Here is a 72,089-nt window from a genome sequence, read left to right as displayed (position 1 = left end):
AGCGGTAGAGAAAGTTGGCATATAAAAACCAACTCCTCCTTCCTTCTAAGTTTTTTGCTGATAAACTATCAAGAATATGCCTTGATCTGGTTATCAGTTGTAACATAGGCAAACTAGAAGAAAGGTCTAATGTACCACCTGGTCTATTTACGGATCATTTTGACCCAGTTTCTGTGATGGATGTCGACAAGATCCTGGGATAAGTGAAGGCCACTACTTGTATTCTGGATCCTTGCTCATCCTGTCTGCTAAAATCATGTAAGGACCGCATCAACAAACCCTTCATATCTATTATAAGTCCGTCACTAACTCAGGGAACCTTTCCTGGGCCACTCAAAGAGGCAGTTTTCCATCCGCTACTTTAAAAACCATCCCTACAGAAAAATTATGTGGCCAATTATCACTCAGTCTCTAACATGCCCTTTCTGAGCAAAGTGATTGAGAGAGCAACAGCAAACCAACTCCAGGTGTTCTTGGATAACTCATCTGCTCTAAACCTTTTTCAGTCTGGCTTCAGGCTATGGGACAGAGACGGCTCTGCTAGCTTTAGTTGGTGATCTCCGTCTGAACACAAACAAAGGCCATGCTGCTTTGTGGCTGGCAATAGAGTTGCACTGTACTAAATGATTCACAAAGTTACTTAGATAACTTATTAGGGACTGTAGTCTATGCCACTATGTTTAGCTTACTGAAACTAGGATCCTACTATGTAATTTTTGTATCATTTAATGCGTCTTGTTAAGACTTATGCATATACTTTGCTTCAGTTCTGTTTTTAGATTTCTGATTGGTTCTGCAACCCTAATCCTATTGTATTGTTTCTAGATCAGAGAAAACCCCAGTCTGTTGACTGGTTCTTGGGAGGGGCTGTTTGTCATCACCCACTAGGCTGTATAAGCCTAAAGAGGGCAGGGTTTGGGGCGGGGAGGGACTTCAGTGGGGTATAATACCATAGAGTCCACCTTCCAGAGCAGCCATTTACTTAGGGTTTCCAGGTCCTATTGGCGGGAGATTTTTGGGGTGGAGCCTGAGGAGGGCGGGGTTCGGGAGGGGAGGGATTTAAATGTATTGGAGATTCAGTGCAAGTTCCATTTCTGTCAAGATAGTTAAAGGGTTAATGTGTTTGTATCAACAGTTTAGTTAGTCTCAAGGTGATGATGCAATGACAGATGTCAATATTCCATTGGTCAGCAAGATCGCCATTGACTTCATGCCAAAAGGCATGTACAAGCAATTGAGTCTGATTGCTGTCTTTGTTTAGAAGAGGCAGCAGTTACTCAGTCCCGTTTGAATTTTACACCGACCAGATGGAAGGCCTCTCTGCTCTTAAGAGCAAAGATGGATTATTAACAAAATGCCATAGAGTCCAATGGCCAAAGTGGCCATTTTCTCCAGGTGAACTGATCTCTGTCGGCAGGAGATCAGTTGTAACAGCAGGAGATCTTCAACTATTACCTGGAGGTTGGCATGGTAACCCTACATTTACTCCAGGTGATTTATATCGCCTGGAGATCAGTTGTAATAACAGAAGATCTCCAGCCACCACCTGGAGGCTGGCAACCCTATTAATACACCTTTTTCCCCCAACAAAACCTTTTTTTGTTTATTACATCCAAATTCTAAAGGACCTCAGCAATTTGGTAAAAAAAAATACTTTTGGCAAAACATCTGGCACAAATGTCTTTTTCCCTTTTAAAGAGAGATGACCACATGCAGTAGAATGGGGTGGTCTAAGGATGGACAGTCCCAGGTTGCACCTGGAATATCATATTATTGAATGCTCTCCTAGGTACAAAACCCCCAGCATCATGCCCAAACTACTGGGCCATATCATATCTACTTGAGGTGATATTTTTGCAGGGGGCTTTAAAAAAAAACATGGGAGATCATACCAAAGTAGTCTACAGATATACAGTCTGCCATCTCATTTTGCTTCCTGTGTTCACCAAAGCAAGATTTCATGTTTCCAGATGGAATAAAAAGGAAGTAAAACTTATGGCTAAAGCATTTTCAGTAACATGGGCCTGTCTTTTCTCTCTTTCAGGATTTTATAAGTCATTTCGGACACCCGTGTTCATTGTTTAACTGTAGCATCAACTAGTGGCTTGCTTGTGTGAATTACAGATGGCGCAGCGCACACACAGGATAATCATATCCTCTAATATAATACTTTTAATTAGAGACATTTAATTGAAAGTACTCAGGGACTGAGCAATCAAATTATAACAGTTCAAATCATGTGCATGTGTGTAGGAATAACCATACTTTGTATCTGTGTATAGCCCTTTAGGTAGGCTTACCAAATGCCTGGTTCTGGTGGGCAATTACTGCCAATTAACTGGGCTGAACAGGAAAGTCTTCTTTCCAGTGATCCAATGCGCACGTGGTTGCAGTAGCAGTGCACGATTACGTCACTTTCAGGTTTATCCTGGAAGTGCCACATTGTGATGGGGATGCTCTAACACTCCCCCCAAAAACTCTTTATGAATTCCATAGAGTTTTGGGGGTGAGAGTGCTAGAGTGTCCTGTGTGAAGTGGAGCTTCTGGGGTAACCCCAAAATGATGTAATGGCGCCACCATGGTGGTGTGTGTGCATGACCGCTGCCCCCAGCCCCACCCCATAAAGCTCCCGCCAGTGGGGAAGAAGGACCTGCAACCCTACCTTTAGGTGAGTGGTTTTGGGGAGGAAAGTAAGGGGACTGACGTAGCTCTGAAGGAAAGCAAGCCATGTTGGTGAAAACCTCTATTAAGAAGATAGGAGATTTTACTGAGTGAGAGAAGGAATGGGCCCTCTTGATGGAGAGGGTGGAAAGTGAATTATTGGTTTTATGACCTGCTGCTTAGTAAAGCAGTCTAGTATATTAGCTGGTATGCCAGTTTGGCTTTTCATCTGGGTGAAGTTATTGTGGTTGTTTTCTGTATAGGAATTTCTGTCCTATACAGACAATTTCCATCCTATAATTTGACAGAAATTAGAAAATATATAAATAATAAATGCATATATAATAGAAGCTGGCATGGGATGTGTAGGCATTCAGAGCACTAGAGAACCTATAATCTTTTTAAAAAAAGTCTTCTCTGTCCTAAAGACTTCAGAGGTAATGGCTGGGCAATTTAAATCTGCAGGATTATGCAAACACTTTAGCTTGAATAGTGCTTAGCATTTATGTAGCTAGTATTACAACTCCCACTGCATTTTATGTAACGTTAACATTTTTCTGCAGATTATTAAGAGTGGTCTATTGTTCCAGTCTCTTCAGGTGTAAAAAGCTTTGGCAGAACCTGAGTTATTTCCAAAGTCTACCACTAGGGGGAGCATTTTAGTTTTCACAAACCTTGAACTGCAAAAGGCTTGCAAAGAAAATAATTACTTCTTTGGGGGGGGGGGGATAGTTCAATGCATTAAAAGCCTAACCGCTTGCCAAGCCTTTAAAATATATATTTAAAGTATACTTAATGATTATTATTTTTAAAATATTTCTATAAATTTTTACATCTTGTACATTTACTAATTAGATAAGAAAATACTCAGGATAAATAATTTTATACAATGCTATAACAGTTTGTATGTTTGTGTGTGTCTAACTTGCAGGAAATGTTAAACATCTCCCAAAATGGGATACGTGGAACCATCTCCTATCAACACGCATTTTCCAGAATATCACAAAATCCATGTTCTGAACCTTAAGGAACTTTCATCTCACTATTCCACCTCATGAACTTGTTTCCCACTTTTATGTCACTGTAGATGTAGGTCAAGAGCAACACCACAGTAAACCCTTCTGAGTAATGGCAGCAGGGCCGGCTCTACTGTCCAACGCAGTGAAGGTGAAGCGACCCCTTCAGTTGGGTAGACACAGGTTGCAAATGATGCCGTAGAATGTGGAGGTGCTAAAGTCAACTGTATCATTTCAGACAGCAGCACACAGGTCCTCACATAGTTGAATGTTCTCCTATGTTAAAAAGGTTTCACAAACAGAAGACCAGTAGAGTAGGCAAAAGACAGGGTTAGAGTCATTTTTATGTGAGGGGACATTCAACCTTCTACCCAGAAGTGGTACTGTCCATGACCCCACCCCCAACCATACCCCACTTTCTGCTATATGCATAGACCCTGCTTTTTCAGTACTGCGCGTGACTACCACTGCCAGGCTTCACGTCTGACGTCCTTTTCCTATTGCGCATGTCCTACAACTACTCTGACGGAACTTACCTTTGTTACTGCGCATGACCTACCTTTTCTTGTCATTCAAGCCATTCCATCTCAAGTCCTGCTTGCCAACTTAGGGAATTTCTAAAGGTTTCATTGTAATCCGTCTCAATTGGATATTGCTTAGTATTTCCATGGCATTGTAGTTGATATGTCTTGTTGCACTTAGTTGTATATAGTTTGTTGCTATAAATAGCATTGTTTTTTCTTAAATTTAGAGCTTGTGCTGTTTTCTCCTTACCCAATTGCTATTGTTACAGCACTATTCTACTTTTTGTACTTGTATCTACTTTTTAGACCCTGCTTCAGGCACTATTAGAGGATGGCCAGTTAATTTATTTTTATATTGGACTGCAGTTTGGATTTTCCACCTTAAAAAACCACAATGTTTTGGACTGCCCTTGAGTGAAGAGGAATGAAGATTGAAGAAGAGTTGGTTTTTATATGCCGACTTTCTCTACCACTTAAGGAAGAATCAAACCAGCCTACACTCACCTTCCCTTCCCCTCCCCAAAACAGAAACCTTGTGAGGTAGGTGGGGCTGAGAAAGCTCTAAGAGAGCTGTGACTAGCCCAAGGTCACCCAGCTGGCTTCATGTGTAGGAATAGGGAAACGAACCTGGTTTACCAGATTACCGTCCGCCGCTCAAGTGGAGGAGTGGAGAATCAAACCCAGATCTCCAGATTAGAGTCCATCGCTCCAAACCAGCACTCTTAACCACTATACCACACTGGCCCTCAGGTGTAGATATAAGGATTTTGCTACATGTGCTTCTGGTAGGAAAAACAATTGTGCTTACATTTTTCTTTGCATACGTTTAAAATATACTTCAAAAATCCTGACCAGGTAACATCATTATAACCAGATAACAAGTATACAATATAAAGTTACACACACAGGTTATGGTTTGATCAAAGTTTGATTAACTCTGGCTTTATAACTTTATAACTTATCTAGAGCCTATTTAGCAGCTTAAATAGCCCAATTTGATTTGAGCCAATCTCATTCATTCATTGAATTTATATGCCAACTCTCCAAAAATCTGCTCAAGGCAGCTCTTGGTGTAACTTGCCTGAGTGAAAGAATGTATGCCTCTAAAACATGTGCAGAATGACTTTATATTTGCCACTGAATAACCATGCTTAAGCTCCTCACCTCTCCTCCTCCCAAATCTAGGATAAGGCTAAAGGACAAGAGGCATAATGCCCAGACCAGTTAAAACTCAGAGGAATCTGGATGTTTTGCTTAATGCATTTCATTATTTTAGTCAAGAAATAAGATACAGTATTTATGAATAAACATTCTGACTTGATACTTTGTTGCTGTTCCAATAAAAGTTTTGTTCAAAGCCATACCAGACATGATGTTCATTAGAATATTCCGCCTCATGACCCAGGCCACCCACAGAGTCTTGTGAATTTCATTTTTCATGTCTATTTTGCTTTTCCCCATCGGATTCAAGATGGAAAAAAGCAGCTGCATTATGAAATAAGGGCCTACTTCTCACTGTGGTACTTGTGCCACTTTGATTGGGTGGGCTCCTACGACTGAATGCTCCTCATTACCCCCCAGCCCCAATCTCTCACATAATGATTTATGTCAGAAGAAAGACTTGTTTCCCCCAACACTCTCTTATTCTCTGTAGAGTGAGATCATGACAGGTAGCCGTGTTAGTCTGTCAACAGCAGTAGAAAAGGGCAAGAGTCCAGTAGCACCTTAAAGACTGACAAAATTTCTGGCAGGGTATGAGCTTTCGTGAGCTACAGCTCACTTCTTCTATATGAAGAAGTGAGCTGTAGTTAGGGTTGTCAGGTCCTTCTTCGCCACTGGTGGGAGGTTTTCGGGGTGGACCCTTAGGAGGGTGGGGTTTGGGGAGGAGAGGGCCTTCAATGTCATTGAGACCAATTGCCAAAGTGGCCATTTTTTCCAGGTGAACTGATCTCTATCGGCTGGAGATCAGTTGTAATAGCAGGAGATCTCCAGCTAGTACCTGGAGGTTGACAACCCTAGCTGTAGTTCACGAAAGCGCATACCCTGCAGAAATTTTGTTAGTCTTTAAAGTGCTATGGACTCTTGTTCTTTTTTCTGTAAAGTGTTTGTCGGGGGTAGTGTGTGTGGAGGAGTCCCTTTCATATAAGCACCTCTTCTCACAGGCTGTCTATGGCATCAGATCCCAGATACTGCACTACCAACCAGTAAAAACTAGGCCACTGTGAACACTCTGCTGTTGACATCAGGCTTTCAGCCCTGGAATGTGTGAAAGAAAACCACACTGACTTTTCTTCTCAAAATGCCCGCAGTAACAACATTTTGACACTATAAATATAGGAAAGCTTCCATTTCTGAGTGAAGAAAAAGTACCATTAAACTCCATCAGCAATAACCTCTGCTTTTTAAAAAAATTAAATATAAGGCTGCTAATAGCATGATGTGGGTGGTCAGAACAGTTTGTTACAGGCAAGGTAGGGACAGAGAATTGGCATAAAAATATAGAATGTCATAAAACAACTCCTGAAACTAACTAGTCAGCAAACCAAGTTGAGGGGGGAGTCAAAAGAGTGCTTTTGGAACGGTGGGGATTGGTGGAAAAACCCAAAACATATTTGCAGTGAATATTTGTAGTGCAGCTACACAAGATGAGGGCAGCTCCATGATCAAATATCTCACAGGTTTTTTTTTTTTTAAAAAATTAATAGCATCTTGAGGGCCCCATTTGAATTAGAAGTGCAGTACTGTAGAAGGAGCTTTTACCTCTTTCCCTCACGTAAGGTGAGCAGATGATATAAATTGGGAACAAGGGAGGGGAAAATGTCCCTCGTCCAGGGCTGTCATTCCAAAACAATCATCTTCCCCCCCCCCAATAGTTACTATCACCTTTTTAAAATAATATGGGAGACCCATTCACAGATCTCCCACTATCCCATCTACTTGGTTCTAATCTCTTAATATGATCAAGTGAGTGCTGACTCTTACTAAGAATTCAGCTCACAGCAGAAGGCCTGGACCTCTTTTCAGATGAGTATACTAGAACACCTTTCTGCACCCCCACGTCAATAAAAATGTATCATTTTTTCTTGGCTTCGCAATAAAGATTACTCCACACCCTTGAGACTGTAGGAAGACATACTAGGACACCTGACTTTCTAAAAAAAAAAAATCCCTTTGTTGAGAGAGATGATTCATCAGTATTTCCATGTCTATTTTAATATTCTTGTCTAGGATGGGTGGGTAGACACTTGGAGTCAAGACCCTGTCAGTCAACTGTTTTGCGGTTATTTGTATCCTAGAGTGGGATATTATACATGGAAAGTATCCAGATGAATTAGCTTGCTCCAAAAGCATTGTGTTGTGCCATATGTGGTTTTGTATGTTCTTATTCTAGACAGACTGTGCCATTCGTATTGACCAAACAATTTCCTGGGTTGCTATGTGGGCCATCATAGAGTCTATGCAGGTGGTCTGGAGTCATTTAGGGTCAGATGTGCTAAATTAGTTTTATCAGCACCACATCCTTCCACTCCTGCCTACTCCTTTGTGGTGAACAGGAATGCTCCTTGAGCAAGCACACATGATTATAGAAAACTTTACTGATAAGGAATACAACAGAACCCAGGGCAGTGTTTTGTTGTAGTATAGTTTCTTAGAGTGGGTTGGATCCAGGCCAAGGGCTGTGAGAGGATCGCCAGCCCCCCCCCCAGCTTCCCCTTTCCCCCAGCAACCATTTCCAGCCCCCAGAAAGTTTGTTCCTGAGGTCACTGGACCCTCACCACAAGTCAGGAGGCTACCGTGGGGAGGGGTGAAATGGTGAGGGGTCTGGAGACCAAGTCCTATGAGGAAAGGTTGAAGGAGCTGGGTATGTTTAGCCTGAAGAGGAGAAGACTGAGAGGTGATATGATAACCACCTTCAAGTACTTGAAGGGCTGTCATATAGAGGAGGGTGCCAAGTTGTTTTCTGTTGCCCCAGAAGGTCGGACCAGAACCAATGGGTTGAAATTAAATCAGAAGAGTTTCCATCTAGACATTAGAAAGAATTTTCTAACAGTTAGAGCGGTTCCTCAGTGGAACAGGCTTCCTCTCCTTCCCTGGAGGTTTTTAAGAAGAGGCTAAATGGTCATCTGTCAGCAATGCTGATTCTATAACTTTAGGCAGATGATTAGAGGGAGGGCATCTTGAGCATCTTCTGGGCACTGGGGGTGTGTGGGGGAGGTAGTTGTGAGTTTCCTGCATTGTGCAGGGGGTTGGACTAGATTACTCTGGTGGTCCCTTCCAACTATGATTCTATGATTCTCCCTTCTTCCTCTATTGTCAGCACAGATCTGTTTATGCAGGATGTACATGGGAGCAACTTAAGTTTATTCCCAGGGTCAGAAATGGCTGCAGGCGGAGGGGAAGATCAACGACTATTAATGGCTTCTGCTAATAGATGGCAGGATTCAGCCCTAGGTGTTTGAGGGGGTTGTACCTTTATCGCAAGACTCTGGACTTGATTCAAATCTATTTTTAGAGAGTGGAGTAGTAAGTCAGTGACTTCATAGGGTCATAACATTTTCTCAAGCTAGTCTTTATTACTTTAATTACACTAATGGCAAATTAGGAAGGTACCGGCTCCCATATCAACCTTTGCAGCCAAACCGTTTTCCAACAGATCAATCAAATTTGCACTTAAGTGAATTTCAACATGGCACTGAGCAGCATTCACGTAACAGAGACCTTGGTAATGCTCCACACTAATGGGGAATTTACTTCGGAGTTACAAGTCATTCTTATTCTTCTTTTGTGAGCAATCCGATCAGGAGGACTTCAGACATTTCATACTGTTTCACTAAAAAGAAGTAGGTGAAGCATGGCAGAGTGGTGGAATCCACACTGGTCACTACAGCCAGCTCATACCATACTGGGAATGTCGTCCTCCCAAGTCCACGCCCTGTTGAATTTCTGCCTGCACAGAAGCCGTAGGGAGACATGGACAATAGCAGGAATTCCCAGTATCAGCATGGTGGGAGTGACAGTAGAGTCATGCCTGTGGGGTCCCAGAAGGGTCTGTGGTTGCCTCCTCTACCCCTAGGCCATCTGACAACAGTTATTCATCCCCTGTGTGGACCTGCACTTTAACAGCCTGTTCCCTCTCCTGGAGCTGCTCTATGGGGCTCTGATCTTGCCATGGGTGTTTAACCAGCAGTTCCTACTTCTATTCTCTACTGTGCGAATCTGCATTGTTGAGGTGGCATCCAGGGTGAGTGTGAGGTCAGAGGGGAGATTTTGGGTCAGGAGTTAGTAATCTCCTGACCCAAAATCCACCAGCTATTTAACCCTTAGCAACAACCTCACCCAGAATAACCCGTCATACACTAAAGGTCAGAAGTTTGTAGCATAATTTAAATTTTCCAGAAGGGTCTTTGGTGAACGGATCACACAGATGTCCCATCCTCCTCATCCCTATGCAAAATGTGATGGAAAAGAATGTAAATGAATTACAGTTTGTACACAAAGCTAGCAGATAATTTGAGTTTTGAGATGAAACTTCTAAGGAGGCAACTGGAGATGGTGAAGCTCAGATCTAATCATGGATTAAATCAATCTGTCCTTTAAGCCTCGGATCTTTTTTTTTTAATACATTTTTATTGCTTTTTCCATAAAGTTGATACAATAATCCCATTCGATATACCATCTAGCTTATTTTTCCATATATAAACAATAATAGTACAATGCTGAATGGATATCCTCATAGTAAAATACATATAGCAATTTGAACTTCCCCCCCCCAACTTCCTCTAACCCATTCTTAATCCGGTCACTTCTTTGTATTACTCTTTGCCTATCCTTCTAAAACATTATATATTTATTTATATTGTTATATAAATATTAAAAATATATTTTTTTTATTTATCTATTTCTTTCTTATATCCATGCATACGCCATAACTTTGTAACCCTATCTGATATGATTAATTAACATTGAAAGTAATTAAAAATCCTAATAGAGTATAAATTATTCCAAAAACTAGGATAGAACTACACATACTTAACATTATCATGTAATTTTTTTAAAAACTTATAATTATTTCCCTACACCTCCCCTTATTCCGATTGTTTTAATACCCTCCAGCCCTTCATCCCTTCTTTTTAAAAGACTTCTTCTGTCGGGGGTTTCTGCTGTTCTTTTCTTGCTTTCTCGGTATAGTCTCTTGAAGTCGATGGTGTCCAGTTGCTGCATCTTGCCCAGTTGAGTCTTCATCCTGTCACATTTCTTCTTGGTCTCTGCCTTGAATTGGATCTGTCATTTTGAAATAAAATTTTCACAATTTATCGCAACAGCAAGACGTGTTATAGCCAAAGAGTTGGATCCAGACTAAATTTTCCATCAGTCAAATGGAACTTTCCTGCCTCCCTTCTCCCAACTGCAGCCTGCTGATTTCACCAAAACATTACTCCTAAGGGAATAGAAGACCCTGAAGAATAACATGAGGGTGGTCTGCAGTAGGAAGAGGGAGTCAGTGGAATCTGCCCATTCAGTCTGGATCCAACGCAAAACCTAGAAATTATGGCTAAGATTATATCTTGCAGCTAATCCATGTACCAAATGGGGATTTGTTTTTCTGTCCCTAAACAGCAGCTGTCATACAGATATTTTATATGGTGCCTAATTACATATAATTGAAAGATTAACCTGCCCATTATATACAATCCTTTAAACTGAACACTAAACTAAACAATACATGCAGGCATGTGTTTTTACATCCTGAAAGACTTCAAGAGAGGGACAATTACCATCAGGGAGTGTGGAGAAATGCAGTCCACTTTAGCATACTTAACCCTATTGAAAGCTATAAAACCACCACATTCATTTTTAGAAGTCTCTCTGTCGGTACAAGAACAGGAAAGAAGTTAATTGTTCTCAATCACCCCCCATCCAACTGAAGGCTTTACCAAGCATCCAATACTTAAGTCTTGGTTATGTTCTTGGAAAACAGGGATATTCATGGCTACTAGTAAAAATGGATACTAGTCATGAGGCATACCTATTCTCTCCAGGAACAGGGGAGCATGCCAAATATATTAGGTGCTGTGGAACACAGGCAGGATAATGCTGCCCCAGTCATCTTGTTTGTGGGCTTCCTAGAGGCACCTGGTTGGCCACAGTGTGAACAGACTGCTGTACTTGATGGGCCTTAGTCTGATCCAGCATGGCTTTTCTTATGTTCTTATGTTACATAAATGCTTCTAGCTAGTTGAGAACAATCAAAGGCCATCTCACATCCTGGCAGAGATGTGACACCTTGGTGAAGGACAGTGATGACAGACAAAATCTCTTATGGGAAGGACAGGAAGATAAGGAATGACCCATGGGGAGGTGGGCAAAGAGAGGTAATAAATTCCCTAGACACAAGGGGAACGAGGTCCACTTTGTGAGGCTAATTTTAGCTGATTTCATCTACAGGAAGGAGCTCTCCCACCTGATCTTGATGGCTGCCATTGCCACATGGCGCTAACAAAGGGCCAGCACCCTGGACAAGGACTCCAAGGTAATGGGAAGCTTTTAGAATGCTATAACTTTTTTATGTTTAAAGAGCCTGCCATAGAATAAGACCAGTTAGGACATATATATATGCCTGAGGGACAGAGTAATCCATGCTGTGCACCTTTTCATTTTATTCCTTGCTTGATTAGTTGCTATAAAGAACATGTGTGTGAAATTTTCTTTTTCAATCTTTTTCCATGTAAACTGCTGGTAGTTAATATCCGCACTACATAGATCTCCAGCATTTAAACATACTATCTAAACAGGCACAAGGGGAAGGGATGCATATTGCTATTTCTCTGAGAGTGTGCAGGGTAGTAACCCATCCCCATGGTAACCAATTATTTAGTTGCAGGAAACACAGGTAGTAGGTAGAGCCTTTAAATGGCAACATGTTTAAACTTAACAACCTGGTGGAAGTGTACCTAGGAAGAATTGCAATAATACCCTCTGAGAGTCTGGCTGACTCAGGAGAATGGCGCATTGGCAGATGAAATCATGGGACAATGGCTGAGTGTCTAGATGGGTCAGAGGTGAAAGGGAATGTGACTCGTGGTTAAGCTGGGCTGTACCACAACATGGAGAATTTCCTTCCATCTATTCTTTATCTGCCCTGTTGGATTACTTTTCTCACATGTACATTTTAAACTTCCTCAGGTGTAAGTTTACCCTAAAAACATGTATTTGGTTTTCTGAGGAAGGGGAAGTGGACTGGGGACTATTTGGAACAGGAAAAAATGGCAGATTGTACATTTTTAATATCCCCTTCACCCCTGCCACTTCTCTACTCCAAATAATTCCTCCCTAAGAGTGCAATCTTTAGGACACCACGTGGGAGTAAGCCCCATTGAATGGAGTGGGATATCTGAATAGACCTGGCTAGGTTTGTTCTATAAGAACAGTCATTGATGGCATTTAAAAACATATGTTGCCATTGTACAGCTAGACTGGCCCTTGATTATGAAGCACTATGAGTGAAAGACTGTTCAGAAAAGTTACCTGCCTTATGATGGGGCAGGCAACCTCCATATTGTTCAGCTCTTCCCTATGGGCTGTCTGAGGTTACAGAGGTTACAGACAGAATTTCTGTCTGTACACAAAGTGACAACTGCTCAGCTTAACTGTAAGACCTAGATCCTGTTAACAACAAATGTATATGCAGTCAAGAACAAACCATTCCAATGACATCTATCCATATAATGGGGGGGGGGCATTTAACACTAACCAGGGCATGAGGGACTTTGTAAAGGAAAGCAGATATAAGGAAACTGTAAGTTTATTTTAGTGAAAGGCAACCTCAAGAGCTGAAGAATGATGGTGGGGGCTGTTCTCCCTTCTCTGGTTGTCTTGTCACATGCACAGACTAAGAGGGTTCCAGATACATATTTACAAGGGTAAACATACACCTGAAATCCCAAGGGGGAACAGCAACTGGGAGAGAAGGGAGGTTTCAGCCCATGGAAAAAGTATTAAGCAAACTCTGCTCCACGCCTTTGCTCAAAATTGCAGCTGCCTGAGGCTACTTTTAATTAACTAACTTTTGGGGCTTCATTAATTCTTACATGTAGCATCTAGTTTGCTCTTCACTTTCTCTCACACTCCCTCTGAATTTTTCCAGAAGCATCACTACATATTTCTTAACCTCAAGTCTAGGCTCCTAATTTTAGAAAACCGAACAATTGTTTCATCATTCTGAAAAGTTTTAAACTGCTATAAAAACTCAGTGTAAATAACTCTGTTGCTATAATGATTCATTTTAATACAGAGGGTTGCTAGGATATAATCTCTGTCAGGAAGTAAAGTTTGCTGCCATGAAGGAAAATTGACAGAAATTATAACACATGTATGCAAACGACATCCTGTTTTTCCTGTATGCACACACACTCCTCCCTCTACTAAACTCACTGAAATCTTACTCAGTTATTTATCCTGCTTTTCATTTTAAAAAATTACCAAGGAACATCTAGCAACACATAGTTAAAACAATAAATCTGATGGACAGTAAGTCAGGATAAACAAAATACGATTTCACACTGTTCACCAATAATTTAAGGAATTCATAGTCAGAATATGTGACAAAAAGCCATTAACTTTGACTGCTTTTTGAAAAGATTAAACAAATGTATGGAGTATAGGCCTATTAACACTTGCTAGCCAAGTCAAGGGGGGGGGACTTCAATGAGTGAAAACAGTATGACTATACTGTAGAAAATAATGAGACTTGATTAGTATGTACTAGGGACATACAATAGAGAATGGTTATCTCTGTCATGAACTGCTTTCCCTCTCTGAAGTGACTGGTTGTCAGCTCAGTTGGAGACAGAATAACTGGAGTACATCAGACTTTGGTCTCACTCAGCATGGTAACTAATGTTCCTGTTCCAGACTCTCCCGTCAACATCTTTTGGCTGAAAATATTCCCACAAGCCATTTGTCCTTTCTACTTATGAGGGGTAGCTAGCAGCCATAATTTCATCTATACTTAATACGATTTATTGTCAGGGGAACCACATGGCAAACCACCAACTAAGGAAAAGCAGTGCAGTTACCTTTGCCAACTAATCCTGGCATGGAAACTCAAGTCATTCCACTAACACAAGCCACACTCACTTATTAGAATTCAATATGTTTGTATTACAGAAAGTACATTTGCATTTTTTTTCAACTCATCATCTAATCTTGGTGCTTTTTGTGCTTAAAGAGCTGACACTGAAAAATGTGCTGGGAAAAGTGATATGTTTGTGTTAGCAGCATAGCTCTTTGGGTTTTGCTATTGGCTTGAAGTGCCCTATGGAGGTCCATAACACACTGTTATCTACCTTAGACAAATGGAAGGAAGAATAATCTGATCAGACCACCTGGTGAGAGGCTCAGTATGACTTTCAAGGAGAATCATTTAAAAATGCAAAATGAACCAAGAACAAACCCTTTGAGGTTGACCAAGTGCAGCCGTTTGCCATGGCAACTTCATGTAAATAAATAAAATAAGAAGATGGAGTGGTTTTAAATGGGCTGAACTTGGAATAAACTCTGCACTGGGGAAAAAAATCCTCCAAGACATATACTACCAGTTTTGATTATTTTAGTACCAGGCTTTTGGTTATGTTTTTATTGGTGCATGCCTGGGCTTTACTGATGCTACAAATGTTTTCATGCTGAACTGGTGGTTTCATTTGTTTAGTTGTATTCCTGTTGATTGTATATATGGCTTGAAGTTGTATAGCTTTATATTGCTGCTAAATGTTTTATGACTCCTTTGTTTTCAACTTCGTATTTGTGTTATTTTAATCTTGTAAGCAGGAGTGTAGCAAATAAATCAATGTCACTGTGGAATTTGAATAGTCATGTGACTAATGCTCCCTTACATTAAAGCCCCCATGTTCTCCATACATAGAAAATTAGAACCTTGGGGAATGGGCTAGCATAAAACCTTCCCCTCTAAGTGCTATTTTTCTAACTGTAAGTTCCTTTTCAAAGATGGGATATATTTAGGCATGCAATCCTCCACTTGGGGTTTGAAGTCTGAAGCTGCACCAAATGTGTAGATTAGATCTAATGCTTTGCACTGGCTCTGTTCTCATTGATGTTAGAGCTTTGGATGGGCTTAGGTGTTGCTTCTGTCACCCTCTAGAAGTCATCTCTTTATCTTACTTGTGATGAGCAGCTTGGGGGAAGGGGCAGATTTTGCTAATATATATATATTAGCTTCATGAAGTCATATTGCCCACTATGCTTTCAAACACAGGAGTCTTGGTGGTATGCTCTTGAGATATTCTACAAGAAGAGCTTTCTCACCCCCATCAACCTGAGGTTGGACCACCCAAGAGATCAATTTTCTGGACAACAAAGTATAATTACATAAGCACTACCTTTGCCATAAAGCCTCTTATCAACTCACATACCTACATGTTTAGGCTATCAACTTGAACATACTATGCAATCCAGCCTCCATTGCCAAGCACTACATCCAAATGTGTGTGCTCCAGTTTATTGGACAGCATCACACACATGAAGGAATTACAAAAAACATCTTGGGATTACAGTAGCTGCTTAATGAAGTGAGGGGAAAAGACCTGCAAAGTCAGATGGTTACCCAGAAATAGCCTTCTACAAGACAGCCCCAAAGGAGATAGAAACAGAACATCATGTTACCTACAGCCCCCAGCTATCACTGCCCCAATGTATCACCCATTCTGAATTTCAGTGTTTCTCTTAGACAAGCCTTGGGCAGAAGGCCCTTCATTGCTTACCAACAGCCTCATGCCCAACCTAAAACAACTTCTACCCAACAAGAAGGGGCTTTAATATCATCAGTTATACCGTCTTTGACCTTTCCACTTGCTCATTCATCAGGTCAGTCTCTGTGCAAAATAACAAATGGACACAATTTTCACATTAAAAAACCTTCAATATTCAGAAGGAGAAGAAGAAGAGTTGGTTTTTAAACCCCGCTTTTCTCTACCTTAAGCAGATCTACCTCCAAGCGGCTTACAATCATCTTCCCTTCCCCTCCTCACAACAGACACCATGTGAGGTAGGTGGGGCTGAGAGAGTTCGGAGAGAACTCCCAAGGTCACCCAGCAGGCTTCATGTGTAGGTGTGGAGAAACCAACCTGGTTCACCAGATTAGAGTCCACCGTTCATATGGAGGAGTGGGGGGATTCAAACCCAGTTCTCCAGATTAGAGTCCACCGCTCGTAACCACTACATCATGCTGGCTCTCCCTTCTCCAAAGGGAGCTTTTCAACCTTCCAGGTCATTCAGTTGCTGATCTAAAAGTCACTATTCTTCAGCAAAAGGACTATAAAGAGAGAATACAACATGGTAATGCTGAATTAGAATCCGTTAAGAAGTCTGGCACATATACACATAGTTCGAGATGGACTTGGAATTTCTTACTTGCTATATACTTACTTGCTATATATAGCATCTGAAGAAGTAGGATGTCATTCATGAAACCTTATATTGTAAAAATAAGTTAATTTTTTAGAAGCCACAAAACTCCTGTTTATTTTTGCTGTAATGCACAAACACAGTCACCCCTCTGGAATTATTGGTAAGAATGCATACTAGTTAATGCCATGACAGGAAATCAAGACTGCACCAGTGAAATGAGGTGAATAAACTCCATGGAAAGTAGATGTTTTCCACCAACTCCATACAAAGAGGGCTTAGCCTATCTTCTTCCTAAGCAGAAAAGAGGAACTTCGAAGCATCTATTCTAAAGGAATCTCACATTTGAAACTGGATCTGGATCTTGTCAAAAGGTTGACAAAACCTCCCCATTCTGCTTTGTAAAACTGCCAGCTTCGTCCAAGCTGATGCTCAGTTGGGAAAAAGCCAGACCTCACCCTGAGTGTTCAAGGACACGGGGAAGAGGGGAGTTGCTTTTTCTTTCAGACTTCCCAAAGCCACTGTGAGAGAAAAAAGTGGTGCACCGTTCCGCATAGCATCAATTTTAGCAAAACAGGTGAAGAATTCAACCTGATATTTCCTTGTGGGGCACTGATTTCTAGGAGGCTTATGTAATTGTTTTTCACATGCAAAGTTACAAATCATACACAGGCCAAAAAATCAGGACTGAATTTATAAAGAGCTGGGTTCAAATTTGCTTGGAAGTCATCGCTTCGGAATCGGAAACTTACCACCTTTCCCCAGATGGCTGGGGTCCTGATATATAATTATATCACTTAAGAACTTCTTCCCGACCCCTGCTGTCTGAGCCCCTGCCTTTAGGGATGAGGTGGGTGGCAACTAAAGACACAGGAGTTCAGCGCTAACACCTCCTATGTGGAAATCCCTCCCCTTTAAGGCTCACCTGGCACCTACCATACAATCTTTTGGGTGCCCGGCAAAAACATTTACTCAGTCTTTTTGCTAAGCAGTTTTATCTTTTTAGCAGTTTATGGTCTGCTTCTGATATAACATCTGTTTAATGGATTTTTGGGGGTGGTCAAAGGTTATGCTATTGGGGGGGAGGTGTCCCGGCATTATTTTAATAGCTTGTTTTAATGGCTTTTTTGTTTTTATAGTGATAATTTCTCATATTTTATGGCATCACCTTCTACAGGACAGGCCCAATAGGAAAAGTAACAGAACTCCACTGGCTGCCACCTCCAGCTCCCAGCTAAAACATCTCAAGTGCATCATCAGAAATCAGAGATCATCCAAGATCAGCTTCTCCTGGAAGATGATCATTTCCTCTTACACAGACTTTTTAAGTAACTGGGCTAGGTCTGCTCTTAACTACAGACAGTCCCCCCCACAACCTGAAGCAAGCAACTACTCACCAGTAGCAATGGTCTACACAATGCAAATGAAAACCCTCTGCAACAAATCTCTGGGCCAACTTGTTCTCCACAACTACTCAAGTGACACTAAACACATGAACCTGCCTTATACTGAGTCTAGAATTGCCAGCTCCAGGTTGGGAAATACCTGGAGATTCTTGAGGCAGAGCCTGAGTAGGGTGGGGTTTGAGGAGGGGAGGGACTTCAATGCCATAGAGTCCAATTGCCAGAGCAGCCATTTTCTTCAGGTGAACTGATCTCTATCGGCTGGAGATCAGTTGTAACAGCAGATCTCCAGCTAGTATCTTGGAGGTTGGCAACCCTAATTGGGGTAGGTCTGTTTAGGATTGCTTTCCTGGTGTGTTTAATTCTGATTTTTGTCCTTTGTAGTCTGTAGCACTGGGCTAGTTCGTAAAGCTGGTGGCCTCACAAAATGGCCTCAGAAAGTACGCAGGACCACCAGTAGGGCAGCAGCCAGCCAAGGGTATGTGAAGAAGATGCATTGGGACTATTGTGCAGCCCTCTGTGATTTGGCTAATTGTCCAGAACTTTTTTTACAATGTGAACTATATAAAGCCATCCCAGGGATCTTGAGAGCCAGCATGGTGTAGTGGTTAGGAGCGATGGTTTGGAGTGGTGGACTCTGATCTGGAGAACCGGCTTTGATTCCCCACTCCTCCACATGAGCGGCGGAGGCTAATCTGGTGAACTGGATTGGTTTCCCCCACTCCTACACATGAAGCCAGCTGGGCAACCTTGGGCAAGTCACTCTCTCTCAGCCCCACCTACCTCGCAGAGTGTCTGTTGTGGGGAGGGGAAGGGAAGGTGATTGTAAGCTGGTTTGAGTCTCCCTTAAGAGGTAGAGAAAGTTGGCATATAAAAACCAACTCTTCTTCTTCTTCGTTTTCTTCTTCGGCTTCTTCTTCTGAAAACCCGAGTAAAAATATAAGTTATTAAGTAGTACCAGAAATCCCACACAACTAATTTCAGCCATGATAAAACTGCTCACCATTAGTATCTTAAAGCCTCAGGCTCTCACTGTAACACGAGGATGACAACATTTGGCTACCAGTTCAGCACCGTTGTAATGTAGTGTTTCGCACATTTGAAAAAGTACTATATAAATGCTAAGTATTTGTAGCATTGGGCATGCTGTTATTATCCACTGAGGTGTGGACAATATCAGACAGACCACTTGGATGTTATATAAAACGACTCTTTGTAAGTCACCAAATCCTGTAAAAATATATGCAACACCAAGTGTACTGTGCATGGAGGAGTATTACAGCGTCATTTAAGCATAGGTATGCAGCCACTTCACATATAAATACCAAAATAATAATCTAAAACCAGCTTAACTTGTTTCCTATTCCTTACTTCTGCCCCAGAGCTACAACCACTTTTAGCATCATTTTCAATAATGGTGGAACTTTGTTTTTTTTTTGCGGTAAGAATTTAATTTTAATGTACTATTGTCCTTTGACATAACATTCTCTCAGAATGATGTAATGTATTAACCTACAACATCCTTTTTAATTTGTAGAACTGAGATAATAACACATGGGAAAGTCCTCAAGTCCCCGCATGTCTGTCCCAGTCCTGTCAATATATGGGTTTTTCATTCCCAGGTGATCGCAGGCCTGATTCGGATTAGGCCACAACAGGTGGGGAAAGATTACTTGAGTATCTCCCCACAGCATTTTCCTGACCTGAAACAGCCCCAGGGAACCACTAAGGATGTGCATGAACGCCTTTTGTTTGCTTTCAGTTTGCATGAGATTCAAAAGATTTTTTTTTATTCATTTGTTATTTGTTTCCAATGGTTTCAATGGGAACCAGATTCCCATCTGAAATTTTGTTGTTTCCCATCCAAACTGGGATGGGAGAAACAGAGTTTAGCTCCCTTTTCTTAGACACTCTGGGTTTGTTTAAAAATGTGTGTGTAAAGTGCCGTCAAGTCGCAACCGACTTGTGGTGACCCCTTATTGAGTTTTCAAGGCAAGGGACGAACAGAGGTGGTTTGCCAGTGTCTTCCTCTGCATAGCAACCCTGGTATTCCTTGGTGGTCATCCATCCAAATACTAACCAGGGCTGACCCTGCTTAGCTTCTGAGATCTGACAAGACCGGGCTAGCCTGGGCCATCCAGGTCAGGGCTTGTTTTAAAATATACCCCTGCACAAATCTCTGCTTTTGTTATCCATGAACAAGAATTTGCCTATTGGGCTGCATCCAACCAGTACAAGAAGCATGAATTTTTACTCTATTCTACTCTCCCCAGCACACTCTTCCAACCCAAGAGAAGTTGATTCCTGGCGCCATGGACTAATAGTACACCGTCAGTTCAAGGCAAGTTGTGGCAATCATCCTTAAAAGTCCCACCTCTCCTCCAGGGCTCTGAACCAATCCTTCTGATTTAGGTCCCATGCAAATCCAAGCAATTGTCAGCTAATCAGACCCCATGGAACTCCACTGGATGAGAGGGGTGAGCCAGTCCCTTAAGAAGGGTGAAGAAAACCTTTTTTTTCCTTTGGAGGGATTTCATGGCTCTGAAAAAGAGCATCAGATTAGCTAGGAATTTATTTGGTTTTCAGTTAGGGTTTGGGAAGTAAGCTTATTGTAGTGAGACAAATAAGCTCCCTTTTTAGGGCCCGGCATTCCTACCTGGTGTGCATAGGTTCTGTGGAAACGTGCTCTACGTGGGAAAGGAGCAGCCTTGAACCTGCTGAGTTAACCTGTCAAGAGAAAGGGAAATCAACTCTCCCTTCAGGGTTTATTTACTTTACCCAAGAGCCAGATTTATTTTATATATTGAAGCCATCCACACATAATATTTACCTCACAAATAAATACAGCCTTGGTCTAGCGGGCTTCCGAATAAGAGTCCTTTAGGGAGCGCATAGCTTGCGCATTACCAATCCTTTATTTAAAGCTTGTCTCCCCCCCTCCCTTTTTATTTTATTGTGAGCAGTTGGGGTTTAACAAATCTATAGGAGAGGCGGAGGGGGATCGGGGGCTGGACATTCTTCAATACAGAAGATGCTTGGCTCTGAACCTCTCTCTCTTTCTCTCGCTCTCGCTCTCACCCAAATAGATGCCACACAAGCCATCAGCATTCCCCATGAACTGAGTATGCACCCTAGATCATTCCGTATACACATCTGCTGTCAAAACCACAGTAAACGACTCAGGAAATATTTGGTAAACACTTTTATTTATTTAGGGATTTAATGTACCTCCTTTCCTATGTTCAGGGCAACTTACAAAACAGTAAATAAAGAAATAATAAAAATAATAATAAACAACCAATAACATTAGCAATCCAGTCCTCAGTGCAATTGCAAGACAGGCAATCAACCAAGTGGGGCAGCCCAGAGAAACAACATTTCAACAGGGCAAATATAAACAATTTTTTTTGGGGGGGGGGAATCAAGTTTAAACATTTTCTTGTACTTCTTGTGAAAATCGAAAAGAAAATGTGCTTTCCTGAATTCTCATGGAAGCGAATTCCATAGGTTGGCGTCACCGCTGAAAAAGCTATTGCTTAAGCACTGACGCTTCACTTGGTATATAATAACAGGGCTTGTTGTCTCAGTCTTATTTGGCCCATAAGGGGTTATTTGGTTAATATTTGTTCAAGGAAAGAACATTTGTACAGCACTAACAATCCAAACTCTGAAAAGTACATTTTTAAGAAGAATGGGGGGCTAATTTGTCTCACATTTTCCAGTAATGGATCTTTGAATAAGGTCAGAAAAATGGAGGTGGGACATTGCTTTGTGCACTGTGATGCCAAAGGTTACATTGATTCAGCTTAATTTATGTGATATTAATGTTCCTGATATTGAGAAATAGTATTGTACTTTAATTTAGTAAAAATCATGGATTATGGGACAAATTGATACTTCAATCAGCAACAGAGAAAATTTAGTCAAAATGTGGGCTGAGAAATAATATGAAACAAAAGAAATTGTTCAACCAAGAGATTTTCATGATGGAAGACGGACTTATTAGCGGTGTAGAAAAAAAGTGCAGGGACTTTTCCCCATGGTCACCCCCCCACACACACACTGCTTTGGGGCTCCTTTTGATTATGCATTCTTTTTCCACCCATCAGAGGTCACCTCACTCTCCCCACACATTTTGCCCATGTTTTCAGATGCTGATTTAGCCAGAATCTGGAAAATGCAGGCAAAACGCACGGGGAGAGCGGGGCGACATCTGACGGGTGGAAGAGGAATGCATAATCAAAAGGAAGCCCTGAAAAGGGTTGCCAACCTCCAGGTAGTAGCTGGAGATCTCCTGCTAATACAACTGATCTCCAGCAGATAGAGATCAGTTCACCCAGACAAAATGGCCTCTTTGGAAGGTGGTCTCTATGGCATTATATCCTATTAAAGTCACTCCCCTCCCCAAACCCTGCCCTCCCCCCCCCAAAAAATTATCCAGGTATTTCCTAACCTGGATCTGGTAACCCTAGCCCTGAAGCAATCAACGGGGGGGGGGGGTGTGTGTGACCGCGGGGAAACTTTCCTGCATAAAAGGCCAAGGTTTAATGAGCACGTGTAATTCAGGATTAATATCTTCTAGATATACATGTGATCTGGAAACAAAAGGACATGGTGGTTGCTAAAACTGACACGTTTTCAGTTCCCCAACTCCACTACATGAGAATTGGGTGGCGGGGGGAGAAATGGTAAGGGATCCTGAGGAGCACCCCAGTTATCTTAAGTAAACTCAATTGAGAAAGAATACATTAGGCAGTTCCAAGATGATCAGATTCATATCACACAGAGCTTCAGATCATGTGTGGCAAGCACATGGGCCGTATTCAGACATACAATAAAGTTCCTTTTGTTTGTGAGAGCCAGCGTGGTGTAGTGGTTAAGAGCGGTGGTTTGGAGCTGTGGACTCTAGCTAGAGAACCAGGTTTCATTCCCCATTCCTCCACATGAGCGGCGGAGGCAAATCTGGTGAACTGTATTTGTTTCCCCACTCCTCCACATTAAGCCAGCTGGGTGACCTTGGGCTAGTCACACTCTCTCAGCCCCACATACCTCACAAGGTGTCTGTTGTGAGGGGGGGGAGGGAAAGTGATTGTAAGCCGGTTTGATTCTCCCTTAAGTGGTAGAGAAAGTTGGCATATAAAAACCAACTCTTCTTCTGCGACAGGCACAAACATGGTTTGTTTGCTGAATCTGTGCACTTCCTCACTCCTCCCCTCCCCTGTTACTGGTTTAGGGAAGCCTTTGATCAAACATCTGAACAATGGTGTCTTGCCCTCTACTCTAAATTTTCCTAGCGAGTCTCCTCCAGCCAAGCATAGTCTTGAAAAGTGAATTGGATTTTGCAGTCTGAATCTGCAAAAGCGTGGAAAAATTCACAACACACAAAACTTTAAGAGATACTGATCACTGCTGTTAAAGCCATCTATCTTGAGAGCCAGAATAACGGAGAAACCTTCATGCATTATCTGTTTCTCATAGGACACTTCCTGTCAACTCCATAATAGCCCACTAGACTTTAAGAGTGGAACCCTCTGGAACGGAAATATATTTTGAAGCAATCATTTCCTCCAAAAATTATATCCTACTCTGTGGGAAAAATTTACCCTATGATGAGTTCTTCTGAACTAGTTTGGGATTATGTTTATTCTTAAATGATGTTTATTTCTGAAAGCTCCACCAAGTGACTACGTGCCAGGAACAAGAACCTTTAGGGGATTCTCAGAAAACACAGTCCCCAGTAGCACTGGTTAGTTACGCTTATTCATGTCTCTATTGTGTAACTTTCTTCTTCCCACCCCAGTCTTCCCCCGCCTCCCATCTCAGTAATCACTATAATATCAAAAAGCAATCTTATTTTTATAATTGTGATTGATTTATAAACTTTTGAACACTTTAATTGCTTGAAATGTAGAGAGTTGTGTGAATTTTTAAAACAGTACTTATTAGTGAGAAGTGAGGAAATTCAAAATACTTCTTTTCATTCCTACTGCCTTTGCTTTCATGCTACTTCCTTCTGTCAAAACATAAAAAGTTTGGGCCAGGTCAAGGCATGTGTTTGCACACCCAGGTATCTCGTTGTATTATATTAGGTGGTTTGGAACACAAAACAGGACAGTGCTGCTGTAGGGCTGTTGAAAAAAAATTCAGAAAATTCGGATTCGGCAAAATTCGGCCTGTTTTAATTTGGGAAATGCTGAAGTCTGAACTCCCCTGCTTCGGATCCGTGGAATTTGGCGCGAGATTTGAGTTCGGGGAAAAATTTGGCTGAATAAAGCCATAAAACTACATTCCAGCCATTCCGTGGATGCAGGGGGCGCATTTTTGGGGGTACAGCCCCCAAACTTTCAGTGTAGCTTCAAAGGACCCTTCTTGCAAGAACCCCCAAGTTTTGTAAAGATGGGATCAGGGCCCCCCGAAATATGGGGTCCCCCCCTTTTCCCTATTGGGATGAATGGGATCAGCCGATCCTATGCATCTAGAGAGCGGCAAATCCAAGGCAAAACCTCCCGTGCTAACCATTGCAATGCAAAGCAACATGCGAGCTGTTCATTGCATGCTATTAATTAACTCAGCAAAAAGGAAAAAAGGAGCAGGTGATTTGGACCGTGCAAATGTATTGTGAAAATCAGATTTTGCAAAAACATTTTTGAGCGAGAAGCAAAACAGACGGTGCAAAAAAAAACAAAAACAAACCAGAGTGTGTATTTTCTGCCCTGCTCCTTCTTCTCATGGTGGAGGGATGCTCCCCCCTTATGCAAATGACCCCACCAAACTCAAGCAAGTCTCACCAGCACCACCACCCACCTCTCCAACCAATACGGTGCCGTGGTGCACCCCCCAAACAGAAAAAAACCAAGACGCAGGGGATCTCATGCAAGCCGCCCCGTTGCACTCAACCCCAGGCTAGGGGCAAAAACAGGGAAAAATACCAAGGAGGAGGCGCGGCCTGGGTGCCGAGCGGAGAGAGACTCACTAGCCACCGCACAACTTTAAACTTTAAAAGCAGTACACACACTGCCACAGAGGTGAGCAGTCACACACCCCTCAGCAGAATGGGCGAAACCTTCCTTTGGCTTCCACCCCCACACAGAAACTGCACACACACACACAGACTCTGCTTCCCCCCCCCACATACACACAGAAAAAAATTATAGATTAAAGCCCCAAAAGGGGTCTTACTGTGGATGTCTTCTGTTCCATCAGGAGGGACTGAGGGACTGGGTAATCCAATACGATTCCATTTAAGCACGGGAGGTTTTGCCTTGGATTTGCCGCTCTCTAGATGCATAGGATCGGCTGATCCCATTCATCCCAATAGGGAAAAGGGGGGACCCCATATTTCAGGGGCCCCTGATCCCATCTTTACAAAACTTGGGGGTTCTTGCAAGAAGGCTCCTCTGAAGCTACGCTGAAAGTTTGGGGGCTGTACCCCAAAAAATGCACCCCCTGCAGCCACGGAATGGCTCAAATGTGTGCTCTAAATGGAATAAAAATGCACATTAAGGGGGGACCCCTTTGGGGGCTCATATTTCAGCCCCCCCTGATCCCATCTTTACAAAACTTGGGGGTGCTTGCAAGAAGCATCCTTTGAAGCTACGCTGAAAGTTTGGGGGCTGTAACCCCAAAAATGCGCCCCCTGCAGCCACGGAAAGGAGCGAATGTGCACACGCACCCTCCCACGGGGATTTCTCTCTCACACAAACAGATATTCTCTCTCCCCAGGTTACGCAGCAGCTGGGCTCACATGCTCAATCATGACTGATTGGCCAGAAGAAGACCCTGCATGGCCACCGATTGGCCGCGGGAGAATGCTGCTTACTAACTGACGGTTATGCTGCTGCGCTGAACCCCGTATTTGCCAAATTTATTCGCCGAACACCCCGAACTCACCGAATTTCGCTCCCCATTTTCCCACCTTTTTTGAGTTTGGTTCCATCCGAACTAAAAACTGCCGAATCGGGGGAAATTCGGCTGTTTTTCGGTTTGGGACAAACCAAATCAACAGCCCTATGCTGCTGCAGTTGTCTTGTTTGTGGGCTTCCTAGAGGCACCTGGTTGGCCACTGTGTGAACAGACTGCTGGACTTGATGGACCTTGGTCTGATCCAGCATGGCTTTTCTTGTGTTCTTAAGTTGATATTGTCCTAATAAGAAAAAAAAGTATATTTCACAACTTGAAAGTAGTCATTTCAAGTCTTTGTTATTTTCTACCAGTAATGTGGTATCATTGGCATATGTGAAATAGTTAATGTTTCTCCCCCAAATATTCACTCCACTTGCATATAAGTCAAATCCAGCTTTGCTTATGATATGCTCTGCATATAGATTGAAGCGATAGCAAGATAAAATAAATCCTTGTCCAACACCTTTGCCAACTGGAAACCACTCTGTTTTTCCATATTCTGTCCTAACAGTAGCCTCTTGGCCAGAGTACAGGTTGCACATCAAAATAATCAGAAGCTGTAGCACACCCATTTCCTTTAAAACCAGCCATAGCTTTTCATGAATCACACAGTTAAAAGCTTTGCTGTAACTGATGAAACACAAGTTGATTATCTTTTGAAATGCTCTCGTATGCTCCAGTAACCAATATAAATTTGCAATAGGATCTGTAGTGCCTATTCATTTTCTGAATCCAGCTTGAACATCAGGCACTTCTCAATCTTTATATGGTAACAGTCTTTGTTGTAAGATTTTGACCATCACTTTACTCACGTGAGAAATTAATTCAATGGTCCAATAGTTGCTGTAGTCTTTGGCATCTCCTTTTTTGGAACTGGAACACAAAATGACTGTTTCCAGTCTGTGAGCCATTGTTTTTCTCTATTTGTTGGCATATTCTTGTTACTATTTTGATGAACTCTGTTTCTGTGGCCTGGAATAGCTCTACTAATATCCCATCTGCTCCTGGTGATTGGTTTCTCCCAACCAGTGCAGCTTTCACTTCACTTTCCAGGTTCTTCTTCAAAAGATTCTTCTTGGAAGGAATCTGTCATCCTTTCATCTTTTCTGTATAGTTCTTCAGTGTATTGTTCCCATCTTTTCTTTCTTTTGTCCTGTTCAGTTAAAGTATTTCTAGGTTGATCTTTCAGCATGCCTAACCTTGTCTTAAATTTCCCTTTGGTTTCTTGGATCTTGTGGAACAAATCTCTTTTTCTTCCTTTGTTGTTGTTATTGTTGTTGTTTTCTATTTCTTTACACTGGTTATTATAATAGTTCTCTTTGTCTCTATGTGCAAGTCATGGAACACTGCATTTAGACGTCTGATTCTGTTTCTGAACCCTTTTACTTTTGCTTCATGTCTATCTTTAGAATCATAGAATCATAGAATTGGAAGGGGCCATATAGGCCATCTACTCCAACCCCCTGCTCAATGCAGCATCAGCCTAGAGCATCCCTGACAAGTGCTTATCCAGCCTCTGCATAAAGACTGCCAGTGAGGGGGAGCTCACCACCTCCCTAGGTAGCTGATTCCACTGTCAAACAACTCTTACTGTAAACATTTTTCCTAATATTCAGCCAGTACCTTTCCTCCCTCAATTTAAACCTATTATTGCGAGTCCCATCCCTGCTGCTAATAAGAACAGCTCCCTGCCTTCCTCTAAGTGACAGCCCTTCAGATACTTAAAGAGAGCAATCATGTGACCCCTCAACCTCCTCTTTTCCAGACTGAACATTCCCAACTCCCTCTGCCTTTCCTCATAGGGTTTAGCCAGTTTTAAGAGTTTCCTCAGTCATCCATCGAGGCTTTTAATTTATTTTGGCTACAGGAATAGTCTTTGCGCATTCTTCCTTGATAATATCTCTAGTTTCAACCCATAGTTCTTCTGGTTCACATTCACTTGAACTTAGTAATGCAAATCTGTTCTTTAAGACAGGCCATAATTATTATGGACTCAACCTTTCAGTGTGCATCTACTTGTTTTGTTTCAATTAACCAGCACATAGCTGGACTGTTCATAACTGGCCAGGTTAAAAGACAGGCTAAGAAAAGTCAGGTCTCAGTGAAGGACGCAAGTTCATATCCATTCACTTCTGAATAGTCTGGTCATATCCTTCAATAATTTCTATATCTGCATTTAATTTATTTATTTATTAACTACATCCACACCTTGCCTTTGTTCCCAACAGTAACCCAAAGTGGCTAACATCGTTTTCCTCTCCTCCCTTTAATAGGCTATGCATTTATGCCCACAGTTTCTTTTACATTTTGAGTACTATTGATTGGATTTAATCTGTTCATTGGTTTGCATGAACCAAACTCTGCTCTCAAACTACTGGAGAAAGAAGGTTCCAAACAAGCCCATTTCAAACTGACTTGACTTGGACAACAAGATAGTTAGAGGAAGGTTTTTATTTTATAGCCCCATCTCCAAGCAGCTTTAAATATTGTATTCGATGCTGTGGGCTGCCTTGAGGACTGGATAGCAGAAAGCGGGATAAAATATTTTCAATAAAATAAACAGCATACACTAAAATATTCTGGTACAGCAAGAATGATCCATGCACAGAATGAGGCTCTTACTAGCACTCTGCTTTATTTGACAAAGTCTGCATGGTCAGTGCATTTTCTATACTGGGACTATGTGCAGGGCTACAAGTATGTTGCGAAGTAGGAAATCTGGGAGTGGGTAACTGAATGTAAACAGCCTCTCATACCAACTGGAAATGAACACCCTCAACACTGAGAAGCTGACAAACTTTCTAAGGAGAGGTTTAACATGTACCAGTTTGCATGTAGCCAGCTGCAACAAGGAAATCAGTAGAACGAGGCCAAGACATTAAAATCGTGGTTCTATTCAGCAAATATACTGTCCAATAGTAATCCCTATTAAACTATGTTTTGCAGAAAAATCACTCCAGAGTTTTGGAGAACAAATACACTACGTACATCCATTAGCAGTACATGGCTAATGGATTGTACACAACACAAATTTGGCTCAGATGACTCTATTATACATCTATTAAGGCCGATAGAAATATGCTCTTAGGTTTTTCAAGGGAAGGAATGAGGAATTAACATTTCTTGTTCTAATGTAGAAGAGATATGAAAGAAGCATTTGCAACTTCCATTGTAGTCAATATTAAGATTTACTGTCTCATTCCAAAATGATTTAAACAAAAATTGTTGTAAACCTCATGCATGAAAACACCTTTTTGTATGTCATTTTTGCTTTATACACACACACATATATAAATGTGTATATACATATATATATATACACACACACACGCACACACACACTTTTTCTTTATAATGGCTTGTCTGTATCAGAAAAAAATAAACCCCAACCAGTGGGAACTGGGAACCATCTCAAAGCATTCCTCGTAACTGCATACAAAATACACTAAAACTCTACACTCCCATTTGTGAATACTTGATCAACAAGTCATTTCTGGGTTGGGTCACATAAATAGCTCCTTTTGTTTCATAAACACGACATTTTAAACAGGACAACTTTATATGCCAGCTTCCCCATAATGTTACTTTCTGGCTTTTAATGGAGATCAAATTCAATCCTGTCATCCAACATACTAAGCAGGAATTGACAAGTTTTCCAAAACAGCAGTCTCTCGTGATATATAAATGGAACAGATTACAATGCAGAATATTTCTGAAAGTAACAACAACAACAAAAAACCCAAATGAAAAATGTTGGTGGTGTTGTGACCACTGAATAAATTAGAAATTTGTTCATGAAACTGAGGCTGAGAAATAGTTAAAAACTCTGGGATTGGGCTGAAGAAGGGGGTTGCAGGCTGTGGCAGGATGCAGTGGACTGATCATAAACATTTAGAAGAGATCTTCTATGGGGCAGGTTTGTTGAGGGCTGATGCTGGACTGGTCAGTTAATTTCATCAAAATAATTGTCTTTTCCATTAGCTAGGGTTGCCCGGTCCCTCTTCGCCGCTGGCGAAGTTTTTTGGGTGGAGCCTGAGGAGGGCGGGGTTCGGAAAGGGGAGGGACTTCAATGCCATAGAGTCCAGTTGCCAAAGTGGCCATTTTCTCCTAGTGAACTGATCTCTATTGGCTGGAGATCAGGTGTAATAGCGGGAGATCTCCAGCTAGTACCTGGAGGTTGGCAACCCTACCAGTAGCACTTGTCTTTTCATAATGTGATCAATTGCCTCCTGCTCAGATTAACCACATGACATTTGGGAGCTGGGTGGGGGAGAGACATAAGGAAAGGAAGCTCTAGGGGACTTTTGACAATCACCATTGTATCTAGTAGGACGGGGCATCTCGGGCTTTACTCGTGTTGGCAGCAATGTAAAGGAGCCACCCTTACCAAAGAGACGAAGGGCGGCTATATAGACAGGGCTGTTTCTTTTTCCTGCTCTGGTACCTCTTGGGTTCCCAGTCTGCCTCTGAGTGTGGGGATAACCGAGGCAGAAACTGGCAAGGTATATTACTTACTTTCCACCCCCTAGACATGGAAAGTAAAGTTGAGGTTTCTTCCCATTCCCATATTTCTAGTCATTTTAGGGTTAATTTCTGACAGACCAGTCTTCACTACAAAACATATAGTTTCATGACTCAGGGAAAGTACACATTAATTAAGACATTTTAAAAAGTGGAACGACGTGTACCAGGAAACATAAAATGTGTACGATGGCACGAGTTCTTTCTTTCCCTGTCCATAACGTGTAATATAACGGTCATAATTACACTGCATTTCCCTCAGCGGCTGTTCAACAAGAGGTGCTCTATGAGGCCACCACTCCCCACGACTTAGGGTTGCCAACCTCCAGGTTGTGGCTGAAGATCTCCCGCTATTACAGCTGATCTCCATCTGACAGTGATCAGTTCACCTGGAGAAAATGGCCGCTTTGGCAACTGGACTCCATGACACTGAAGTCCCTCCCCTCTCCAAACCCCGCCCTCATCAGGCTCCGCCCACAAAATATCCAGGTATTTCCCAACCCGGAGCTGGCAACCCTACCTCTGCTCCGTCTCGGCACCCTCCTTTTCACTTCCCCACCACCTCCCAGTGTCCCTGCCCAGGAGCCAGAGCAGCTATTGCCATGTTCACGAAACTAACACGGTGTAGGTGTAGCATTCACAGCAGATGACTAGACGCCCTGAACACCCCCCCACCAAGCACACACACACACACACACTAAAACTATCAATATTAAATATAAAAGTATAGCCTTTTAAATGATCTCTGAGCATGTAGGGTTATCTCCCCCACTGCTGAACCTTAGCCAGCCCTTGTGGTGTCTGGAATGAGAAGAATGGCTGCAAGTCAGACATACAATGCAAACAGTGCTCAAGGTTTTTAGGTTCTACAGAACTCTTTATTAGACTCATTAAAAAAAAACATAAATTCCTGTTTCAAAAGTTGAACTCTAGCATTGCAGGAGACAGGGCGGTTAGAACCTCTTTCTGCTTGCAAAGAGATGCTCTTTATGGGTTAGCATGCAACAGAGTTTTGCCCCATTCCACCCCATCATTCAGCTGCATAAGTCAATCCAGCCGCACATAACTCCTACATTTCCACAATATAATATAATCACATTGTCTTGTGTTGAGCTACAAAAAGTGTCAGTTTTATCTTGGGCTCATATTAATGATAAAACTCCCCTCCAACTTTCCCTTCCCCCTTTATCACCTAGATAGGTCCAGATGGCTTGAGAAGACACCAGGTACAAAGACATGCAACCCCACCCCCCCAACTAAGGGACCGTAAAGACACTAACAGTGTCAAGGTATGCATGTTTACTCAAAAGCCAGTTCCACTTTGTTCAAGGTACTTATTGTCAGGCAAGGGTGCATAGGACTGAAGACTAAGCAACACACCTTGCAAATGTGTGGAGGATTAGAAGATGTCTGAAGCACACAGCACTACTGGCCAGCTAGCAGGCTTTGCAGGAGAAATAAGGTTGAAGCACCTATCTTCTCTCTGCAGAGCCTGCTTGCATGTACCTGGCCTAGGGTTGCCAGGTCCCTCTTCACTACTGGTGGGAGGTTTGGGGGCGGAGCCTGAGGAGGGCGGGGTTTGGGGAGGGGAGGGACTTCAACGCCATAGAGTCCAATTGGCGGCCATTTTCTCCAGGTGAACTGATCTCTATCGGCTGGAGATCAGTTGTAATAGCAGGAGATCTCCAGCTAGTACCTGGAGGTTGGCAACCCTAATCTGGCCAGAAGCTGCAAAAGCCTGCTGTGCCTCATGCTAGGGAGAGAGCAAGAAGGCAGAGATGTCACCTAAGGGCACCTAGGCTTCCTACTAATGGAGCCTGCTTGGATTGGGTCATGAGCTCATCAGGCAATGATCTTGCCCAGTTTCCTGAAACAGGTATCACACTGGGGAAAGAGGTTCAATACAGCCACAGTATTGGATCAGGTTACGGAAAACCTAGGTTCAAATCCCTACTCTGCCAAGGAATCTTTCAAGGTGGCCTTGGGCCAGTCGCGATCTCTCTCAGCCTAATCCACCTCACAGGGTTGTTGTGAAGATAAAATGGAGGGGAGAATGATGTATAACATCCTCAGTGCCTTGGAGGAAGAGTGGGATAGAAAAAGTACTAGATAACTGAATAAATGTTGTGCTGTGTGCTGGAGAACAAGGAGGGAAGGAACATAGCTGCTCTTTGTTAACGTGTGTGTGTGTGAGAGAGAGAGAGAGAGAGAGAGAATGGCAGTGGCTATTGCCACCAAAACCTGTCCCTTCAGGCCACTGCCTGCCTCGCTTCATTGCAGAGCTGGCCATTGTTTCCTTCTCCCTATTCCAAATCATTGGCTGTTGCCTTGAGTTGTTCTTGATTTTTAGAATCAAAATGGAGCCACAGGGGCTGTAGTTCAACAAAGGTGTCCTGCACAGGGGTGTGGGGCTATTTCACATTTTTTTTCCTCCATGCTTTTTTCCTACCCCAAATTCTTCAGCTGCTTTCCCCCCTACCTGGAGAAAATTTAAAGGCCCGTGTCTCTTCTTTTAAATTATTGCCACCATAGCTGCATTCTATGTTAAAAAAATAAGAAGAAGAAAAATGAAACATAGTTTTCCCTCAGTAACATATCTTGGCTTACCTCTGTGTAATATGTCAATAACTCAGGACTGTTGTGCAATGTATAAAACAATGCCTGTGTAACTTCTTTTCTGTTTATAATCCTATCTTTTCATTTAAGAAAAAACATTTAAAAGAAAGTATGTATTAAGTATATACATCTCGAAGACTGGTCTGCTGTTCATTTATATAGCCATGCATAACATTTCAACATCACTTTGGTTAAACACTTTGGGAGTTTTACATTTTAAGAGTTGCACAAACTTTGTGCTTCTTTTTATTCTAAACAAGAGGTTATGAACTTTATCTCTAAACTGATTTTTTCAATATTTGGTTTTTAAAAAATCAGTAGCATCAGTCTGGTGTGAAAACCTATGTGAAATAACTTGTTTTAATGTAATTAATACTTATTGCAACAATAACAAAAGAAAGCCTGGTTATTCTGCCATTTAGCTCCTAGTGAGTATTTTTTTACCAAATAAGGTAATACAGCTTTACTCTGCTTATAATACAGACGTGAAATATGATGCTTCAGATGGTTAGAGAAAACATATTTCATTTTTTCCTGCCCAATTCCAAGGTTCTCCCCCTAACATTTACAAATCTGGCTAGGATTCTTGGATAGATTTATAGAGATTCCCATTTTTTTTCACTTCTGAAAACACTTTAATAAAGGTCCAAGTGAAAGTACAAAATATTAACTGAACTCATTAAAAAGGCCCAAAGAGCAAATCTATTCTTCTGGAACAATTTTGTACCACTGTTCTTTTACTTGCTCCAGTGATTGTCATACTGGAGATCCTGCTGTTGCTCCCACACTGGTATGAAGAGACAGGCTGCTAGAGTGGAGATAAAAAGGCAGCCTCCTCAAACCTTGTTTTCTTAGGCCTGGATCATTCACAAGTCTCACCAGACCTATAATTTGGCCCTGAGATCTTATCGGACTTGCAACAAGAAGCTGAAGTAGGCCTGAAAGTCCTGTTTCTGCTTGTCTCACCAGCAGTCGGTGAAGGCAACCTATATCAGAGGAACGGCAAGTGACAGGCTACAAATGCCGAGCTACTAGTCCCTTTGAGATCATCAGAATCGTGCAGTTTTGCTCAGCAACCCAAGCATTTGTAGCATTTTTGTTTCAGAATAATAATGGCCAGGAGGGTACAAAAAACTTTATAAATGACAATAGTAGCTATGAAAAGGTTCCCCTCTCTCTTTCTAGGGTTGCCAACTCTGGGTTTAGAAATTCCTGGCGATAGAGTAGGGTTGCCATCACCAGAGCTGGAAATTCCTGGAGATCAGAGGCTAGAGCCTGGGGAGAGCAGGGTGTGGTAGGGTTGCCAACCTCAAGGTACTAGCTGGAGATCTCCTGCAATTACAACTGATCTCCAGCCAACAGAGATCAGTTCCCCTGGAGAAAATGGCTGCTTTGGCAATTGGACTCTATGGCATTGAAGTCCCTCCCCTCCCCAAACCCTGCCCTCCTCAGGCTCCACCCAAAAACCTCCTGCCGGTACCAAAGAGGGACCTGGCAATCCTAGAATTTGGGGAGCTGATGGACCTCAAAACTGTATAGTGCCATACCGGCTACCCTCCAAAGCATGCATTTTCTCCAGGGGAACTGATATATGTAGTATGGAGATTAGTTGTAATTCTGGGAGATCCTCAGGCCCCACTTGGAGGCTGGCAAGCCTACCTTTGACACGGGTCACACAGTGAAATGTGTTGGTAGCAGACTGAAAAAAGTATTTATCACTTTGTACTTAACAGAATTCACTGCCACAAGATATAGCGATGGCTCGGTGACTTTAAAAGGGGATTAAACAAATTAATTACAAGGATAGGTCTAGTAATGGCACATGACGGCTAAATAAACCTTCATATTCCAGGGCACCCTGCCTCTGAACATGATTTTCTGTGGGTAGACAATGAAGAGAGCTATCATTTTCATGCCTGACTTGAGGGCTTTCTGGAAGCATCTGGCCACTCACCATTGTAAATTGGATACACTGCAATGTATGTGCTCTTGGCCTGATCCAGCAAGGTTTCAATAATCTCCTAACAGGTAGCATTCGATGCCCCCTCAGCCCCATCTTATGCTGGGCAGAAGCACAGACTACAGATTTAAGTGGATTTTGATTTAGGGATATTTATGTTGAAAACAGTTCCGTTTAGATTGACTGGAAAATAGTTTCAAACATAAAATCTGCTGGTTGCAGCAAAGTTTGTCCATGCTCAATGTTTGGAAGAAGTCTTCACTCCCTTTTCTTAACAGACTGGCTATTAAATGTTTTGGATCTGTTGGAAATAGGGTTGCCAACCTCCAGGTACTGGCTGGAGATCTCTCGTTGTTACAACTGATCTCGAGCCGATAGAGAAATGGCCGCTTGGGCAATTGGACTCTTGGACAGTTAGATGGCATCGAAGTCCCTCCCCAAACCCTACCCTCCTCAGGCTCCACCCCCAAAAATCTCCAGGTATTTCCCAACCCAGAGCTGGCAACCCTAGCTGGAAATAGACATTTTGACAGACAGAATACATTAAATGAACAGTGTAACTAGAAATGTTCTAGATAAATGGTATTCTTTTATTTCTTTTGGACAATGTGAGTGTGCTTCTCTGGACAGAAATATATTAATGTTGTAAAGATATTGTGGAATTTATGGACATACTAAAATTAAAAAGCGATTGTAGATTCCTTTTTGCAGAGTGTTAGAGCCTTATACAGTTAATCGGTGGGCGGTTTGTGAGATTTGATACCAACCTAAATCCTGATAGAGAGGCTGATATTCTTCTACCTTTGCCATTATTCATGGCAAATTATGATCCCAGTAACCCAGAGGTAGGCAGTAGGGAGGTTGTGCTGCTTTTTGGAAGCAGATTGGACATGCTAAAGAGAAGGATTTAAAGTGTGGGGAGGGGAAGGTTGCACATAAAACCAACAAACCAAGGTCTACACAGAGTATCTGCCTTCCACCGGCTAGTCAGATTTCATGAGAGTTTAGGGTTCCCCTTCAGGATACCTGCCTGCCCTAATCATCCAGTTAGGTATATAGAGCTGCTCCTAATTATCCTCAGGTGTATAACATTACCTCTCTCCCCTCAGGTCCTGTCAGCATTCAATATCAACAAATCAAAGTCAACAAAACAAAGTTGTTATCTAGTCACCTATGAAGCAAGAAATATCATTTTCCATATTCAAACCATGTGGTGTAATTGTCTTAAATAGGTGGATAAAAAAAGCTTCCTTCTGCTTTAAGATTCTTTCAACATTAACCCTATCAAATATCCTGGAACGTAAATGCCAAATAACAAAGTATCAGAGGTTGTTTTCAGAATGCCTGTAGTTGCAAAAATGTTCCACTAGGGGGGCTTCTAATATTTTTGCCCTAATCCTCGACCTATGTTCTAAAATACGGTTTTTAACTGCACGTATACTAGTCCCAATATAAATTTTATCGCAAGGACACAAGATACAATAAACAGTTCTTCGTGTATTGCAATTCATGCAGTTTTTTAATGTAAATGTAAAATTCGAATCAGCCTTCTTGAATTCCCTGACTTCTAGACATAGGGAACAAGCGCACAGTTGTTACACCAGAAGTGTCCTGCCGGTTTATTGTCCGGTGCTCTCATTCTATAATCGGCTTGTACCCATTGGTCCCTAAGGGAACGGGTCTTTCTGAGACCTATTCCCGGTGGTATATTCTGGGATATTTTCCACCACATGCCAATGTTTTTTAATAATTTGAATAATATGGTTGGGAAAATGTGTATATTGCAGAGCAAAATTTAAACCTGCCCATGGTTCCCTTCTTCGTTTTTTTAGGAGGGTAGCCTGGGACAGCCTCTCTGGAGGCATTATTCCATCTATGGAATACCCTCCACAGAACTTCCAGTATTGCTCCTACTTTATTGTAATTTAGACAACAAATAAATGCATAATCTATATATTTAGTGTAGTTTGTACCTTACTATTCTTGTGAAGCATGGGTGTGCTAAAGCAAGACATGGAGCAATTGCTGATGTGTAGGGTTGCCAGCTCCAGGTTGGGAAATACCTGGAGATTTTGGGGGTGGAGCCTGAGGAAGGTAGGGTTTAGAGAGGGAAGGGACTTCAATGAGGTATAATAACATGAAGTCCACTGTCCAAAGCAGCCATTTTCTCCAGGTGAACTGATCTCTGTTGCCTGGAGATCAGTCGAAATAGCAGGAGATCTCCAGCCACCACCTGGAGGCTGGCCACACTACTGATGTGTAGTCTTGAATCCTAGCAATATTCTGTGGGCTTCCTGGACAATGTAATGGCCCACAGGAATGGAACTGCAAATTACTTCAATAAACGGCTTGTTGGACAAGAGAAGGGAATTATAAAAAGATAGGATTTAAACTGTGTATAATTAAAAGAGCATGGCACATCCACATTTATTGTCTGGGATTTGGCAAGCTCAACAAGTTTTTAAATAAAATGTTACAGAAATAAGGCATTTCAGCTCACGGGACTGATTGAGTTGTCTTGAAGATTTAGGACCAAAGCTTTATAGTAGTAAGCCCGCCTTAAATCAGGGACTTTAAAAAGATGGTTCTGAGTGTATTCAAGGGCTAAACATCCTCACAGATCACTATGCCAGGTTCTGAGCCACTGTGATATGAGGCTGGATTGCTTGTGAGAAACCAGCATTTTTCAGACCCCCATTGGCTCCTTTTACTCAAATCCACAAGAGCGTGAGAGATGCAATGTTAACACCAATGAGGCATGTTTGAAATGGGACCAGCCGTGTAGGTCTTTCCCAGACAATCCTTATCAATGCGTTATGAAACTCACTGAGGGTCTTGGGCAAGTTACTGCCTCTCAGTTTACTCTTACCCTACATGATTATTGTGATGTCAGAATGAGATAATCCTATACGATGCCTGGAACTCCTTGGCAGGAGGATGAGGGTAAATGCAATAACTCAAACAGGCTCTTAACACTCTCCTTCATTTTTTCCTGGCGCAACATAGACATTGATTTAAAGAGATCCATACTGAATAGGGTTGCCAGGCCCCTCTTCGCCACCGGTGGAAGGTTTTTGGGGTGAAGCCTGAGGAGGGAGAGGTTTGGGGAGGGGAGGGACTTCATTGCCATAGAGTCCAATTGCCAAAGCTGCCATTTTCTCCAGGTGAACTGATCTCTATCGGCTGGAGATCAGTTGTAATGGCAGGAGATCTTCAGCTAGTACCCGGAGGTTGGATGCCCAAATACTGAATGAAAATACCCCCTTCACAATTTTTTTTAAAAAAATAACCTTGTCTAATAAGTATATTTTGTTTTTGAACATATTTGAGAAACTGCATATTTGTAAACCCAGAGTTATTTTTAAAGCATGACTGGGTACAGCTTGTGAAAGTAAATTCTACAGGTGAAAGCGAGTCAGCATATATTACTGACCAGTTATGATTTAAACTTGTGCAAGAACTACAAAGGAATACTTCTTTTAGAACTCTCAGCCACGCCTTAATTACCTGAATCTTTTCTGCTTCACCTTATTGTTTGCCTTTCATTTCTAGCATACTCTGGTATGAGAGGGATGCATTCAGAGAGTGTGGACAATTTACCCCTTCTGGAAAATGTATTGTACTCACCCGCTAACAGGTAAGAAAGATGTTCCACTGCAGGATATTCTACAAATATGTTTATGTGTGTGTGTGTTTTCAATTCAGTATCCTTATTTAAGTGTATGTTTTTTAAACCATAGGGATTATTTAATATTACCATCAAGTTAGCCTATTAATAGCTCTGCAAAACCAACTTCATTCCATAAAAATCACAATTATTTTTTTTAGTAAACCTATACTAACGATGTGCTTTAGAGAAAATTGCACTTTGAAGATGAGAGTTCCATTTGGCACCAATTAGGGTAAATTGAAGAATGTATACCAGAACAACATAATACAGATAAGAGCTAAATACCATTAAATAAGCATCCATCAGTGAAATCCATCCCCAGTGAAGTTCACTACAATAGGCTCAGCAAGATGTTAACTGTGTGGGATGGCACTGTAAATCATTAACTTCAGAATGGGGTGAAATCCGTGAAATCCATTCATTAACCATTGCAAGCTCTCCTTGGATCTCCTGCTTTACCAATGTGCTACGTAATCCTGTGAAGTAAATAATGGACTTCTAAATGTTGCTATGTATTTTCAGTAAACCCAAGCTGTCTAACTTTGTATAAGATATAGTCAAGTTAAGTTAGTGGTATAGTTTTCAGAGAAAGCAAGTAAGTGGACAGGAATAAAAACTCCCGTCCCTCTGAGGGGAAAATGAAAATATCCCTGAGAAATAGTGATATCTTTTGAAATGTATTTTGATCTTTTTTTTGGGTGGGGGGAAAGCAAATTTCTACTGAACATTTAAATACAACATATCTAGTTTTTGGCTCTGTGGGCAAAATTAAAAACACTGGTGGCAGTGGGGCATCAAGATTTGGTGTCTGTTTTCACAGTGGAAGGTCAACCACTTTCCCCTTCTCAATTTAATGATTTACAGGGCCATCCTAAGCAGTTAAGCCCTGCAAAGTCAATAGGCTGTTTAAATAACAGTGCACTGTTACTTCATAATATGTGGCAAAACAGGAATAAAAAAAATGGGTGAAGCCGATTTCATCCTTCTACATTTGCCATGGCTGAATATAATACTCTTAAGATGTACAAGGTAAATTGTACAGGGAAATTTTGGGATAGAGACTACTTTGTTACACATAGTCCATTATAGCCTCGCTGTGGTAATTCTTTTCATATTTATTTAGCAAGAAAAATGAGTTTTATAAATACTTTCTGGACAGAAAGTCTGTCTCTGTTGCATCATTTGTGAGAAACAAGTAGAGGAAGTAGTCAGACAATTATCTTGAGAATTTTGATAGCAAAAACACCTAACATAACAGGATATAATGAAAGAAAAATATTATGAGTCCTGTGGGAAAGTACAGAATATGTAAAAATAGTTTTAATGCAATTAACTGTAATCCAAAAGATGTCTTTTTTGTCATTCATTACACTACCACACTTTTCAGAGAATAAACATTTTCATTAGTATCACTGGAAATTATAAATGGATTTTGTGGTCACTTCCATTTGCATCCTTACATCTTTTCACAAAATGTAGCAGGAGGATTTGGGAGAGTGATGTAAGCAACCTCCTGACATCTTGAGTGTCGTCTGTCTAGCTGAGAAACATTTTTAGTAGTCTACCAACGATTTTTTCCATAACTGCATACATTTGGGAATGGATTTTTCACATTTTAACCTCTCCTACTTTTATAGAGATTTTACATGTGTGCCATGCTTGCAAGGTATCAATCACCGATGCAGATTTCCTTCACCATTCCATTCTGGCAAAACTGAGGCTGTTTCCACATGGGGATTTTTTCCCTGAATGGAAAGCAGGAAGACCCCCACATTCAAAGGGAACGGCCACATGACCAAGTTCATTCTGAGCATGATTCATGCCATTCCTAGGGCATTCCTCTTTAAGATGCAGAAAAAACCCTGTGAGGGAGTATCTGCGTGGACACCGCCTCCATCATACCTACAGGAATGGGGGCGGGACTAATATCTACTTTCAAAGTGGTGATCCCCAGCTGATAGAGATCAGTTCACCTGGAGAAAATGGCCGCTTTGGCAATTGGACTCTATGGCATTGAAGTCCTTCCTCTCCTCAAACCCTGCCCTCCTCAGACTCTGGCCCAAAACCCTCCCGCCAGTGGTGAACCTGGTAACCCTACCAGTACATGAATAATACTCAGCTCTACCTCTCTTTTCCACCTAATTCCGAGGATGCTGTTGATGTTCTAAACCAGTGCTTGGAATCAGTCATGGGCTGAATGAAGATGAATACACTGAAACCTAATCCTGATAAGACAGAGGTTCTCTGGGTTAGTAGAACGGAAGACCAGGGACTTCAGATCTCTCCTGTCTTGGATGGGGTAATACTCCCCTTGAAAAGCCAGGTTCACAGCTTGGGAGTGCTACTCAACACAGCAGTCACCTTAGAAAACCAGCTGGCTGCTGTGGTTCAGAGTTCTTTTGCCCAGCTTCAACTGCTGCATCACCTGCATCCATTCCTGGGTCAGTCAGATGTAGCCATAGCGATCCATGCCTTAGTTACATCTAGACTGGACTATTGCAACAACGTACTCTACATGGGACAACCTTTGAAGAGTGTTCAGAAGCTGCAACTAGAACAAAGTGCTGTGGCTAGACTATTGGTTGGGGTCAGCTGTGGGGAGCATGTGACCCAGATACTACTGCAATTACTGATCCACTCCCAAGCCCTGTTCAAGGTGTTGGTTTTAACCTTTAAAGCCCTACGTGGCTTAGGACTGGTGTATCTGAAGGACCGTCTTCACCCATATATTCCTGCCTGAGAATTAAGATCATAGGGAGAGGTCTGTCCCATCAATCCAAGAAGCTTGTTTGATGGGTATACAAGACAGGGCCTTTTCAGCAGCCGCCCCATGATTATGCAACAGCCTCTCCCAGGAGGTGTACCTGACCCCCTCACTTTCAAGCTGTAGGAGGCAGCTGAAGGCAGTTTTATTTAGGGCTGCTTTTGATTAAAGCAGTCCTAAACTGTGATTTTCAATTTTGGTTTTATGCATTTTTATGCACTCTATTTTGTGTATTTTATTTATATTGTAAGTTACCTTGCACTCAGTAAAGAAGGAAGGTGGCTAATAAATATCAATGTAATATCAATCAATTAAAAAAAAAAGAAATTCTGGGGGGAGGAATTGTCCCAGTCAAACTCCTAAAGCTCACAGTGTTTTACTATATTACCAAATAAAGTATCTTATTTCTGTCCCCCCTGCCCATTCTGCGTTATCACTCTATGGGGAAGGAATTCTTAATTGTTGAGTTGCCCATTCTCTGGCTTGTGATTCTTTGTGGATTCCCAGTGTGTGGGAAGATGATGAACATCTTCAGTGGCTAAAGTCCAATGTAAACTTATGAGCACTTGGAATCCCTGCACCTGGTCATCATATTGCTGTAACTGAGGCTTTAAACTGGGTTCATTTGTGACCAGTATGTAATCTCCATACTGATTTTTAGGGATGAAAGCTTCCTCAATCTACTAGGGAAAAAGCTGGACATATTTCTTATCATACAGTCAACTTCAAGTTTGTTGCCTATTCAGTTGGCCATTACAAAAGAAAACATTTCGTTTAAATGTACCAGGATGAAGAAAGTGCACACTATTTTACACGGGTTCTCTATCACTTCATATAGAATTAACAGAGGTCCATATTACGCTGCCACTTTTTATGTTACTCTTATTCGTTTTTAAAGATGCTTTAGGATCTGCAGAAGTTTATTTTTTAAAAATCTCATTGAGAAGGATTAGCTTTGTAGTGCCCCCTTGTGTTTAAAACAATGCAACATATTTAGCCTGCTACTATGAAAGGCTCCAGGAACGGACCGATATTCTTGACTCTGTTTTGGTGTTTGTTACCACCAGTAATCAAAAAATGAGTCCACTTTTAATCATTAAGCATAGGCCTTAGAGGGAAACACCGTACTTTGCTTACAAACGTACATGCACACAACAGTCGAAAAATTATATTTTGAAAAATGTCAAGCTCAAGTAGTTTGATATTTTGATGTCCTCTTTTATCCTTAGAATAATAGAAACATAGAGTTGGACCTCCAGGATTGTCTAGACTGACCCCCTACACAATGCAGGAAATACACAACTATTTCCCTTTATTGACATCACCAAAGCTAATTTATAATACGTTTAATTATTCTTTCTCATTATTTATTTATTTTATCTGTATTTGCAAATTGTGGAAAAACATTTTAACATCAAAATGCTAGTAGAAAACCTATGTCTAATACTTTATGGCCATTTTCATGAAGTGCATGGCAGCCAGAGTTTGAAGTCAATGCATACTGATTCCCCTCAAAAAGTAAGCTGCACTGAGGGCTTCAGATCTGTTCAGTGCACCATATCTGGGCTCCCCAGGCACTGGCAACACACCAAGCCCCAGGATGTCATGCTGGCAGACTTGTTCATGAACCGAAGTCCATGCCATCCCTGCCCACAGTGGATTCGGGAGAGGGTCCAGCGGGGTGGCTGCTGGGGCTAGGGTCACCCAGTAGCTTCTCCACAGATGCCTGACCCTCCCCCAAGCCCCAGATGACATTCAGCAGCCCCTCCAGGTGCCTGGCAGCCATCATCACAGTGGCAGCCAATCCCTCCATCCAGCGGTGGCCCCTGGCAAAGGACTCCTGCCATTCTCACCGGCCCTTCAGGCACTCATGTTTAATCGCCGCCCACATGGACAAAAGGGTGGATGGCCTGTGCTGGTCGAGGTCCCTGTGCCCTTGTCCCCTGTAGGGGGCGACATCGGCTCCACCTGGCCCATTAGCCACTGGGGAGCTGGGCCCCACGGGATGCCCCCTGCCCTCTACCTCATCTCTATGACCCCAGCAGTGCTTCCATCCAATTACAAGGGCTCATCCCATGGCGTGGCCCTGTCAACTCCAAGATGCCCAGAGTCCGCAAGATGACTGAACCCGCGACCACTGTCTGCCTCAATGAGGGAAGGGTGAATAGGAGGTGAAGGAACATGGGGCTGGTCCTGGGGGAACAAAGGAAAAGTGACAAGGTCCAGCTCTGCATGACCACCCACCTGGTCTCCTCACCTTCTCCGCTGCCTGAGGTGGGTGGCCCACCACGTGCCACCTCAGCCTCAACAGTCATCTCCATGTCCCCCTATGAAGGTCTCCAATAACTTGTGGTCTGTTCTATTACATCTTATTACTGCCGCTAGAATCGTATTTGTAAGGCATTGGAAGCAAACAACTGCATTGCCCACTAACGAGCAGGCACAAAAAAGTATAGAGAATATATCAATTGATTAGATTAACAGCACTGAGGAATGGGAAAGATGTTCGACAAATAGAGTTGCTGTGTAGTCTCATTTTGGTGAAGGTATGTTATATTGCCAAGTAAGGTCATCATTCGTTTTTGTAAATTTTTGTGTATGCTGTATATCTGTATTAAAAACCAGAATTGATAATTTTTTTAAAGTCACAAAGACATCAGAAATAGCTACATTTAAGTGACTGCTAATTTTTATGTAACCAATAGTCCTATTAAAGAATGTGATAGTAATTGTGGAGAACTTTTATTTCCATCTGTAGAAGGCGACATACTCACTTTCCTGAACCATCTGAGTTTGCTTCACTAACCTGAGTCCTTGTCCTGTAGGCATCTCTGTCATGATGCATATGTTCAATGCATAGTACACATTAGTGGATGACAGTATATTGTAAATTAATTGATCTGCTCTCATCTGTTAGGAGCATGTGGTTATAGAGAATTATACCTCAGGGAAGAAGGTGTCCCAAGTAATCTTTATACTTACTCTATTCTTTAAAAAAAAAGAAAAGTAAATTGCAAATTTGATAGAACAGAAATATTTTTCAACACCTTGGTGCATCTTTTAGTGTTTTTGAGGGTCAAATTGAAACACATGTACAAATAGTGCACAATAGATCCCCTGAGCTCACTGGAACTATGTGAGTAATGTGCAAGGAGAACGGATACAAAATCTAGACATAAAATATTTATCATTCCAGAAAATCAATAAAACGCTAATAGCTGTTCCAACAACCTTTCTTGAAATGCATATTATGTATCAATTTGTGCCAAGTGGTGCATCTGCATCCACTGTTTCTTGGGTGTGGGAGGGTGTTAAAGGCACATTCCTCATCTGTGATCCATGCTGCATCAACCTATACTGGCCCCTTTTGGGCACTGTAACTGAGTGAGGGGAGAATTGTGGAATCAGCACAATGAAGAACAACATTGGTGTGAGGAGTTCTCTTGTGTGTCACATTGTGACTGGTTAAATGGGGTCTTACTTTAGTTCTAGAAGCCAAAGTAGAAACACAGGGAACTTCCTGAACAGGCATGCTGTAGTATATTTTCTTTCTGTCTATCACAGATATCAAGAGATATTAGAAGTGGTGTAGGCTAGACCAAACAGAAAGTGCTGCCTGTAGAGAACTTATGGAAGTCAACATCTTATCACCTTGAGCCTTGCTAATACTGAGACAACTGGTCAGAGAACCTGATAGCGGAGCAGCCTTTGCTATGAATTGTTTTTTTGTCTATGTTCAGGCAGGCGTCAGGAGCAACAGGCAGCAAGCGTAGTCCACAGCACAGTCCAGGGTCAGCCCACAAGTAGTTAGGCGTTTAAGCACCAAAACAGAAGGGCAAATCCAGGAAGCATAAGCCAGGTCAAGGTATGAATCCAAGAAACAAGGTCCAATCCAGTCCAAGGTCAAGCACACAGAATTCTAAGGCACTGCCCAAAAGCAGGGTACAACAGTTGTGGGCAAGTTGCTTCCGCACCAGTTCACTCTTCCCTGGCTGCTTTCATCAGGGAAACCCTGATCAGGAGCAGGTGCAACTCCTCAACCTGCTGAGTCATCCACAGACAGGTGTCACTCATCATTGGCTGAGCAGCCCCTGTGGCTGTCAGTCTTGATCCTATAGTGATTCAGGCTCACAGGCAGAGGTTGTTCAGCGCTGGGCTGCCAACCATGTGCTATGGCGCCGCTCCTGTGGCTCCTTCCTAGCCTGTCTTCTCCAGCATTCCAAAGGCTCTGGCGACCCTGGAGGTGAGGCTGGTGGCTGCAGTGCTTCTGTTTCAACCTCAGAAACCTGGTCTGTGAGAATGAGGATGCGGTGCACTGACTTCAGCCTGAGACTTCCCTTCTGCACCAGACAGAGTCTCTACCTTGTCTGGTGGGTCTTCCTGCAGCCTCCAAGGGCTGGAGCTGGCTTCCTCTCTCTCTTCCTCATCCGAGGAGGTGTTGGCAGGCAAACTCACAACATTTTGTAACGGCTGTGATGCAAACAGTAATTTGTACCATGCAATGAAAAAAGACAACTTGCATAGTAGTTATGGCAAAGATATCTTCTGTGCTCCGTTTACCCATTTTTCCCAACTCAGGGCATAAATCACTACTCTTCAGTGGTTCCATTCCACTTTCTTTTCTGTTCATCCATTAAAGGTCTTTTAAAGAGGTCAAAGTGAACCAACTGGAGCTGAACAATGAATTTGGACCCATGAATTTAGTCAAGCTGCACAAATAATAGTTGGAACTGTTCAGAATGATTCAAAACCATCCTGAACCGTTGCAGAAAGAGAATTATAAATGCTGTGAGTAAAACATTCAGTTGTAAAGAAACAGAAGCCCTCTGTTTCTGTGTAAACTAAAAAAAAAGAGTAGTTGATTCTCATGATATATTATTTTGTAAACTTTATAAATTGCAGCACATACACCCCCAAACCCATATATGTTCATCAAAGATGTATGCTTGGCTTTCCGAACCTGCATGGCATAGGCAGAACTATCCTTACGGCTCTTGGGTTCAGAGTTAATTACAGGACTACTCCCTTTCCTGCCACACTTTCCTGCATAAACTTTTCCGATTGTGGAGACACTCATGCAGTAATTAGCAGGTGAAGGTGAGTGGGAAGAGATGTAGAATGGACAGAAAGTGCTCCACCTCTCTGGTTATCTGCCAGTGAAGCTGAGCTATTGTGAAGGAAAACTTTCCTGTGAGTTAAGGAAAGATCTTTAAAGATATGACTCACAGTGTCTTCCTGAGTCATCGTGTTTCCCCATGGTTATTCCTGTGATGGGTGATTTTACCTTGAGCATGGTTCTTCTGCACAAAGTCACAATCTTCTTTTAGTACTATGTCTGAATGAACCTCCTGTAGTGTTTTCCTGTGCCTCTAAAACTGAAATGGGTGGTATTAAATATCATATTCAATAAAATATCATTTTGACAGTTTTACATGGTGTGTTTGGAATTCTGAAGCCATGGATAACATTTGGCTCTCTGAGACATCCCACCTTTCCTTGAGAAAGCTCAGAGTGAGTTCATCCTCTTTTAGCGTCACCAGTGATATAGGAATGTGTGCTCTCTGGTGGTTTGTTAGGTCCCAGCTGTATCTCTTTTGAAGCTGTATTAGGTCAAACTACACATGGCACTGGAGATCTATCATGAGAATTTTCTGCTGGTTTTACTGACAAGCAGCCCTTTGCAACTGCTTGAAAGAACATTTCCCCCTGTCTTTTTATCACCACCACCACCCTGGAGCTCCTTCCAGATTTGTGTGTGTGATTTAAATTGGGGGAACAGCAAGAGGAAGGGGTTAAAACACTCCCCTCCCGCAACGCCACCTCCCAAATGTTCAAAGAAGCTTGCTGGGGCTGCTAATTAGTTAAAAAAAATAACCTGTGGTAGATCCAAACCATGAATCTCCTATGTGACATTTAGCTGAAACCTTACTCTCAAACAAAATGATTTCTGTTTTTCAGCACATTTAAAAAACAACAACCATTCTTACTCTTTTTAAAATCTTTTGAAAAGTCTTTCCTAAATAATTTTCATCTGCTGAATGTTGTACCGCTTCTGCCATAGCTCTCCATTAGGTATGGATTTAGGCCAAATAAACGATAATTGTCTTTGGAACAGAGGTCATGATTCTGCATCAGTCTGCATAAAAAGGAGGAAAAAATAGCAAGATTAGACATTGGTTTATCACAAAACTAGAATACTACATACTGTACTGTGGCTCTGATAAAGTAAATAATGTGCATTCTTTAAAGTTATCTAAATCCATATTTGCTCAGTGAACCATAAATGCTACAATGAATTGAATAATGGGTACTAAAATAAACTTCAGTTCATTTACTTCATTGCCAGTCTTTGAGGATTACCCTTTATTAAAAAGAACCCACATTTTAAAATGGGCCTGGTTTATATATTTATATGAACTGCCTTTTATGTGCAATTGTGTCAACTATCAAATTCCTTTTGAAAAAGATTGTTTTAAATAACACAGTAAACATGAAAGCTCAGGGAATCAAACCATTTAGACAAAGTGAACCACTCAAGCTCTTTTTTTCAAAAGAGAGTTATTATGACATCAGACTCATGAATGCTGAGCAGGAATGTATGTGATGTCTTCTAATGCTAATTCTACTAGCAACCTCTTACAAAGTCCTTTGGTTTAGCCCTCATCAAGATGGCAAATCTACATCTGAGCTGACCTTGGCTACAGTATAATTCTTTTCTCTGGCACCAAATTATTTTGTAGGGGAAGGGCCTCGGCTCAGATCCCATGGGGAGGTTAATCATTGCCATATAAAGGATCTAAAGTATCCAGTCCAGGAAATACCTTTCTCTGCCCAAGAACCTGAACTTCTACTGCCAGACACCACAATCCTGACCAATGGTCTTGCATGATATAAGGCAGGTCTGTTTGTGCATAAGATACCATCTGAAGTGTTTCACCTCAGACACAACGTTACCACCTCAATGCGAACTAGGTTATACGCACTCAACAGCATGGAAGCCCCACCGTGCTCATATTACTATATGTATCATCACTATGTATCATGCTGTACTATATGTATCATACTTGTGTGGATGGGGCTAACTGCACAGGCCTTCCCTGTCAGCTCCCACAGTGCCAGGAGTGAGAGCACCAAGTGGATTGGAAAGACCCTGTGAGGAGATGCCTGTGTAAAATCCAGCTGAAGTTAATCGAGGGCAGATCTATATGAGAAGCTAGGAATTCTATGACTAAAGCTCCCAGCATTTTAAAACCTGTAAAAAAAAAATCAGGCCCAGCCCATTCCAACTGGAGCTACAGTGTGGTCTGTATGCGTTAAAGCCTTCCTCCTTGCCCCAGTATACTGACCTAAAATGTTCCCATGGAGTTGCTATTTGCCACGCTGGGGCAAGCATATAGGTCCTGAAACAGTACTTGCATTTTTGCCAGAATGGTGCAGAATCAAAGAGTGGTTCCACAAGGTCATTTCAGATCATGACAATGGTGTGTGTGTGTGCTGGGGGGGGGGGTGTCTATCCCTGTTCTCCTCATAGTGCTGTCACTGCTGAAATTGGCGAATTTTTACACACAAGAAAAAACTGAGAGACCAATCCTAAGCAAATCTATTCACAATCCTATTTGGTGTATTGAGTGGGGATTACCGTGCATTCCTGAGGGAGCCGAGTCCTCTTAGGAGGCGGCGTGACCTCGCTGCCAGCGTCAGTGCATCTAATCACGAAACAAGCAGCACTGACGCTGGCGGCGAGGGCAGTTCTGTCAGCGCCTGAGCGCTGCAGAGCAGTACCTCGCCCCTCCACTGGCAAAGTGTCCCCGTGGCTCAGGCCACAGCGGAGACTTGCGGCACCAGCGTGGGGGGGTGTTCCTGGGGCGCTCCTGGGGCAGGCCGGGGGGAAGAGCAGCCGGTAGGCAGCTTCCTCTCCCCTTTCGCCCCATTACGTCGGCCCCGAGAACAGTGTTGCTGTGCCTGCTTTTTAGGAGGCGCAGCCTCACTGTTCTCTATGGGGCGAAAGGTCCCATTTAACAAACAAACAAACAAAAAAAGCCACGAAAAGGCTTTTTTGGGTTTTTCAGCGTACGCCAAACAGCTTTAGGAGGCAGCTCGTCTGCACCTTCTCCCCGCCGTTCCCGTACGCCGAATCTCGGGAATGCATGGTTAGTCCCAAAGAAAGTGTTGTTAGGATTGCACTGTGGGAGTCCCATTCGCAGAACTCTTATCTAACTTTGTCCTAATTACCCTGCTAGTTCAATGGATAGCCCATGATAAACAGGACTGATATCTGGAGCCATTCATGTCACAGTGGTCTACCAAAAGTATTTGCTGTGTCTGTCCCTCATAAAATCAAACAAGAACATTACTACTGACTAATACCACATTCTTGTGAGTAGTTTTTTTAAAAAAAAAATATTGCTGCACACAGTTATAAGCATTAAATTAGGAGTCCAATACAGTTTGGCACCTGTATAAAGAGTTACAGTGAATGTGTTAACACTCCATCTGATTCCAGCACCAAACTCAGAATTGGATCCCACGGAAAATTTCATTAATGGGGATGGGGTGGGTTGTTCACTGATTCCTTCCTCCTGTTGCAGACCTCCAACTCCCCCCTCATGCTGTTCCTAGGGATCTGCTGTTGCCCAAAAGAAACTTTTCAAGGTTAATTTTGGACTGCATTTTGGGCGGGGGTGAGGAAGCCCTGTTCTGCTGATGGAAATACCTTCCGTCAGCAGAGATTTACTGAGGGATTCAAGGGCCAATCTGGCAGTCATTAGTTACAAGAACAAGTGAGTTAAGTAAAAGTGAGTCATCATACTCATATAAATCAGATCATCATCAAGGTGAATCTGGTTTCGCATCAGTCTGCAGAAGAGTGGAAGACCACTCATAGTCTGAGACTTAATGATTCCAAATAAAATTTTAAACAATTAGGGTTTGTAATAAATAATTTAATAAAAATGATCAAAAAATGCTGCCCACTTTTTTACTTTCCTCATACATTCTGAAACATGGCCCTGTTCTTTCTAGCATTTGAGGGACTATGAAGAGGAGCAGCATATTTGCCTTGTAGTGGCTATTCCAGAGTGAGGCCAGGAAGCATAGCTCCTCACCTGTTTGGGCCTCAGATGTGATCATTAGCCAAATATTACTGACTACATGGTGTACATTGAGATAAAAGAGAATTGGAGCGGTGCTCTCTCTCCATTTTTGCTTCATGATGGCCCAGCTGCAGCAAACAGCGTGATCGCTACCGCTGCCAGGGCCACAAAAACAAAATAATTGAGGGGAGGAGGAGCTTTGGTGAGCGTTTTCCCCCACCCCAAACATCTTCTGGTGAACGTTCAGCTCAGCCTTATTAATAATCCTTAGTATTTATATAGCTGTTGAGTGTTCAAAGAACTTCATATTCAGCACTTCACGGAATCCTTATAATGACCCTGTAAGGATGGCCAGTACACTATTGTTATCCTCTAAGAGACCAGGGTTTTGCCTGAGGCCACAGAGATAAGTCATGGCTTCTGGGAGGCAATTTGAACTGCGGATTTCCTAGCTTACAGGCTTAGTCACTGCACTATACCAGTTTCCTAAAGTATATATAACTACGCAGGATCACAGACTGAAGAGTGGAACTGGTTATATCTAGAACAGATGTTTCCATTCAGAATAGAAAAGGAAAATGGCTCAGTTATATGACTAATTGGTTTTAGCTGCCTTTGTTAACTCTGGTGAAATTTGTGTGTGTGTTCACATCTCATTTTCATAAAGAAGAGGTATCTTTCCAGATTGCAATCAAAGTATTATTTTCATTATTTAGATATCACTTAATATGGCTAGCGTACATTGTTTAAATAAAACCAGCCCTACTGAGAGACTTACATCAATTGAAACATATTAGCAAGAAATGTGAAGGGGGAAGCGGATGAATGAAAGCTATATTAAAGGTAGATAAAGTAACAAGAAGTTCCTTCTTCCAATGCTATGACAAAGCACTGAATAGTTTCCCTTTACTTCTGGCGTGCCAGTGGTTTTTATAATATCTGTTGGCTCTTTGTCCTCCTATGATGTAAGTAGGTATCATTTGATGTATTACCTAATGAAAGCAGATGTTTTTCAAACTGGTTATTGAGTATGTAGGTCAGGCTCAACATATGAGTGTAGGCTGCAAGTATGGCTATGCCAAGGCACAATCTCATCCTATACAATTGAACATAGCAAATTAGTGACCTGGTGGAACTCCTTGAAAAAACATTAAGCATAGAATCTTGGATAGCTGGAGACCATTTGCAGTTTCCCCCAAAAAGCGATGTCAAAAAAGAAGGCATGAATGAACAGTTCAAAGTGATTAACAACCATATGTCTTGCTGTCAGAGGGGTTTCAGAAGGTGTGAACACATGCTGAGAGACATTTGTCAGCCTGACAGTTATAGGTGCCAGTGTGAAAATGTATACATTTGTGTTATGTGTAGAAATAGAAGGAGCATCTAGGACTATCACCAAGGAGTTATCTTTATTCCTTGGCATCCAAAATGATCAAATATTATTTGATTAAAAAAAAAAAACCCTGGAAATTTTAAGGCTTACAGATTTTGGCTTATAGACTTTGTGGTGAATGAAGGTGAAAGCAAAAAAAAAAAAGGTTTGATTAACTAACAAAACTTTTTGGCATGTATGGGCACTCAGGAAATACCAAATTGCCCGATTCCAGTGGTGACCTTCCTCCAATGAACCTGTGACATTCTTTTACTCCAATGCTCCAAGCTCAGCTATTTATTCTCCTTTGCCTATACTTTGATAAGGCAAAATATTTTGTGATCTATGGCTGCATGCAAATAAAACTCATTCATTCTATATTTTCATAATTACATCCCAGGTAATTTAGAAACACTAGATTCTAAATTATAACAATAAAGAAAATGAAGTTTAAAAATCTATTTCTTTGATTTATTTAGTTTCTAAAGTATAAAACCATGGTATCTTTTTGGTTGGGGTCCCAGGCTAATCTGAGACTGGGAGGCTCAATATTACACTGGTTTTGTTCCATCTTGGCAGGCAAATAGCAAAGGTGATCGTTGAGGACTTTTGCTCAGGTGTATGGCCCCTGGCTTAAGGGGTACTTCATGGTTTGATCTTGTCCCTGATGCTTTTCAATGTACTTGGAAGTACATGGAGAGATCACTCAGATTTGGAGCAGTGTTTTGAGTATGCAGATGATACACAAGTCTGCCTCTCCTTTCCATCAAAAAGGCAGTGATAGCACTGAACAGTGAAAGGCTGGAGTAGGGTTAATACATTGGATAAAATCACCTATCTTGGTAACATCCTTTGAATACAGCTCTGAAACGTCAGTTGTTCCCAAATGTTGTCGCTAGGGTCCTTACAGGCCCCTACCAGAGTGATAGTGTTAAGCCAGTTACACCATCTATACTGGTTTATAATCTGCTTCTGGTCTCAATAAAAAGTGATTGTTTTTTAAAGTGCTAAATGGCTTAGGCCCAGAATACCTGAAGAACAGCTCCTTTCCACACCAACCAACCCAAGCCATGAGGTCAACCCGGGCTTCCTCTGGGAATCAGCCTTAGCTCAGGTTTGGCTTATGGGAATGTGGAGGAGGGCTTTTTCAGCTGTTGCCCTCAACTTTAGAATTCCCTCCCTCAGGAGTTCAGAATTGTTGCTTCTGAACAGCTTTGAACACCTACCTAATTCAAAGGCTCTCTGGAAAAGATCACATGAACACAAGAAGCTGCCTTGTACTGAATCAGACCATCAATCCATCAAAGTCAGTATTGTTTACTCCGACTGGCAGTGGCTCTCCAAGGTCTCAGGCAGAGAAAGGTCTTTCACAACCCCTGTTGCCCGATCCCTTTTACTGAAGATGCCGGGGATTGAACCTGGGACCTTTTGCATGCCAAGCAGAAGCTCTACCACTGAGCCACAGTCCCTCCCCTAAGTGAGAAATGTTGTGGCAGGAACAATGTAATACTAGAAAACTGACTTTTACTGATGCTTATTTTTATTGTATGTTAACTGAATTGTATTGTACTTGATTGTGCTGTAAACCTCCTTGGGGAGTTTTTAGTTGAAAACTGATCTATAGCTAAACTAGCCATAAAGGAAAATGTTTTAATTCTAAAATATTTGACTGTATTGCTAGTAGTAGTAGTAGTAGTACCAGTAAAATAGACACCATCTCAGTATATGCATTGCAAGAACCAAACATTGTTTTGATGTCCTCGCTTCCAAGCCGATGGGTTCATGACAATATGCCAATGAAAGTTTAGATACTGGCCATTCCTGCTTTACTCTACCGCATGGAACTTTGCTAATAAATCCTACATGTAAACACCTCTAACGTTCTGGCTAGATCGTGAGAGAAAGCTCAGGAAGTGCTAATGTGTTTATTATGAATAAGACCTCCCACAAGAGGCTCAGATATTTATGAAAACTGATCAGGTTCAGAGAATAGTCAGACTCAGACTAGATAAAAGCATAAATAATCACACTGGAGAAAAAGAAACAGGAGGACTCTGAGTTTCAGTGAAGAGGACAGAGGTTAGATTAAAAAAAGAAAAGAAATCAATATTAATAATTAAGTAACCCCTCTCTAAATGGCATTTTACTTTGGGAATAGCAAGACAAGCCCTCAAAGCTTTTACCTATAGAGCTTCTTAACAGCATCTCTTAATTATCTTTCATCCTGATGGTTGTCACTGGCAGAATGCATGCATGGTCCCTCTTCCCTTAACACTGAGGATGTGGTACAAAACCGCACCTCTTTTCCCTCCTGGGCTACCAGCCTGTGGTTTCCAGTAGCTTCCTATTTCTCCTGCAGCGTGCTGGCAAAAGTATGCTAGTGACCTTTAGAGAGGAATTCTCTCTGCTCATGTCAGCTGCTACTATCATTCAGGGCATATAACTCCAACGCCCAAGGTCAGCTCCCCCCTGCAAACTGCTTTGTTTAAGGTAGACTTTGGCTAAATTTATTATATTTATCTGTAGATGTCACTGGCCAAGTTTTATGGATACACAAGAAGGCGCCATCACTGTAAGGCCCTTTCTTTCTTTTTTTAATGTGGCTGCAGCCCAGCTTAGAAGAGGAGTCTGTAGCAGAACAACTTTACGCATTTCACAGTTAGAAATCAGGAAAGCCTCACAGTAGAGAACAAAGAAAGCGATGGCATCTGATCCTAGACATCTTTCAGATAATTAAACCATTTGGCCACCAGTGCAGAACTGTGAACATACAACCTAGTCCAAGGAGACCTAGATTTGACTCCGTTTTTCATTATGGGGTTTTGGATAAGTAACTTTCCCTCAGCCTAATGTCTCTCACAAAGTTGTTGGAAAGGAATAAAAGCAAAATAACATGAATGTATAAGAAAGATGTTATCTTTTATTATTAAATTTTAAAAAATCTGTTTCAGTCAATATTTTGAAGCAGCTCTGAGCAGGTCTGCTGCCTTAACAAAGATATTGGCCATGAGATCCAAATTCCTTCAATTTAGGCCACAGCACATTTGTTAGTCTTCAAGTTGCCACAGCCCTGACCTGGATGGCCCAGGCTAGCCTGATCTCGTCAGATCTCAGAAGCTGAGCAGGGTCAGCTCTGGTTAGTATTTGGATGGGATGGGAGACCACCAAGGAATACCAGGGCTGCTGTGCAGAGGAAGGCACTGGCAAACCACCTCTGTTAGTCTCTTGCCATGAAAACCCCAAAAGGGGTCACCATAAGTCAGCTGCGACATGACGGCACTTTACACACAGGCACACAAGTTGCCACAAGACTCTTTGTAGTTTTGGCTGCACAGATCAACAGTGCTAGCCCTCTGGGATTGAGGTTAAAGCCTACTGTCCTTCCTTACACAGACACTGGTTGTTTTTCTCCTTTGTATTTTACACAGATGTTTGAGTCTTCTTATTCCTTAAATAAAAGGGGATAATACCATGTCTCCTACCCCAAGCTCCTTTGAGGAACAGGAAAATACGTATATAAAAACAAAAGTATGGTGGAATATTGCTCCTCCCATGGTAAAAAGGATACCACTTTTGTCACAGCCAAAAGCTTGTATCATGTAAACTCTTTTATATCCCCATTATTTTTCTCAGGTCGCTGCCATTTCCAGTTAAAAGGACCAGGCAGAAGGTGATATGAAAGACCTCAACTCAAGACCATGGCAGCTGCCGTTCAGCAAAGTAGACAATACTGACCTTGATAGACAAAAGGTCTGACTCAGCATAAAGCAGCTTCATGTGTTCATTAGTTAATGGACCAAGTAGAAATTGAAAACATGGCCCAAAGCCCATTTTATTATCTCTCCTTCTCTAAGCAAGATGATAATTTGGTACAGAAGAAGCCTTTGTCTTCGCCAAGGCCTTCAGTTTAACCATGTTCCAATAAGCTCTAAAAAAGTAATATTGGTCAGATTATAAAATGCCACATATTGTTAGGGATATCCATTATCTGAAAGAATTTAGTGAGGGCTATTTCAGAAAACTGCAGAAAACTGCACACACTAGCTCCCCAGTTGTAAACTGTGTAACAGCTTTTTTTTTAAAAGTGTTGTAATTGATCCATGGGTTAATGCACCAAGATTACCAATGGGGTTAAGAAAGATACAAAATTAAGTTTTCATTTATGCTTCTTAAGATGAGTCCTAGCAAAAGCAAAAATTTTGAGAATTCGCGGGGAACAGGCGAGGTGCCAGAAGACTGGAGGCGGGTAAATGTTGTCCCCATTATCAAGAAGGGTGGAAAAGGAGGCTTGATGACTATACCTGGAAAAGTTTTAGAACAAATAATCAAACAGTCAGTCCTTGAGCATTTCTCGAGAACAAGTTGTGTCAGACTAATATTACCTCCTTGTTTGAGCAAGTTATTACCTTGCTGGATCAGGGGATGTGGTGGACATCATTTATCTTGATTTCAGTAAGGCTTTTGATAAGGTTCCACATAATATTCTTGATGACGAGTTGATGAAATGTGGTTTGGATCCTATTACTGTTGGGTGGATCTGTAACTGGTTGACAGATCACACCAAAGAATGTTTGTTAATGCTTCCTCATTCTCTTGGAGAGTGACTAGTGGAGTGCCTCAGAGATCTGTCCTGAGTCCTGTGTTGTTCAACATCATTATAAATGATTTGGATGAAGGAATACAGGGGATGCTTATTAAATCTGCAGTTGATACTAAATTGGAAGGGGTAGCAAATATGGTAGAAGACAGAGCCAGGATACAGGATGATCTTGACAGGCTAGATAACTTGGCTAAAACTAATAAAATGAATTTCAGTGGAGATAAATGTAAAGTTCTGTATTTAAGTAAGAAAAATCAAATGCATTATTATAGTGTGCGCAGTAGTGTGTGTGAAAAGGATCTAGGGGTCTTAGTAGATCATACGCTAAACATAAGTCAGCAGTGTGATGTGGTAGCTAAAAAGACATAGACGATTTTGGGCTGTATCAACAAAAGCATAGTGTCCAGATCACACAAAGTGATGGTATCACTTTATTCTGCTCTGGTTAGACCTCCTGCTCTGGTTAGACAACCTATTGTGTTCAGTTTTGGGCACCACAATTCAAGAAGGATGTAGACAAGCTGGAACGTGTCTAGAGGAGGGCAACGAAGATGGTGAGGAGTCTGGAGACCAAGTCATATTTGGAAAGATTGAAGGAGCTCGGTACGTTTAACCTGGAGAGGAAACAACTGAGAGGTGATATGATAACCATCTACAAGTACTTGAAAGGCTATCATACAGAAGGTGGTGCAGAGTTGTTTTATGTTGCCCCAAAAGGTCGGACCAGAACCAACAGGTTGAAATTAAATCAAAAGTGTTTTCGGCTAAATATTAGGAAGAACTTTCTGACAGTTAGAGAGGTTCCTCAGTGGAAGAGGCTTCCTTGGGAGGTGATGGGCTCTCCTTCTTTGGGGGTTTTTAAGCAGAGGCTAGATGGCCATCTATTAGCAATGCTGATTCTGTGAAGTTAGGCAGATCATGAGAGGTAGAGAAGGAAGGGTTGTGTCAGTGTTTGGCTCCCGTGGCTCTTTCTTACATGTCCAGGGTAATGCCAATTGCCACTTCGGGGTCAAGAAGCAATTTTCCTTCAGCCAGATTGGCCAGGGATCCTGGAGGGTTTTCCCTCCATCTTCTGGGCATGGAGTAGGGTTCACTGTGTGTGTGTGTGTGTGGAGGGAGGTACTTATGAATTTCCTGCATTGGGCAGGGTTTGGACTAGATGACCTTGGTGGTCCCTTCCAGCTTTGTGATCCTATGATTCCAGGTGTGGTACTTTCCCCATGGTTTTTAGTTCACCTACCAACACATCCCCCAGAACCAGAGGAGAGAACCTTGAATGGAGATGGTGCCAACTAATATACAAACTAGCTATACAGTTAATGCTGCCAACCAAAATGGGATTGCCAACTCCAGGCTGTGAAATTCCTGGAGACTTTGGGGTGGAGCCTAGGGAAAACAGGACCTTGGCGAGGCAAAATGCCATACAGCCCACCTTCCAAAGCAGCCAGTTTCTCCAGGGGAACTTATTCCTGTAGTCTGGAGATTAGTTGTAATTCTGGGAGATCTCCAGATCCAACCTTAAATCCAAATGATCTCACAAGCTACCCTAACATGCACAATGGGGGTAAGAAGTTTAAAAAGATGAAATTTCAAGAACAGTTAAAGACCAACATCCTGCATCAGCAGCCCTGTTCACAAGTTATGCTGTACACCTTATTTTTCTTTATAAGTGTTGAGTAATTCTCATGTTACATTAAATACATCTACAGATGAACTCGTGATTGGAATCCAGTTATCCAGGGTCTGGTCCCTGATTTTATTTGTACAGTGAACACTCCTTGGCTTTTTCCTACAAGCAGATGCATGGAACTTGTGAACTATTGTCTATCAGTGTTGAGAGAAGGCACTTGCTCAGAGGCACTTTCATCTTCAATGACTTTATGTATATAGGCAAAAAAAATCTCAGTTACTGCCCAATATAAGCTATCATCCTCAAGGAGATTCATAATAGAATTAAGATGAATATTGGAGCTCCACTATCTGCAGGCGTCCTCATGAGATCACACTGACCCTCTGGCTGTTCACGGTGCAAACTAGGGTGATTACCAGATCAATACATTTTTGTGATTCAGTGCAAAGCAGATTCTCCTCAGGTTCCCCTTGTATCATAAGAACATAAGAAGAGCCCTGCTGGATCAGACCAGCTGTCTACCTTGTTCAGCATCCCATCTCACACAGTAGCCAACCAGTTACTCTGGAGGGCCAACTTCAGGGTATAGAGGCCAAGATCTTCCCCTGATGTTGCCTCTTGGCACTGGCATAGAAGTTTACTGCCTCTGAATACAGAAGTTCCCTTTAGTCGCCGTAGCTAGTAGCTGCTGATAGACCTATCCTCCCTGAATCTGTCTAATCCCCTTTTAAACGGTCTATGCCTGTGGCCATCACTACATCTCCTGGCAACTAATTCCCTATGCTTCTAGGTAAATACCAAAATTGTCTCTTGAAAAAGCTTAACTGTATTCCAAGACCTGAGCTTCTTTAACAGCATTGGGGTGGGGGGAGGCTGACCCATAACAAGTTGACCTTTAACTAAGGAGGTGGCCACAACTGAAGAAGTTAATTTTTATTACAACCCCTCCCTCCCCCGAATATTAGGCATTGCAGTCTGTGAGAACGGTTCTAATATGGTCTGGGAAATTTGTCTTCAGCGTGATAAGAGTGTCTCTTGAGCTGGTATTGCGTGCCTGTCTCTCTTTAATAGTCATTTTCCAGGCATTTGGTATTACGGGGCTTCCAGTCTGGTGTGAGCCCTGAACGTTTTTCATTTCGCACATTAAAAACAAGCAGCAACTCTTGGCATGGAATGAGCAAGTCATTTCTTTTCGTCCATAAAGTAGCCCTGATGTCTCTCTTTCGTGCAGCTTTTGCAAATGCAATGCGGCTTAGCATAAGAAACCAACCCTGGGCTCGGCCTTCCTCTCGACAGGATGGGTGTAGGTGGGGGAGCCTAAGGCCATTTACGCATGGGAGGTTTTGCCTTGGATTTGCCTCTCTCTAGATGCACATTGCCCCCGTCTGAATTCTCAAAACTCAACAATAAGCCCCCATGCAGAGTTTTGAGAATCCAGATGGGAAAAATGGATTCGCCACGCTCTAGATGCACACTTTCCCCATCCAAATTCCCAAAACTCAACAATGGCCATTTATGCATGGGAGGTTTTGCCTTGGATTTGCCACGCTCTAGATGCACAAGGCAAAACCTCCCATGCATAAATGGCCATTGTTGAGTTTTGGGAATTTGGACGGGGAAAGGGTGTATCTGGTTCCCAACCTGGGATCTGGGGACCCCTGGGGTGTGCGTGTGCAGAATTATTGCAAGGGGTCCACGAAACCAGATGTGCACAAAGCAGTGCCATTTTGATCTTTTTCTCAGCATGTATTTTCTCCATCAGCAGATTCTAACAGGACAGTTACTATCGTATGGGGGTCTGCAAAAGGTTAAGAAGAGGTTCTCAAACTTGAAAAGGTCGGGAACCACTGAGAGAGCGGCGAATCCAAGCCAAAGCCTAAGGCCATTTATGCACGGGAGGTTTCGCTTTGGATTTGCTGCTCTCTAGATGCACGCTTCCCCCATCTGAATTCTCAAAACTCTGCAGGGGGGCTTATTTTGGAGTTCTGAGAATCCGGGTGGTGGTGGTGGTGGGGGGGGGGGGGAAACGGGCATCTGGAGAGCGGCGCATCCAAGGCGAAACCTCCCACGCCTCCAAAGCCTTTGGCGCAAGGAAGCCGGAGCGAAACGACGCCCGCCAAAGCAAGCACAGTGAGCCATCAGGCGTCGCCCAACCGCTCCCGCCCAGGTGTCGGCTGCAGCCGGTCCAGGCTGCAGAAACCGCCGCCGGGAGTTGCCGCCTCTCCCCGCACCCCTTCCCGCCCGCCGGCCTTCAGCGACAAGAGTCCGCCGCGTCTGCGGAGCCAGGTTTGCAAACACTTGCAGCGGGAAGGCGGCCGGGGACAGGATCTCCCGCAGCTTCCACCACGCCCGCCCGGTCCCGCAGCGGCGCCTCTGCCTGAGCCACGTGGAGGGCTGGCTCGGCGCCGCTTGGGGGCTCCGCGGCAATGGTCCGGGAGAGCCCGGCCGCCAGACATCAGAGCGTTGCTATTTAAAGTCGGTTCCCCCGCCCGCCTCCAGTCTCTCCTTGCCAGGGAGTTCCTCAAGCCCTGGGAGCAGCAGCAGCCGTTTGCAAGCTCGCTGCACCAGGCAGAGGTTGCCCCCTTTGACTTTTCCCTGTGCGGGGAAACTCTGCCCCCCGCCCCCTCCCCGCCTTGGTGTTATTAAGCGGCCCCTCGCGCGAAATCATATGCGTGCAGTAGTCCACGCATCTTGCAAGGATGCCCCCCGCCTGAGCAGACGCGGCTGCGGCAGGAGTGGGTTGGCGCTCTTGAATGAAAGTCCTCGGGAGAGAGAGGAAGGAAAGGGTTCCGCCGCGAGCGTCTCTTTCTGATACAAGTTTGCGGCTCTGCTTGGCTTAAGAGATGGATAAGGACGGGATTGGTCTTCGCCGGATTCCCCACGAGCCATGTAAGTGTTCTCTCGCAATGGGGGACGCCCGAAGGTTTAAAGAGATCCTTAGGAGGGAATGGTCTGGTTCCGCTTTAGTGATTCTTCCTGGGAAACCTGTACTTAAAACCTTTTCCTCTCCGATCAGACGTGAAGAAGAAGATCAGGGCTCTTCCCGATGACCGTGATGAAATGGGGAAATGTTGTTGAAAAGTGTTGGAAATTGGGCGCTCCCTGACGGTGTCACTTTTCTCCACACTCACACTTTCCAACAAAAAGTACAGGAGGTACATAATATCCAATTGTGCTCAGATAAAACCCACACATACCAGTGAACACATCAATTAGGAGCTTATCTTTCAAGTGCTTATTTTGTTCAAGGTTGATTTTTGAAAATGTTCTTTTGTCGCGGTTATGAACGATGAAAGTAAGTTTTTATAGGAATGCGTTCCTGTGTATATGACTGCTCTTATGCGGGGGTATGTGCACTGCAGGCAGGTGAATACTAAAATATATATTATGAAAATTGGAAATATAAAGCACTGTTCATAGTATGTTTATAACTGGAATGAAGTATTTTGGTGGTGCCATCTAATAGTTCCACAGTGTTTACTTCTCTAAGAAATTGTTGGAGTTACATTTTTAGAGTTCAGTTGGGATTTTTTGTTGTTGCATGTAGAGCGTTATGCTACAACTTTCTCTACAGCTGTAACTCTCTTGAAGGCTTGTGCAATATAAACGAGAACTGATAAGATTTTTGTGGAATGTGTCACTGATCCCAGACGTGAATGATATCATCTAGATTGGCCATTCATACTGTGGCAATTTGCTTAATTAGTAATAAAAATGTGAATGGCTTACATGTTAGGAAGGAAGTCCAATTCTCTGGTTCGGAAATTACAGGAAAAGGCAGAAGAGTCAAGGTGTGCAAGAATTTGCCAGTTACTCTTAAGTATATCGTGCTCATCTTTTGTTGTATTATTTTCTATAGTTTCTCATGGCTACAGAACAAATGACATAACCCAGTGTCCATTGAAGGGTTCCATTTTCCTTCTACATGTGTGGGTGTTGCAGAACTAAGCTGTTAAGGTGGAACATGCTGTAGCACATGACTGTCCAGATGAACTGTACACAAATGAAGTAAATTTAGAATCTTACAGTTTATAAATTCCAAGCTTTGTAATCAAGATGCCAAATCTGACTGTTTGCTTCTAAGTATAGCATGGGGAGCCCTTTTCTTCACTCCCTTAAAAAAAAAAAGCCCATAAAGAAACGCTAGCCTGAAGTTGCTTATTAAAACAGTCATATATTGAACTGGAGTTCAGCCCATTTCTAAAAGTAACACAGTATGCTTATCAAATATCTTACCAGCCAGAGTGTCTTGGACTAGGGGGTGGGGGGGAATGAGGCACACTTAAGAAAATTAGCCTGCCCTGAATCAACTGGGCTTGAGACCAAATATTGCTCTTTGTTGAATATTAAGTATTTTCTGCAAATTTATCATGATCAGTATGCTAAGGAGGTGCCAGTTAGTTTCATTTCAGAACTGTACATGAAGGAAAGCTTTTAAATTAAATAAAAAAAGAAAGTGAGGTTATAAACAGTATACTAAAGTGTTGTCCAAGAACATAAATCACTTATATGTTTACTAAGAGTCAAAAAGGGCAAGAGTCCAGTAGCACCTTAAAGACTAACAAAAATATTTTCTGGTAGGGTAGAGCTTTCGTGAGCCACAGCTCACTTCTTCAGATACAGCTAGAATGTGAATCCATCGGTCCATGTTTACTAAGAGACAGGATACTGTTTAGGGGCAGTAGCTAGATCTCAGTGAGTCAAAGAAATTACAGAAAAATGCTTTGAAAATGGCTTGGGGAAAGTAAAATATAAAAGAGGTATTTATCTGTTCACATAGCAATGGTATAAGGATGCATCTGATAAAATTAGGAGCTAGTGCCTTTATAATGGTGAAAACGGGATTTCCCATTTTTATTCATATTGCAGTTGGTATATCTGCATGTATGGCGACAGATCCAAAACAGTAATCTGGGATGTGCCAATAGGGCTGTCAACAACAAAAAAATTCGGTACAGTTCGGATTCGGCCGAATTTGGCCCTTGTGGGTTCGGTACGTGCCGAAGTCCGAACTCCCCCACTTCGGATCCGTTCAATTCGGCGGGAATTCAAAGTTCGGAAAAAAATTCGGCCGAATAAAGCCATTAAAAACACAACTGCGCCTTTCCGCGGCTCTGGGGGGGCATTTTTGGGGTTAGAGGTCCCAAACTTTTGACAGAGCTTCAAAGGACGTTTATTGAAAGACTCCCCAAGTTTTGTAAAGATTGGGTCGGGGGGGCTGAGATATGGGCCCTGAAAGGGGTCCCCCCACCCTTAATGTGCATCTCTCAGCAGAGCTTGCCGCCCACGCACAAAGCTCCCAGCCCCGACAACAGCAGAGAAATTAGCAAAACAACTGCAAACACAACCTTGTTAAACAACACCTTTGCAACACACAACTGAAACCTCCCCCCTCAAACCAGGGAGCGAGAGACTCGAGGGGGAACACACACCCCAGGCAGAACCGACGAAAGCCCCCTTTGGCTTCCCCCCCACCCACAGAAACTGCTCCCTCCCCACACACACACCGACTCTGCTTTCCCACACACACACACACACATACACAGGAGAAAAATTATAGATTAAAGCCCCCAAAGGGGTCTTACTGTGGCTGTCTTCTGTTCCATCAAGAGGGGCTGAAGAGAGGACTTGTAAATAATCCAAGATGATTCCAATTAGGCACGGAACGTTTTGCTCTGGAGAAGATGCACAGGATCGGATCCATTCATCCCAATAGGGAAAAGGGGAAAGGGGAAAGCCCATATCTCGGGACCCCTGACCTAATGTTTACAAAACTTGGGGGGTATCTTAAGAACACTGGTCTGAAACTCCGCTCAAAGTTTGGGATCTGCACCCCCAAAAATGCGCCCCCTGCAGCCATGGAAAGAGAAAAGGGGGGAGGCGATATTTCTGCCCCCACTGAACCCCATCTTTACAAAACTTGGGTAATATCTTAAGACTAATTCACTGAAGCTATGCTAAATGTTTGGGGGCTATATCCCCAAAAAAGCGCCCCCTGCAGCCACATAAATGGAAAAGGGGGGGAGGGAAAAGGGGGAGAGCCCATATCTCAAGACCCCCTGACCCAATGTTCACAAAACTTGGGGGGTATCTTAAGAACACTGGTCTGAAACTCCGCTCAAAGTTTGGGATCTGTACCCCCAAAAATGCGCCCACGGCAGCCATGGAAAGAAAAAGGGGGGAGCCCATATCTCGGGACCCCCTGACCCAATGTTTACAAAACTTGGGGGGTACCTTAAAAAGCTTCATCTGAAGCTGCAGTGAAAGTTTTGTGTCTGTACCCCAAAAAATACGCCCCCTGCAGCCACAGAAAGGAGCGAATGTGCACAAGCACCCCCCACACACACACACGAGGATTTCGCGCTCTCTCTCTCCCTGGCCGGGCCGCACATCAGCTGATTCCTCCAGTACTCAATCCTGACTGATTGGCCAGAAGAAGACCCAGCTTGCCCACCGATTGGCCGGGGGAGGAGAATGCTGCTTACTGACGGTTATGCTGCTTACTGACGGCCGAATTTGCCGAATTTATTCGCGAACTCCCGAACTCGCTGAATTCGGCCCCCCCGGTTGCCCGTCAGTTTTGAGTTCGGTTCCTCCCGAACTAAAAACCACCGAATCAGGGGAAATTCGGCTGATTTTCAGTTCGGGCCGAACCGAATTGACAGCCCTACATGTTTATACCACACACTAATTTCAGCATCATTTTTTTTTATTCCATTGCTTTCGAGACATTCAGAGACCCACACACAGTACATACTTGATCCATAGGACTAACTACTGTGGATGTATATTACCTTGTACCAATAATATTTTTAAAAGGCTAGCCTCCTTCAAAATAGTTATGTATCAGTGGCTGCTAGCCAAATATCAGGGCATACATCCTCTTTATCATAGTGCAGTTTTAATGCTAGCAGCTTTTTTTCTTTTCTAAAAGAAAAACCAGTATCACTTTAAGCATTAGAGAGCATTGCAGCACCACCTGTCCAGCTCTGCCAGCATCCACCAGACATGAAGTGCATGTTTAATCCATCTTGCATACATCTAAGGAACCTTCCTGACATCTCCATGCCCCACCACACACAGAAAACAGAACAAGGAAGACATAAACGCGACACAACATCTTCTGTAACAACTATGCCCTGGAGATCCCTACATACAGGGACTTGAACAAGTGCTCATTTGACAGGAGTATACACAAGTGAGGAAGGATACCCAGCCACCTCCACAGCTCATATGAGTAAGAAACCTGCCCCCCAAAAGACATCCTTGCTTTCCCAGACAAGTCCCACTCAGAGGAATGGTATGCCTCCGAAGAGAAAACTTTTTTGCAGGGCACACACATGAAGGGACATGAAGCTGCCTTATAATGAATCAGACCATTGGTCCATCAAGGTCAGTATTGTCTACTCAGACTGGCAGAGATTCTCCAGAGTCTCAGGCAGAGGTCTTTCACATCACCTACTGCCTGGTACTTCAAACTGGAGATGCTAGGGAGTGAACCTGGGATTGTTTGCATGCAAAGATTGGGGGGAAATGGAGACCAGCAACAAGGATAGACACAAGATCATAGTCATATCAACTATAGTTATTGTCACTCTCTTGAGAGGGAAAACCAAGATAGGAAGCAGGAGATGATGTTTGAGTTGTGCTAGTAAGAAACAAAGATTTGACACATTAAACAATGCAGAAATTACATAGTAGGATTCCACTTACAGCAAGGTATGTAATATCAACCACAACCCCTAATCATTTATCCAAGTAACTTTGTAAACTATTTTGTACAGTGCAACTCTATTACCTGTTCAGAAAAGCCCTATTAAATAATTCAGATTTGCATAGTTTGCGGAAATCAGGAGAGTGGGAGCTTTCCTGACCTCCTCTGGCAGGCCATTCCATAAAGCGGGAGCCACAATGGAGAAATCACATAAACAGGCAGTTGTTGACTTTGCCCATTTGCAGGTATGCATCTTAAGAATGCCCTGCAGAGCAAAGCAGTCTTGGCAGATCATAGGGGAGAGCCAGTCCTGCAGATATGAGGACCAAGGCCATGAAGCCTTGTCCTTGATAGCCAGTACCTTAAATTGAGCCTGGTAACTAATGGGCAGCCAGTGGAGTGATTGCAGAATGGGAGAAATATGCCAGCTCTGTCTAGCTCCTGATAATAGTCAAACCATGGAATTCCTCATCAACTGGAGTTTCCAAGTTGATTTTCAGAGGAGACCAATGTACAGTGGGTGTGTTAATGGTATCTAGTCTCAGTGTTACTGTAACATGGATCCATGTGGCCAGCCATATCAAGGTAAGGGGCCGTTTTAAGGGCTAGGTTGAGTTGGAAGAAAGCGTTTTTTGGCAGCTGCATAAACTTTCTTCTACAGTGATAATGTAGAATCCAGTCTAGCCCTAAGGCTTTTAACTAAATCAGCAAGGGTCAGCTGAACTTCATCGAAAGGGAGGACCATAATGTCCTTCAAGATCTCCACCTTCCCAGCCAGCATTAACTCTGCCTTTTCAGATTTTAGTTTCAACTTATTTACTCTTAGCCAATTAACCAAAGCAGCCAGGCAGCTATTCAGGATCTCTACTGCATCACCAGGAGATCATCTTGGCTGTTGTGCAAAGTGTTCTCTTTTTGTGCAAATTGTTCTCTCTCACTAGCATTCCCATCACCAGAGTTCCCACATGCGCTCTCAGTTTGCACAACATGAGGTTTGGCTTCCTTGTCTGGGGTTTCCTTGGTTTCCTTGTCTGGGGTTTATATACCACTGGTGGTGTGTTGTAATTGGCTGCGAGGTTAGAAACCTACACTCCATTGCTGCTGATGAAGTTGATTAAGAGAAAGCAATGTGGAGCAGTCAGTTTTGTCCTGTAGAGTTCACTTAAACTGTTTTCACCTATTCAGCTAGAATATATTCTGTGACTCCCTTCTATTTTAACTTCATAATTCACCTATTAGTTGGGTGAACAGCGTCAATACAGAAAAGGGCAATTGTTGTTCATCTAACAAATATGGGACTCTGTTTCCTGCGTGAGGAATAAAATAGTAAGATTTGAAGCCAGTCCTCAGTTATTTTTTTATTGTGCTGAACTTTAACTAGAATAATACCAATAGTATCCTGCTTCATAGGGAGAACTGTGTTTCAGAGGAGGAAGAACGTTTGTAGTCTCATAAGAGCCTTAAGACAAGCCACTTGACAGCGCAGCTTCATTAGAAACAAATTCAAGTTGGTAACAGCGCCATGTACCTAGGGTTGCCAGGTTCCCCCTGACTACCAGCGGGGGACCAGGCACATGCAGGGTTGTTTTTTTTATAGTGGTGTCCTAAGTAAAGTTATACCCTTCTAAATCCACTGAGGTAGTGGGCTGAGAAGAGTGTAACTCTGCTTAGGACTGCAGTGTTAGTGCATTATTGTGATAGGAGAAGCCACATATAGTGGGTTTTCTGAATGTTTCTGACCCTGTACTTTTTGGAGTATCATCCATCAGTGCCTTGGAATCGCTAAAATTCTTTTTCATGAGTTTGTGGCTCCATTAAGGGGAAAAGATTAATGGGATGACTGTGTTCTTTCTCTGAAATAGGATGACTGTTTGCTTTCTCTGTCGTAATTCTTCAAATTCATATACATGTTACCCTCAGAGAGGCAAGGATTACTGTTATTTCAAGCACTAGTTTATGCTGCCTCCTCTTTTCCAGTGAGGCTTGAGCACCATATATGAAGCAACAAGTTTGTCAGGTACATGTGGGGATGCCAGTGGGGATCCCCCAGAATTCCAGCTCATCTCCAGACTACAACAATCACTTCCCCTGGAGAAAATGGATGCTTTGGAGGGTGGACTCTATGGCACTGTACCCCACAGATGTCCCTGTCCTCCTCATGCTCCTTCTCTAAATCTCCAGCACCTTCTCAACCTGGATCTGGCAGCCCTACCCCCCATCCCCCGCCAATAGTCAAGGGGCACTTGGCAAACCTAGGTACATAGTGGTGTTACCAACTTGAATTTGTTTCTGATAAAACTGTGTTGTCAAGTGACTTTTTTGCCCAGAAATTGTTGAGAGATCCCAGAATGCTGTCTGTTAATTTGAGTGAAAGATGTATCTAGTTTGATGGGTTGGAAAGATAGACTGAAGAGTTCCAGACCTTTCCCCATCCTCACTGAACCCCAGACTTTGCCAGAGTGATGAAGCTGGCTTAACTTTGCCCAGTACTTAAATAATACAGTAATGTTTTTAAGGCTGTTAATAAAGTCAGATTCCGTCACTATGGCAGGCAAGGTGTGTATGGAGGAAGGGCTTCTATTCCAGGAGAACATGTTGGTGGATGTAGGTGATGTGCAGGTTCTACATGCATTGGGACCTCCCCAAGATACAGCACTTTGTTTCCCCAGTAGGATTCGCTTGGGGACACCACAAGGGTAAGGCTAAAGCTAATTCCTGTTGGCCACAGACATCTCAAAGGCAAAACTAGATGACATATTGGGAGATCTGAGATAAAATCCTCCTAGCTTTTTGAAATACTGATAGCTGGTATTTGGGGGTCTGTCTGGAGGGGGTCAGGTATAATTCTTTCACCTCATGCAGTTTGACTGGTTGAAACCAACCTCTTGTGCTGTTAATAGCCCTCAAAGGAGGAAAAAATGACTATGAACCTATCTTTGGGTTTTTCTTTTTTCTTTTGAGACCAAATAGTATACGGGGCGGGGGGAGTGTTTCAGCAAAGCTACATTGGGGATGGGGAACTTTTACTCATGTGACTTTTACTAGCATTGTTACAATCTGGGAGAATCCAGTCACAGATCCCCCAACCTCTCATTTGTTTTGACCCTAAGAACCAAATCTGTTTATGTCTGCACAGTGCCATGCTGGGTTTCATCCTATTGAGGAAGGTTTAGTAAGTCCATATGTTTGGGGGAACTGGGAGCCCTGCTTTGTGTGCCAACCTTTTATCAGGTGACAATGTGTGACAGTGCCTTTTTGGCAGTGGCACTATGATTGTAAACCACCCTATCTGGTTTGCTTGTTTATTTTATACATTTACAAAATTTAAATCCTCTGCTCTCAGCAATTTAAAAAAATCTGTGTGTCCCACATGCTGTTGAAGAGACATTTGAACAACTACAGCTCTTTATGTTTTCCTTTTGAGGCTACCATTCTCCTCCCTTCTTCCCAAAAGGTCAAAGGTGCTACTTGATAGCTCCATCCTGCTTCACTTTATCTATTCAAAACTGTTTGATCTATAAAGGATGTAGGCAAAAGGCCATAAGATCAAGACCTGAACCCCTCCCCCCAATAGTTTTAAAATGTAGCTTGATGAAAAATTCTGAAGAACTAAAAAATATTGTATTCTGTTTTGGGTTATTTGGGTTGATCCCAATAAAATGTGTTATATAGCTTTTGTTTTTTTAGTTTTACTTTGAAACAATGTGGCTGCCTACAACCACAGAAAATGGGGACAGTTGGGATGTATGAAGCTGAAGTGAGCTGGAGGGCTGACATCCCAAGGCATATGACTATTGGCCTAGAACTGAAGTGGGAAAATAGATTACTGGTATTGGATCTCATGACACTGTTGTTAGCAGAAGGTATTTTCAGCCAGGGCTGGTTCCAGGTTTTATAGGTCCTGGGAGAGAAAGTATAACCGGGCCCCCTTTCCCACTTTGAGTCCCTGTTGGGAAGAAAGACAGGATACAAATGGAGTAGGGCTGTCAATTCGGTTCGGCCCGAACTGAAAATCAACCGAATTTCCCCTGATTCGGTGGTTTTCTGATCGGACGGATCCGAACTCAAAACTGGCGGGCAACCGGGGGGGGCCGAATTCAGCGAGTTCGGGAGTTCGCGAATAAATTCGGCAAATTCGGCCGTCAGTAAGCAGCATAACCGTCAGTAAGCAGCATTCTCCTCCCCCGGCCAATCGGTGGGCAAGCTGGGTCTTCTTCTGGCCAATCAGTCAGGACTGAGTACTGGAGGAATCAGCTGATGTGCGGCCCGGCCAGGAAGAGAGAGCGAGAGAGCGAAATCCTCGTGTGTGTGTGCGGGGTGCTTGTGCACATTCGCTCCTTTCTGTGGCTGCAGGGGGCGCAGTTTTTGGGGTACAGACACAAAACTTTCACTGGAACTTCAGATGAACCTTCTTAAGGTACCCCCCAAGTTTTGTAAACATTGGGTCAGGGGGTCCCGAGATATGGGCTCCCCCTTTTTCTTTCCATGGCTGCAGGGGGCGCATTTTTGGGGGTACAGATCCCAAACTTTGAGCGGAGTTTCAGACCAGTGTTCTTAAGATACCCCCCAAGTTTTGTGAACATTGGGTCAGGGGGTCTCGAGATATGGGCTCTCCCCCTTTTCCCTCCCCCCCTTTTCCATTTATGTGGCTGCAGGGGGCGCTTTTTTGGGGATATAGCCCCCAAACTTTTAGCATAGCTTCAGTGAATTATTCTTAAGATACTACCCAAGTTTTGTAAAAATGGGGTTCAGTGGGGGCAGAAATATCGCCTCCCCCCTTTTCTCTTTCCATGGCTGCAGGGGGGCATTTTTGGGGGTGCAGATCCCAAACTTTGAGCGGAGTTTCAGACCAGTGTTCTTAAGATACCCCCAAGTTTTGTGAACATTGGGTCAGGGGGTCCCGAGATATGGGCTCCCCCCTTTTCTTTCCATGGCTGCAGGGGGCGCATTTTTGGGGGTACAGATCCCAAACTTTGAGCGGAGTTTCAGACCAGTGTTCTTAAGATACCCCCCAAGTTTTGTAAACATTGGGTCAGGGGGTCTCGAGATATGGGCTCTCCCCCTTTTCCCTCCCCTCTTTTTCCATTTATGTGGCTGCAGGGGGCGCTTTTTTGGGGATATAGCCCCCAAACGTTTAGCATAGCTTCAGTGAATTATTCTTAAGATACTACCCAAGTTTTGTAAAGATGGGTTCAGTGGGGGCAGAAATATTGCCTCCCCCCTTTTCTCTTTCCATGGCTGCAGGGGGCGCATTTTTGGGGGTACAGATCCCAAACTTTGAGCGGAGTTTCAGACCAGTGTTCTTAAGATACCCCCCAAGTTTTGTGAACATTGGGTCAGGGGGTCCCGAGATATGGGCTTTCCCCTTTCCCCTTTCCCCTTTTCCCTATTGGGATGAATGGAGCAGCCGATCCTGTGAGCATCTCCTCTCCAGAGCAAAACGTTCCGTGCCTAATTGGAATCATCTTGGATTACAGCCCCTCTTGATGGAACAGAAGACAGCCACAGTAAGACCCCTTTGGGGGCTTTAATCTATAATTTTTCTCCTGTGTATGTGTGTGTGTGTGTGGGGGAAAGCAGAGTCTGTGTGTGTGTGGGGAGGGAGCAGTTTCTGTGGGTGGGGGGGAAGCCAAAGGGGGCTTTCGTCGGTTCTGCCTGGGGTGTGTGTTCCCCCTCGAGTCTCTCGCTCCCTGGTTTGAGGGGGGAGGTTTCAGTTGTGTGTTGCAAAGGTGTTGTTTAACAAGGTTGTGTTTGCAGTTGTTTTGCTAATTTCTCTGCTGTTGTCGGGGCTGGGAGCTTTGTGCGTGGGCGGCAAGCTCTGCTGAGAGATGCACATTAAGGGTGGGGGGGACCCCTTTCAGGGCCCATATCTCAGCCCCCCATGACCCAATCTTTACAAAACTTGGGGAGTCTTTCAATAAACGTCCTTTGAAGCTCTGCCAAAAGTTTGGGACCTCTAAGCCCAAAAATGCCCCCCCCAGAGCCGCGGAAAGGCGCGGTTGTGTTTTTAATGGCTTTATTCGGCCGAACTTGTTTCCGAACTTTGAATTCCCGCCGAATTGAACGGATCCGAAGTGGGGGAGTTCGGACTTCGGCACGTACCGAACCCACAAGGGCCAAATTCGGCCGAATCCGAACTGTACCGAATTTTTTTTTTTGTTGACAGCCCTAAAATGGAGTAAATAAATATTTCAAAAGAAGGTAGGTTAGAAAAAGCTATAGTG

The sequence above is a fragment of the Euleptes europaea genome, chromosome 6, assembly GCF_029931775.1.
Source record: "Euleptes europaea isolate rEulEur1 chromosome 6, rEulEur1.hap1, whole genome shotgun sequence".
NCBI lineage: Eukaryota > Metazoa > Chordata > Lepidosauria > Squamata > Sphaerodactylidae > Euleptes > Euleptes europaea.
This window is presented reverse-complemented; position numbering follows the sequence as displayed.